The 60,948-nt window shown below is 33.5% G+C and overlaps 5 protein-coding genes across 5 annotated transcripts; 4 read left to right on the top strand and 1 right to left on the bottom strand.

Moving 5' to 3' along the window:
- The first annotated feature begins 15,614 nt into the window (after nt 1-15,614).
- Nucleotides 15,615-20,026, top strand: LOC106715049 (calcium/calmodulin-dependent protein kinase type II alpha chain). Its single transcript, XM_014508243.2, has 2 exons — nt 15,615-15,721; nt 17,672-20,026. The coding sequence occupies exon 2, from the start codon at nt 17,756-17,758 to the stop codon at nt 19,286-19,288; it is 1,533 nt and encodes a 510-aa protein (XP_014363729.1). The 5' UTR covers nt 15,615-15,721; nt 17,672-17,755; the 3' UTR covers nt 19,289-20,026.
- A 3,030-nt stretch (nt 20,027-23,056) lies between these two features.
- Nucleotides 23,057-24,074, bottom strand: LOC106714788. Its single transcript, XM_014507891.2, has one exon. It carries the CDS (start codon nt 23,987-23,989, stop codon nt 23,057-23,059), a length of 933 nt encoding a protein of 310 aa, XP_014363377.2. The 5' UTR covers nt 23,990-24,074.
- A 308-nt stretch (nt 24,075-24,382) lies between these two features.
- LOC106714824 lies at nt 24,383-27,954 on the top strand. The gene is made up of 8 exons (XM_014507939.2): nt 24,383-24,558; nt 24,630-24,794; nt 25,413-25,543; nt 25,643-25,728; nt 25,798-25,983; nt 26,089-26,331; nt 26,490-26,787; nt 27,048-27,954. Exons 1-8 carry the CDS (start codon nt 24,437-24,439, stop codon nt 27,875-27,877), a joined length of 2,061 nt encoding a protein of 686 aa, XP_014363425.2. The 5' UTR covers nt 24,383-24,436; the 3' UTR covers nt 27,878-27,954.
- Nucleotides 27,955-29,537: 1,583 nt separating this feature from the next.
- LOC106715047 (pancreatic lipase-related protein 2) lies at nt 29,538-44,424 on the top strand. Its single transcript, XM_014508241.2, has 11 exons — nt 29,538-29,871; nt 30,215-30,332; nt 39,423-39,570; nt 39,819-39,980; nt 40,300-40,395; nt 40,640-40,787; nt 41,307-41,530; nt 42,778-42,943; nt 43,179-43,317; nt 43,851-44,042; nt 44,205-44,424. The coding sequence occupies exons 1-11, from the start codon at nt 29,769-29,771 to the stop codon at nt 44,287-44,289; spliced, it is 1,581 nt and encodes a 526-aa protein (XP_014363727.2). The 5' UTR covers nt 29,538-29,768; the 3' UTR covers nt 44,290-44,424.
- Nucleotides 44,425-45,726: 1,302 nt separating this feature from the next.
- LOC106715048 (THUMP domain-containing protein 1 homolog) lies at nt 45,727-46,886 on the top strand. The gene has a single exon (XM_014508242.2). It carries the CDS (start codon nt 45,906-45,908, stop codon nt 46,749-46,751), a length of 846 nt encoding a protein of 281 aa, XP_014363728.1. The 5' UTR covers nt 45,727-45,905; the 3' UTR covers nt 46,752-46,886.
- Nucleotides 46,887-60,948: the final 14,062 nt, after the last annotated feature.

Below are 60,948 nucleotides of genomic sequence, written 5' to 3'. Positions count from 1 at the left end.
ATTAAAAATGTTTTGCTATGCCTGTCTATCTCAATAGGGTTAATAATTAACAACCATATGATGAGGATCATTGAAACATGTTTAAAAGTATCGATATAAAGCCTAAAATCGTCTAAGCTTCCAATTTCTAATCAATATAAATTCATCTTAGAAAGAATTTTATCTCTTATATATAAAATTATCGTGTCACAATGTTAGTACTATACTCCTCCGAAATCGCTTGGCCGATTTTTATGAAATTTTATATGCATATTCGGTAGGTCTGAGAATCGGTTACTCTCTATTTTTTATAGCCCTAAGGGTTATAAATTTGTAATAAGGGGTATAAACATAGTCTGGAAGAACACAACAACTACTGATTAAAAAAAAATTAACTCCACGCGGACGGAGTCAAAGGCGACAGCTAGTTTCATATAAAATTGCATTAGAATAAGTTCTTTACCTCATTCCACAGAGTGTTAATTGATAAAGGTGTAATAATAAATCGTTCTGAAGCCGGCCGGCTCACCGCGCTGTGGTGTACGGCGAGCGTATTAATCATGTCGCCTTATTGTTCCATATTATTTCCATTATAATGTACCTATTAATTTACTCATGTAATGTTATTTTTTGTAGTTAAAAAAGGCAAAGAATGACTACTCCTGCTTTGCTACAAATACTAAAGAAACATCCATTGCTTTTTAAATAGGAAGTTATCGCAAAACAACTTCATATAAAATACCACCAATGATACATCTACTTTTATTGTTATTTTGTTTTTTTTTTATCTTAGCTACAAGCTAGTGCTAACTTAATAGTAGCCATCTAAATTTTTGGATACAATCTTTATATCTAAAACTTATCTTGTGAATGCTGTGTACGCCTGTTATCCGTATGTTACCTACTCCGTTTTTATTGTCTGTGTCTTATTTGTATCTGTTCGTAACTAACTGTAACTAATATGAGGACATGGTTTACTTTTATAGTTGTTGATATAGGATCTAACATCTGCGACAGTCGGATTTGAAAACTACTGCACAAAGAATTGATGAAATGTCTGTACGTTTTTAGGTGTCGCTATGTAAATGTTTTCATTATCACTATAATTAACTATGGCTTATCGTTACTTCAAAAGTAATGGTAACCTATTCGTATAATAGAATTTTTCCATTAATTTGAACAAAAGAGGTACAAAATAAGTTTTGCATAAACAAAAGAAAATCTACTTATTTTGCTATTTCTAGTAGATGTCGCCCGCGGCTCCGTCCTCGCGGAATTAAAAAAAAAAACTTAATACGTAACCTATATGTTTTTCCAGACTATGTTCTACATCTGTGCCAAATTTCATCAAGATCCATTGAGACGTTCCGAAGATAACTTCAAACAAACATCCATCCATCCATCTAAACATTCGCATTTATAACATTAATATGATTTTGGCGAATTCGGGTGGCCGCTTGCTCGTTTGCCACCTTATACTATAAAAAAGTGAACGTCAGTTATCAAAATAATTAAAAGGATTAAGACAAAATAACTTATTTAATAAAACTTTTACTTAAACGTTATCTATATGTATAAAAGAAAGTCGTGTTAGTTACACTATTTATAACTCAAGAACGACCGAATCGATTTGACTGAAAATTGGTGGGCAGCTAGCTTAGAACCAGGAAAAGGACATAGGATAATTTTTACTCTGTTTTCTATTTTTTTTTATTCCGCGCGGACGGAGTCGCGGGTAAAAGCTAGTTAATTATAAATTAGCTAAGAAACAGTTCAAAGGCGGGAACCAGCGCCAACTTTTGTAAGAAGCCCGTGAACGTTTCTATTATGAAAACGTAACTATGAATATAACTGAAGACGTGAACTGAAAATTGAAAAGTTACTAAAGCCTTTACTGCAGTAACCCAGTGGAAATATAGTTTAATAATAACGAACATTTTTACTGTGGTAGGTTTTTTAAATATAGAATAGGAAAATTTATATTTGTAATATTTTTCTATTTCAATGAAAACAAGAGTTTGTTTAAGCAATCGTCACTCTACTTCCATGATTAAAAGGTAAAAAAATATAGTAATAACACGACATACATAGGTAAAAAAAACAGACATCCTTCGCCCACTTATCGTGGTTTTCTGATACCAAAATCTCTGTATAAAATATATTAATCATACCTCTCATTATCTTTGACAAAAAACAAACATAATAGTATGTTTTAAAGTGGATCTTGTAACCAAAAACAGTTTATTTTACAAATAGAAATGACAAAGTTAAGGTGAGAATGACATTTAAATTTTTGGGACTTACAACAAATCTTTGGGACCTTTTTACCAAACTTTCAAAAGTTCCCATTATGAAGCTTAAAACGCGAAGTCTCCGAACTAAAAGTTGAAAACTTGTAGTAACTTAAGCGCTTCTTTGTGATCTGCTTTGAGAAATACAACTCCATATTCCTTTGTGAACATTTGCGCAGAGATGAGGGTGACAACTTATTCCGTCATACTTGTATTTTTATTTAGCGTAACCGCACACATATTCATGAATCTTGGCTTTTAATATCACATAGCTTTGTTCGCGACATTTAAACGTCAATATGTGTGATATAAAATGGAAAAACTACAAAATATCTTTGCGTTGCGTTCCATAGTAAAATTATAAATATTGAAATTACATATAATCTGTGGTGCAGATTATATAGAACTACAGAAGTTGCGGGGAACAGACAGAAAAATATGATAGGATTAATGTAGCATTAAACTGCAGGCTGTCCTTATTATGACTTTATTGGTTTACTGGGTCAGACGATGTCCGTAACTAGTTAAGTGAACCGATAATCCAATTTTTGCAATTTGCACCTTGCTGCGATTGTTTTAAAGAGCATTTACACGTAATTGAAGCTAATAGGTTGCGTTAAGTGAATATCCAGTGAGAAAGTCGATAAGGGGTGGACCTTCGTACTTTATAGTGGTCATTTACATTATCCATACGAAGGTGTTTAACATAGATCATTTAAAATAATATTCACCTTACTTTATAATGATTTTATAAACAGTTTCAAATTAACGCTGCCATAAAGGTCATAATAACGTTTTATTAAAGTGTTTATAACATGGTGTTTTATTTTAATGAAAGAAGGTAACATTTTAGAGGATTCCGTGTGGCAGCAAAGCGTTTTGGTTTAGATCCAACATACTTACCTGACCTCATAATTATTAATATTAGAAAGACAACCACTAAAGTCTTAGGTTTTGTTAATAAGTTCAATACTATATGCATTGTTACATACACCATTATTTTTTTTTGAAAAAAAGAGTAGTAAACCAGTAGTATTTCATTAGAATTTTTATAAAAATCTCACACGAGAGCTTGATGAGGGACATCAAATCTTTATCGCCAACCCTCTTGTCAAGCGCCAAGTATTGACCCATTTAAAGCAGTAAACCAGCGGTATTATAACGTTTTTATTAAATCTTTTTGCTCTGAATAATGTAAGAACAATCCCAGAAAAATCAATGAAATCTGCGTAATATAAATAAATTAAATAGTTTTATATCAAGATCTGTAATTGATTTCGAGGAAAGGATTTATCATAGTCATTGTATCACGTTTTTAAAGTTTATATCGTTAATGATACCTTGTATTGCTAATAAATATGTGAGTTTTTTAATATAATTAATTATAGTTTTACAACTGACAAGACCTGCCTGTAGTATTGGCAGTAGCCATTGGCAGTGGCTGTAGCTTGGAGTTCCTTCAGGCATATTATTTTTTGTGTCTAAGTAGCTAGACAAAAAATATCTAAATTATTAACGTTAGATTGTATTTTCATTTTATCGTTTTCACAACGGATATTTAAATTTAAATCTAGTTATAGAGTTCCAAAGTTAAATTGTTTAAAAAGCAGCAGGTATCGAAGTTTCCACCTCGCAGCGGTTCATCGAGAAAATTGAAATCAAATTTACTTTCTACCCCCGAAGCCATTTAAACTTCTACTTAATCAACTTTGCTATTGACATGATAAAATTGATCTCCAAATAGTCGATCGGAAATTATTTATTGGGTGGAATCAATTTTTTTTTATAAATGTCAACGGAGCTAACGACTGATCTTGCTTGATCGTTGGCATGATTGATAATTTTTATCAAAGGATTCAAGACACTTTATCTGTATTTTAATGTGTAAAATTATTTTATACATATATTTTGTAGGATAATCTTCAAAATACTTAAAGAAAAACTCTTTGTAATCGACATTATAATTATTTGCTACGTAACTTTTTAATAAAATCAAGCTCAAAACTTCGTGAGTCATTAGAAATTCCAAAATTAATAAAATTGGAGTCTGTGTGTAATTTAAAAAATATTTATTTATGTTGCTAATAACGAAAAAATAGTTTTTTTTAATTTTTGTCTGATTGTCGACAAAACCGCGTTTGTGCCGGCGGGACCGATTTTGGCGGGACTTTTACTGGACTTTTACGAGTATGTGTGTTAAACTTAGTCTTTTTCTTTCTATTTATTCTGCACTTAGTCGTAGGTAACAGCTAGTTTTGCAATAATATTAATGAAATTTTATCTTTCAACAAGTACGTTACACGAGACGTACGAATATAAATTAAACACATTAGTGTCAGAAATAACACCAGCTACTAATTAATAATTAATCGGATCGCTGATACATTAGACATGTGTTACAATTCAACATCAGCCTTGACCTATGCCGAGTGGCGCGCCTTAACTACGTGGATAACCTTCTTGAATATTGCATCTCCTACATTATGTATACATAACACCTCTATCGATGCAACCAAGGTTAGATAACAATCAAATTATTCAGTGGGCGAAAGCAATTACTTTAACGAACTTACATATTTTCATAACACTTCATCACACACTGCAAGTCAAGGCTGATATGAAATGTACTTGATATTTCCACTACATTTTTGACTTATACAAAGTGTTATGAACATATCATTAAGTTAATATGATATTATTTCTTTGCTTTAAATGAAAAAAGTTCATTTTACCAAGACATTAAAAGAAATAAAAAATATATTAAATGTGTTCGCTACAAGTAAGTCTGACTATTGGAGAAAAATAAAATAACATTAAGTAATTTATAAGTTAATATTATTAAGGCAGGTGGCGAGTGTTTTTCTCTTATTTACTCGTTATATGTTATAAAGACAAACGTGATAGAAAAACCTTTTGAGTATTCATTTCCAAAGGCAGTGTTTGAAAGCTTTTATAAAATTTAGGTTACATTTTTCAGGCGCGAGGGTCGCCGTTGTTATTGGCAACGCGTTACGTACTGGCGCACTGGAATATAAAATGTGCGTCGATTACTTTTTATTGCTACATAGTATAACCTATTTTATTTTTTTCAAATATCAAATGTTCCTGTACTGCCAAATATATTATTTTGATGTATTTAGTAACACTCCAATAAATATGTAAAAACTCGAGTTCGTAACTAAGTTTTTGTTAGGCTTATTATTTCGCTAAAGTAAGCAATATTATTCGAGAGAATTTTGATATTTCTCGAGCTGAAGTTTCAGCGAATCGTGAAATATTGGGCGTCGCCCGCGGCCGCCCTCCGAGCTCGATAAAACTTATTTAATAATAAGAAATGCTCTGCCCTTAGCGAAGTACGCCTCCTGCTCCTGCCGCGTGATCTGACTTCTCATTAAGAATTAATAGAAAAATAATTAATATCGTCATATGAAGACCTTTATTACTTTTAAAACTATAGATTGTTGTAAAAAAATAATTTTATCAAGGATATAACTTAATAAAACGTATTAAGTGCAAAGACCAAGTTTTGATTATCTAAGCCTGCGCCTTTTGTTTAAAAAATTTATATATTTAAATATTTTATTAGTTATGTGACAATAGTATATACCAAATGTATCTGTATCATACAAAATTTTTGATCATAAATAATTGTATTTGGGATCGACGTCACATTTAAAGGGCAAAAAAGTTTTTAAAAGTAGGTTAAGTATGATAAAGACAAAAGTTATTCTTCTTTAACATTCTTTGTAATTTGTCTGAAGGATCCAAAAATAAAATATCGGAGCATAGCTCAGCTTCGCACATTGTTTGAATTTTAAAGCATCTATCGACATGCTTTGACAAGAGAACGAATGGAAAACAAAGTTGGGGACACGAGGACATGACTTCTAAATGGCGACTGGCATAAGAAAAATATGTTTTTTTGCGGATGTTTCGGCAGTGAAAACTTACGGGTGCGTCGTATAAACATGAACAAAATGTAGTATTATGATCTAATCACGCATACTTTTTATTTTCCTCCCATCTTTTATATGAATGTTTTTATATGGATGTTTTCACAGTCTAGATTTACAAAAAGAAAAATAATAAACTAATAAAATTTAAACAATCTCGTTTATTTGACATGACAGGAATAATCATTTCGCGTTGGCAATTTGCACGTGTTGGCTGTAAAATATTTTAGTTATGTTTTAGTGCTCATCAATATGCGGACCAGCGGGGCGAAGGCGACATTCTGTCTGCCAGGCGCTCATTTCAGCTTATATCTATTACTGTGAACCTTAAGTGCATACTTGAATGTATAAAAAGAATAATACTAGCGTAAACTAGATTTAGTTTATTTTATCGCATACAACTGAAGTTAGCAAAATGAACTAGCAGTAGCATTATGCATAGGTAATCATATCAAAGGAACATTTGGTGTTATCTTTCTAAGTAAAAAAGTTAATTGAACATTATATGGTAAGTCCAACAATTAAGTTTAATATTTTCATTATCACGTCTCCATAAAGGGTAAGCTTTGAGGGTAAAGTAGACACACAAGTACTTTGTGTGATAAAGCACGCACGAACGCCACGGCGAATTTCGTCATACCCTCCCTTTGTGTCGCGGCTTTGTGCGCCTCATAGAAATAAATTCAACAGCAATTTATGTTTTTCTCACTCAGATTATACGTACAAATCATTTTTTCCTCTCTGATCCTCTTAACATTTATCATACCTACTTCACACGCCTTCCTTGTCAATTTTAGAAAAAAAAAAATTCCTCCAAAATGTAAGATTTAATATTCTACTTTCATGTATATGTAGGTACAAAAATCAAAGGATATGACAACATTTAATATAGGGAATCCGCTTAGCTGTAACTTCAAGGATTTAAAACAGGATTACCCTAATTCTAACAATCGTTCACCAAATGTAAGTTGCCTAACTGTTGAGTCTGCTTTAGTAGGTTACATGTCTAAAATGAGATAGTAAGAACGTAGAACTACGTCAAAATCTATTATTGAGGTGTCCGATATCAGACATTATAAGTAAAAAAGTATTTTATAATAACGAAATAAGAGCGTTGAAATATTAAAATGGGAAAATAAGAAGAGTAAAAACAAAATGACATCAACATTGGTAATGTTTAAGAATACCAAAAAAATTATCAATCATCAGCGAACATGTTTTCCACGATTTTTCACAGGAACGTACCAATATCATGCTCCACACAACAATATTAATGTTTAGAATAAATAGGGCCGGATAAACGAGCTTATGTTTCGATAATGGCAACATTATTCTCGTAGACGGCTATCCCGTAGCTTCTAGTTATGATCCGCCCGATCGTAGCCGACATCAAAGAATCTAATCCCGCTGAGCCGGGATTAACATCAATTTCTTTTGACGTCCAGAGTTATTAGGAAGCTATTTGACAATGTCGTCCTTTGAGTAACAAATACATCTACCTGAAGATATACATCAAAGATGGGCTTGGATATTTAGCCAATTTTATATTATGTATCGAGCACCTCGCCGCGACATCGCACATGTTGCATTAATTCCAAATATTTTTCTATATCGTTATATATTTTTTAACTTTGACCTTTGATTTCGTCATAGGGATTTAATAATTATTCAATAGCCTTTAAGAATAATAAAAGATTTAACTGTAAATAATCTACAATCATCAAAAACTAGCAGATACAACGAGTAAGATGTTTTCGAATATGGATGTGTTCGAATAGACATGTTTGGATGTTAAAAAACACATAAAATAATAATAATAATAGTTGATATTAAGGGTATTATTTAACCAAAAGCAAGTTCCCTACAGTAAGTATTTATAACCTTGTTTACTGCAACACGAAATAGGCCGGTCACACATTAAAATTTACATACGACGACGCAAAACGCAAGGTAATAACTGGCGGAGCAATAAATTCACTTGTCAGATAGCGCAAATTTACCATACGATATGTATAACTTCTGGTTAATTTTATTTTAAGAAAATTAGAGTAATAAAATAATTTTATTTCATCACAACTAATGTGGTGATTGATAAAGAACTTTGTCCGGAACACCATGATATTAAGGTCATAGTGTAACAAACTCATTTGCCTTGCACAAAAAACCAGGATGAGATTGGGGAGTCCAGTAAATAAAGCGACAAGGGGACAAATTAAAGGGTATTTTTGGGAAAATTTTACACGTAATATTGAATGAATATATTGGGAATAACAATTATATGTACAAAATGCTACGATAACAATAATATAATTGTAAATAAAATGAATAAAATGTATTTTTAAGAGAAGTACCATTGGTATTTCTATTACTATACTTTTAAAAATACAAAATCTTGTAGGCAATATTGATCAAGCACCCATATCTACGTCAACCAACGAATTACTGACATATCGGAAGCTTACTAAAATGAAAATCACACACACATAGGCACTAAGAGCGATATTTCTGGTAAATTGATTTCATTCGACGAGATTCGCTTCCAGCATCGCAAATTGCGAAACGGCCGCAAATGCCGGCTGGCGACCGCACAGCTAGTAAATCAACCGCTCTTACACATTTCATACGACGCATTTCCATGTTTTACTTATATTTTATACTATGCTTACTTTTGCAAAATGAAAAACATGTTGTCAATATATATATACATATTAATAAAATTGGAGTGTCTGTTTGTAATATCGAAAAAAAATATTTTGCATAAATGATCTATATTGCGTAGCTGATAATTAAAATCCATTTTTTTCGTCTGCAAAACGGGTAGACCGATTTTGACGAGACTTTGACTGGAACGTAGCTGTTGCACACGAGCATATTGTATGCTATTGTTTTTTCTGTGCGTGCAAAATCGCGGGCCTCCGCTATACATTCTTGTTAATTTGCAATTTTCATAAATAATTTTTTGACATTTTAAGATTTAAAATATTAATCTTACTTCTTATATTCTTGAAAATTTCCTACCATTGATGCAGGATAGAAATTATGTATACAATAGACTACAAATAAAGTAACGTAAGTAACGAACATAGTCGTTTCACAATACGAAAAGTTGGTAAATACTAAATACAAATCTGCTAGCACACAAGGGGAAAGTAAAAATGTTTACTGTTCGCCCATGTTTTTCACGCTCGTTCGAGTATACTCTCAGAATTTGATCGTGTTATGGAAATGTCCGACGAATTTATTCAAAGATTTCTTATCGTATGGATATTTGAATATTGTTATTAATGAAGTCGTGGTTTCTTTATAAAAAGGCTTCCATGAATTACAAGATTTCAAGTTGTAAAAGTACAATGGGTGCTCATCCAAAAGATCTATGAGTCACTCATTTCGAGAGCTCCTCGGGTTGAGTCTTTGGTCGAGCCATTAGTTTAGACGGATCACCAGATCGAGAGGTGCCTGAACTCTAGGAGGGTTATTTATAGATACCGGTTCATATCACCGTAATGAATATAAACTAAAAGGTGTCACGAAAATGTTTATATTATAATAATCTATATATATAAAAGAAAGTTGTGTTAGTTACACCATTTATAACTCAAGAACGGCTGAATCGATTTGACTGAAAATTGGTGGGCATGTAGTTTAGAACCAGGAATAGGACATAGGATAATTTTTACCCCGTTTTCTTTTTCTTTTTTTTTTTATTCCGCGCGGACGGAGTCGCGGGTAAAAGCTAGTGTATAATGTTTCTGTTTCGTAATGTCATGTTCAAATTATGTCTATGTCTCGCTGTATATCGATTTGCAATCCACGCGGTTAAGTTGTTTATGAAAAAGGCTTTAAGGAGTAATATATAAATAAACGACAAGTTTAAGTTAATTATTTTGCATAATGTAGTTGAAGGATTGCCTTATTTATGCTTTAAATTTTATAGCATTTTTATTTTTAAAATGGTTCAAATTATAGTCTAGACACAACCATCTTTTTAAATTTGAGCAAGCTAAAATTTCTTGCAAAGATCAGTCTGAAGATTCGGGAATTAAGCTTATCTTAGCTTTCCTGAATCCTAAATACCTGTTCATATTAGTCTATCTATTCTATAACCTTATTCCTTAAGGTGAAAATGTCACTTTAAAGCGAGGAATTCAATTTACTTTGAACTGAAGACGGCGGATAATTTCATAGAGACTGAAATTTGATTTACCACGAACTAAGAAGTTGAGTTTTGGTCGACTATTTGCAACCTACGGTATATATCGCTTTAGTGCCTCCTCATTCCATCCATCATTTTAATTGATCTATCTTTCATTTATACAAAAAAAAAACTATATTTGTTTAATCAAAATTATACGAAAGAACTAAAATTTAATACATATCAATCGATTTACAAATCTAGAATCAACTGTTGCATAGAATGCAATCAGGATTGCGTGTAACTCTAGACGATGGTGTCCAGTGTCAACCAAGCTCCGTTCTCATAGTTATACGCACTGACACTGGTACAAATAGGCTAAAGTAACCAATCATGTGTAAAGTAAATTATATGTAAGAATTAATAAATTATCTCCGTCAGTAAATTTTTGGACTAAATCGCTGTTTGAAAGTAACTAAGACCTGACATTTAGTATTTTTATAGTAAAGTTTTCCCCTTCTTTCCATGTTTTAGATAAGCTTTAACAAGTAATTATATTATTAATTAGGTTTTAACTACCATCTACTAAAGGTGAAATATTTTAGAAACTTACAAATCTTATAAACCTAAATCTAAAAATATATCTAAACGATACATTTTTATTTCACCAGTGGAAAATGACTATAAGATGTCATTAACATGTAACAATGTAAACACAATAAATTTTACGTGTTATGATCTACAACGGTTTGTAGAGACGATAACGTATAGGCGCTCGGCAATATGGCATCACAGGACCGTTGGCCTAATATAAATGCTAATTCTAGATAACACAGTGACAGTGTTCGCTATCTAACAAATTTCCAGATTACACCCTGCTCCTTCATTTGCATGTTTTGGTAGAATTGTTCAACTACTTTTGAATATTAATTCTGTTACATTAGAATTAATCGAATTAATATCTTGTAACTGCCTTATGTATGTAGGAAAATTTAAATTGGTTTATTTTGAATAATAATATCGTACCTACAGGATTACATAAAATTTAATTGTTGCTCGCGAGTTAATAGATAAGGATTTTTTTTTAGTTAGCTAAGAAATAACTAACTTCATTTATACTAATTGTCACTTTTACTTACTTACATTTATAGATATTATAATATAAGTATAACATCTATAAATGTATAAGTTATCGTGAGAATTGAACGTTGAAGTAACTTTGGACGCGCATGCGCACGGTGTAGTGCAAATAAAACATTTACCCTTACATTATGTTACTAATCTAAAAATTCAATCCAGTATTAATCTTAGACATACTTTCTTAAGAAATAATTTGTTTTAAATAATTCTCAATAGGAATAATTTGTAGCACAATACCATCAAAAACCATAAGAGACATTGTCATAAAATTATTCAATAAATAAAATAGTTAAAACCTTAAATAAGTATTGTCTTCTACAATATAAATTTAAATATTAATGGAAGTAGAGCTGCGCTGAGCTTAAATCGAATGAGATGACGTCAATGGCAGACTAACCCCTTGTCCTCTTTGCCTACGGTCACGTGGCCTTTACGCGCTTTGAACTTATATCAACCTACAGATATCGTACTATATAGATTTCGTTATACAACTTCCGTTTCCCGAGAGCAATCTCGGGTTAAAGCATCGAGTTAATGGAGTAATTACAATCTATTGATATAATTCCTTTGAACTTATAACGACATTTTGATTAGTTTTTAACTATAAAATTAATAAAACAAGATGTAAATTTACAGCATCAAGATATTAAGATTCTCTTTATAGTATTTTAAAAAGGTTAGTAGATAAAGTCATAAATATTCTGTCGCGTTTAATATCTATATGATTTGAACAAAAGGCGAAATCGGTGAATGAATGAATGATTTTTAGTCCTTTAAACGTTAGATTAATATAAAACGCTCGAACTATGAATAAATTCATTCATTTTTGTATATTGCGCGGCAAAATTCAATACGATCAATCAATATAACTGACTTATCATCGGCCCGTTTTTAGTTTTTTAACATCATGATGGATTGGATACGTAATATTATATTAAAAAGCATCTTTCGACTTTTAGCATTATTAAGTTATTTCAGAGCTTTTAGATTTAGTGTACATATCCGAAGCTTTTTTCTATAAATAGTACAACACATTTGTTTTGCTAAAAATAAACTATACACAAATAGACGAATCAATCATGCACATAAAACAAATAACTTTGATCAATGATTTGAGATAAGAAAACAGGGGTAGATATTTTGTTTTTTCACGAGCGTATGATTCAGGTTAATATTTATTGGCTTTATACAAGAATATAAAATAGGGAATAAATAATACAATTAATTAATTAATAATTACATACACAGTTCATTTTATAAAGTATTCATAATGCATATGTCAGTTTAGGATTAGATAAAAAAAAACTGTCAACTTACCTGAATTCGATGCCAAAAAAGCATGGCGTCGCATCTCCCGCCAATTGGAAGCGATCACTGGAATCACAGAAGGCATAGGCTCGGAGAGGCGGCCACGATCGATATAACCGCACACGACACAGGCTCGCGGACGCTGAACGCAGCACGGCGCGTACCTACGTTCCAACACTACATATTATTCTCAAGTTATTATTTTACAAGCAAGTCCGCTCATGAGAAAAGCAACCTGAGACGACCGCAACGCTCGAAACCTTAATACTTCCCTTCGCTTCATATATTAGGTGACAACCGATCGAATACCTTCGCGCGATTTATTAGCACAATTTCCAACTGGTGTGCTCGATTTTACTGTTGCAAAGTGCACATACGTTAAGAAACGTAAGGAAACGAGATTGAAAACTTTTTCGAGCTCACGAAACTTTGTAACGCGTCAACCGAGGACCAATATAAAAATAATGTGAACAATGTGGGGATAGGAACAGGAGTCGCGTAATAATAAGAGACCTCGCGTGGGGATGGGCACGGAGGGTGCATTGTGCACCGGCGAATTTCGGAAGGGCCCGTACCGAAAGCCCTTGTCGATTCCCCTAAACTTGCGCAAGATGTGAACCAGTTTTGATTTCTTTGAAATACCGTTGAATTTAGCATTCACAAAAGGGGAACGGCAAACAACGATGGTAATGTACCGTTTCAAAATGGTGATCATATAAACAGCGAAAACAACACAGATGATTAATTTACGCCTAACCTAAAACTGTCTAGTTTTATGTATATTTTTCAAAAAATTGGCACTTGTTCACTTTATTTGTGTTTTTATATCGGTATTCTTCAATTCTCTACTGAAATCGATTATCTAGAGGTCGTTGAACCCAAACACAAGGGACACTTCTTTATTCGTGCGTACATAACGTAGGTATACTTTGAAATTTGACGAGATCATGGTAGGTAGTTGTAATAAATTAAATATAAAATAATTATTCGTTTCAAGCATGTATAGTATAAAGTTTTACGTAGACTAGGTTTTTTTAAACTCTTATCTGACTTGCTGATTCAACACTTAGCTAATGCTGATTCACGGTGAGCGCATACGATTTCGCAGGATTTACTTTTGTCACTTTATACTCCACGTCAAGATGTATAAACTAATAGGAAAAATTCTCGAAATATTTTTCTAATATGTCATTCTCTCGTGGAACTAGTCGTATATAAGTCGGTCGGTACCCAAACAATACACAAATGGATTGAATTAACAAAAATTATTAAAAATACCCTGTTTTGATTGACACATGTGTACAGCGCTTCCGAGATCAATTAATTTTTCATCTTTATAATTTTTACTTGCTGTTCCCCGCGAGTCCGTCCGCGCGTAATTAACAAAGATCATAATAAGTGACCTTTGTGTTCTTCCAGACTATGATCTACATCTATACCAAATTTCATCGAGATTCGTTGAAGCGTTCTGGAGATACCTTAAAACAAACATCCATCTATTAATCCAAATATTCGTTTTTATAACATTAGTAAGATTGACTGAAAGACTGTCTTTCTCGAGTTATCTAAGTACTCCCAAAAAACGAGAACGCCATTCTCTTCACCTTAGTAGTTATTAACGATTTTTCAAACACTCAAAAGATCTTAGATCTTAGCCCATGAGAACAAGTTCCCTTAGTTCAGATCTATTAATTGTATGTCGAATAACATTCATTTCCTAACCCAAATGTTTAAAAACATAGTACTCGCCTTTAGAACAATATCAGTGAGATTATTCAAATGAGTACGTAGCTGGAACATTACTTTATCTCGCTCCTTCTTACTGGTATTTCAAATGATGTTGTCTCTTTCGATTACATCAGTAGTACTAATTGAAGTTATATTGACTATGAAATTAATTAATTTATACTTCCATGAACAATCATAATTGTTTTCTATCTCAGTTATTTGAAATAGAGTAATTTTAGCCAAAACTACCTTTTTTTCCTGAGTAGCCAAAATGTATTACTTAGTTAAAAGATTCTTACCGAATAAAAAGATCCTCTTGTGTGATCTTATCTGGATATATTTTATGTGAGAAACTGCTGTCGTAAATGTAAACGTTTTTATTTAATATAAATATGTGATAGCGTAAAATATAAATAAATTTCTTAATTTTTTACCATTAGCTAATGATTTTTTTTTTGTGTTTTGCTACTCCTCTGCAAGTTGTATGTTTATTACTTATCATTTTACCATTCTGTCATACACAGTTACAATTAATTGCTCTTCATTGATTTATACACAGGCTGAATAATATTTAAAAAAAAAAACTCTATAAAATATATTAAGGAAATAACGTGAGTCCTCTGGTGAAGGACTAAAAATGAATAAAAGTTTTACTTAGATGACAAAAATGTGACTGTAATAGCTAAATTAGTAAGCAGAGTGAATATATTAAAAATTCAGTTCAGTTTTCATGAGCTTTCATAAGCATATCAATTTACCTAAAGAGTTTAGTTCCCTATTGATATCAACAGATGGCTCCGTGTGCGCACTGCTATGTCAAATTCTCTTTGGTTGGCCGTTGCGCTACTGTATCGATTTTACGTACACACCTCAGTATTTACATAAGCAAAAAATACATAAATGAATATAATACTGAAAATTATCTTTATATGCATAAATACAATGAATTAAATGGTTTACGTTATGGAAAAATCATAAAGTAGTTCATTAGTTTTTATTTACTGAGAAAAATGGTTAGGAACGGCGTAGAAGCAAAATAAAACCGAGTCGCGCAGCGCTGGCAACTCACAGTTATCTATGAATTTGACCCCGAAGCTCGTGTCCGGAGCAGAAGGAGAGTGTGGTGTAGGGCTAGGCCCTTAGTTTTTGATCTTCGTCTGTTAATGTAGTGTAAAATGGGCACATAAGAGGTAATTTCTTTTTATTTAACATAAGTGTTATCAAATAATTGTATTTTTGTGTCCGTCGCAGTGAATGCTTGAATTAAAAATATCGTGAACTGACTACGAACGACTTCATCTAAGAATATCGTCAAATGTCGCGCACTGATTATCTTAAACTAACACAATTTAATAGCTGTGTTATTTTTAAATTATTAATGTGACATCTAGGATTATGAAAACGGAATTATATTTTTTGGAATGGTAATAATAACGTGAATGGAAGGATATAGTCGAGGTTTAGTAAAATGTGAGACAATGGTGTATCGATTATTTTGCGCTAACGAAATGTCATCCCGGTGCCGTAGTGTTAATATTAGAAGTCTATGTTGGTGATCGCGATTGCTATTGTCTAGGCATCTACGTGTTATAAATTGAGCTTGCTTACATCGAAATTAGGATCTGTGACCGAATTACATGAAATTAATATTTTCTGTCTCTTGAGGTATGGTAGCTCTCAATAAAAATTATAATACAAATGTCGATAAAGTTAAACTATAATTTAATTTTAAACCTCTTTTTTCCTTGATAACGTTAATACATTTTGAAGTATTTTTTGATAATTTATGCACAGTAACTTTTCGGGATATGTTAACTGTGCTTTTATTTGAAGAGGAGAATAAGTAAAAAAAACTACCAATAACACTCTTGGTAAATAATTAAATTAAGAGTTATACGGTTCATTCAGCATTTATTTTCCAGTAACCACACAGTAAACCTATCTGAAATTTTAACATTAAACCATTGTCATACTAAAAAACTAATTCTTTTTACATTTATGATTACACCTACATCTTTTTAGTATTTAGCAAATAAGTTAGGAAGTCTTTTAAATTAAACTAAGGTAAGACAGAGATTGACATTTTTTTAATAAAGGAAATTCAATTTATAATTTACAAAGCGTATTTTAGCACAATATGGGGTAATATATTAGTTAGAATTAGTCAACAGCCTTCAAGATGAAGTGAAGATCGAATAAATATATTGAAAAAAAAATTAGGCACTGTCTAAACATTTAATTAATAAATAATTGCTTAATTTTAAATTAATATTTTGGACTACGTTAATTAATAAGTTTATTAGTATGTTGGGTTATAATTTAATGATTGTGGCTAAATTAAAATATTTTTGGCTCTTAATGGAATTACTTTCTCGGCAAAATTTATACATATACGTACCAAATACGAAATATGAAATTATAACAATTTAAATAAAATTATACATACATTTTTCTTGCATTATCAAGAAAATGTATTCCACATTTATATCGCAACTCAGGTCATATCTGTTTCGCATATTCCCACCATAAAATAAATAGAAATAAAAGAACACTTAGTGATAATCTCTTCGTTGTCACTCACATCGCCGGTCAATTTTTTTATTAAGTGTTTGAAATGATGCCGTAAAATACTTACTCGTATATTAAGCACTCAAATCTATTTTACACGTACTTAAATCGTAAAAGCGAAACTTGAATTATCACATGACTGTATCTCCAAATGCTAGAATTATCATGAATCTTTCTAATTATGTTATCAACTTGTTAAAAATGCGATTATGGGATTTTCTGATGATTTTACTACCTTACTAGTTTTTGCACGCGACTTCGTCAACGCGGAATTTAAAAAATTGTCTGTGTGCTTTTCCAGATAGTGTTCTACATGTGTACTAAATTTTACCAAGATCCATGAAGCTGTTCTGAGGATGTCTTGTAACAGACACCCACCCATCCAAATTTTTGCATTTATAATATTTGTAACATTGTTTCGAGGAGACAAAACGAAAGTATAAGTTTTTTTTTGTCATTGTACATTGTCACATATGTACAAAAAGAGCTATTCTTTTTGTACATACACACTTCTTTATAAGTAGTAGTAAAATCATTTTCAAATGTTCATAAATGTTATATTCTTGTTTCAGAGTGTTACAAAAATACTTTCGAGCTCAAAGTAAAAGCGCCGTAACTTAAAATTGTTGAAAAGTGAAATATTTGCATAGAGAAAAATGGCTAATCCGAATCGCGAAAGTGTTAGCACCCGTTTCTCGGACAATTACGACCTTAAAGAGGAACTAGGAAAAGGAGCCTTTTCAATAGTGAGACGTGCCGTTCAAAAATCGACTGGCTATGAATTTGCAGCGAAGATTATCAATACTAAAAAACTTTCAGCTAGAGATTTTCAAAAACTGGAACGAGAGGCTAGAATTTGTCGAAAATTGCAGCATCCTAATATTGTAAGACTTCATGACTCCATCCAAGAGGAGCATTTTCACTATCTCGTTTTTGATTTAGTAACTGGTGGAGAATTATTTGAAGATATCGTAGCGCGAGAGTTTTATTCTGAAGCTGATGCTTCTCATTGCATTCAGCAGATTTTGGAGTCAGTGCATCACTGCCACCACAACGGAGTGGTCCACAGGGATTTGAAGCCCGAAAATTTATTGCTTGCAAGCAAAGCTAAAGGTGCAGCTGTAAAACTTGCTGATTTCGGTTTAGCAATTGAAGTACAAGGTGATCAACAAGCATGGTTTGGTTTTGCCGGAACTCCTGGTTATTTATCACCAGAAGTGCTAAAGAAAGAACCTTACGGCAAACCTGTAGATATCTGGGCTTGTGGTGTTATTCTGTATATTTTGCTTGTTGGCTATCCCCCATTTTGGGATGAGGATCAACACCGATTATATGGGCAGATTAAAGCGGGAGCTTATGATTATCCCTCCCCCGAATGGGACACCGTAACACCTGAGGCGAAAAGCCTTATTAATCAAATGTTAACTGTAAACCCAAGTAAGAGAATCACAGCTTCTGAAGCTCTTAAGCATCCGTGGATCTGCCACCGCGAGCGCGTTGCTTCAGTTATGCACAGGCAAGAAACCGTGGACTGCTTGAAGAAGTTCAATGCTCGCCGCAAATTGAAAGGAGCGATTTTAACCACCATGCTTGCGACACGCAACTTCTCTGGAAAATCAATGGTAAACAAGAAGGGAGATGGATCTCAAGTCAAAGAATCGACTGACAGTAGTACTACTTTGGAAGATGAGGATTTGGACAAAGATAAGAAGGGAGTAGACAGAGCGTGTACAGTCATTTCAAAGGACCACGAGGAAGAAGCGCTTACAAAAGCTGATTCATTTGGAAAAGCCCGTGGTGACAGTAACGCTTCTCTTCGCCGTGCCGAAGTGATAAAGGTTACCGAGGTCCTTATAGATGCCGTAAACAACGGTGACTACGATACGTATTCTAAACTTTGTGATCCTAATGTGACTGCATTTGACCCTGATGCACTGGGCAATTTGGTGGAGGGTGTAGAATTCCATAAATTCTTTATCGACAATACTCCAACACACGTTAAGACCAACACTACAATCCTAAACCCTAGGGTGCACCTGCTCGGTGATGACGTAGCGGTGATTGCGTACGTGTGTTTAACTCAAAGTGTCGACGCAGAAGGACGTCGTGAAACTCACCAATCGCAGGAAACTCGCATATGGCACAAACGCCACAACAAGTGGATAGCTGTGCACTTCCATCGCTCCTAACTAGTCTCGACCCATGTCAAGTTGCCACAAATTAAAAGTTCTACAAAGCAACCGCTGTGTAATAGTGTGGCTATCAAAACGATTATCACCTTTCATGGTGATGAATGAGTGCTCACATCACTCCTATGGCAACAGTACAAGATTATATTTGAAACTTAATATCCAATTTCGCTATGAAAATTACACGAATTTTATTAGAATTCTTTTGTAATCTCAAGGAATTAAGTTAATATTTAGATAAATATTTATGTCAATGTAAACAATTCAAAAGCTATTTCTAATAAAGTAATAGTTATCGAACTATAAAGGCAGTAATGTGGCTAAAATGTGATACCGTTGAATTGTTCAGTGCTTGATGCTAGTTGATAACTCGTAGAATGTAAAATAAATCTGATCTCCGCCACAATCGAATATTATCATCGAAAATCTCATAATAATTGACATCAAAGAAATCTCAGGAAATAAACAGATCTGATAAAAGTGAATCTATGTCATAGGTGAATATGTGAAATGCAGAAATTTTAAACATTTCGAGTTTTTAGCACATTTCTCAATAAGTCTCTCTACATTTTTAACTATGAATGTTTTGTCGTGCTTAAAAAGGTGTTCTATTTGTTATTGAATACCTAGATAATAAGACTTAAGAATTATTGCTGCAGTTATTGGCACTACATGTTGCAATGCTAAGACAAATTTAGTAGTGTACTAAAATATTATAAACCTATAGAATATATTGTATTAGTTCTCATTAACTATCTAGTTTTAGCTAGTGCGAATTTGTTATAATGTTTTAAGTGAATTATATCAATTTTGTCAATTTTTAGATTTAAATCCTGTTATGTCTGCTTAAATAAAAAACAGGTCCTGTATATGATAGTAATAAACACCTCATATCTTTTTAATATCATTGATTTTGCAATAATATTTTAAAAATACTTAAGAATAAATTTTGTGTGGCAGTTTGTACTTATATATTTTATTGTGAAGACTTATATAGCTGTGTGTCCTAAATATTACATGATTTTAATGTATAATGCATTACTTTTGCTGATTTGCTTAAAGAAAAGCTATAAGCCTTAGTCCTTACTGGTAACTCATTGTTTATTAGAAATATATTTAGGTATAAAAGAAGTTTATCGTTTTTTTACATGTTTTATAAATACTTTAGCGTAGTTAGCAAAACTTAATTTTAATATTCCTCAAATGTTGTAAATTTTACAGTAAATTGTGAACCAATGATACACAAAAGTGATCATAGTGAGGTAAAATAAGCAGTGTAATCCAGAGTACATAGTTGTGCCATTAACTTTGAAATTAGTGCCAATAACTGTAAAAAAACTAAAATTTATTCTAGTCTTTATTGTTACGCATACATATATTTAGTATTAATCAATGTTTTAAAATTAATTTTATGAATACATGCATACTGTATGTACATAGATATATTAATTTTGCACACTATTTGTTTGAGTGTTTTCAACTTTGGTTTCGCTTTTCAGAGAATTTATATTTATTTTACTAATTTTATATTATAACAAGTCATAATCATACTTTCTATGTATTTTCTAGTATTATTAAGATCTGTTATGAACACCAGAAATGATGTAATTGCTCCAAGTCCATTATTGGTAAAATAATGTTTTAATTAAAGCCAGCTTAGTATTATTGTATTAGTACTCTGTAAGGTATTAAAAATATTATCAAACTACCAACTTATTTATCACAACTTTATAGTACATATTTGTGTTAACTAATGATGGTCATTATCTGACAATTTTATGATTAATAATTAAGGTTAAATGTGTTTACAGAGTTTTAAGTATTAATATTATGATTTTTGTTGTTCTAGGTTGTTAACAAACAGTATTTTATGTTATTTCAGATTAATATATATGAAGATATTTTATCAACTACCCTACATGTTCTTTAATATTTGTGTCAGATAAATTTGTAGAAATATAAACTCTTCAATTCAGATGAAATATTGTATTAGATGCACAAATATTATAAGTTTCTTTTTAATATTTATCAATGATTTTATATGTTCTTAAATATGTTATGTATTTCGTCTTCCCGTGTTGATGTTTCAAATGTACACAATGATTTAAGGGAATAATTATGAACCAATTTCGAATATCTAAATTTTACAATTTTGAAATTTTAGAATGCAGCTCTCCTCATATATTATAGCACATTTTCCTGTTTGCATGCACTTTACCTCGCTGGCTTTTACATTTAGGGGAGCTTTTTTTAAAGTAACATTTAAATGTTTGTCTATTGGCTGAATTTTATTAATAAATACAATAATTGTTCCATAACAAAATAAGTTTTTATTAAAAATATGCTGAATCCGATATCCTCCAAAACTTTAAGATTAAAATAACACATATTTGAACCGAGTTGCCACTGAAACTTGGATAGAATACAATTCATTATAGTTAAAGATATTATTATATGATAGAGGAAAAAGTCAGTTATACTTCAATTTCTAGTAATTTTCCTTTAAGAAAATCCAAAACAGAATTAATGTTTATAGGGTCAAGAGTTAACCAAAAAGAACATCCGACAAACTGTACTCTTTAAATTAGATAGAACCGGTTACTTAATGACATAAGGCGCTATTTATAGCAGCAGTCTAGAAAGAAATCTGATTGGAAACCAGAAAAATGTGTATTTATATAAGTTCCTTTAATAAACAATTGAGACACTTTTAAATATATCAATATATATAAAATGCACTATATTAAACTGTGCTTCAAATGGTTCAGTATATTTAGAAAAATACTTATATAGTTAGGGTGCAGTGCAATATGGTATTTCAGATATTTAATTAATTATTAAGATCTTTTTCTATTATTTATGTCACTATAGTAATATTTTCAATTTAAATATAATTAAAACTATCTCAGCTAGGATTTGTCTTGTGTGAATTATGAAGCATAATACACATTATGTGTTGTGTGAAAAAATATTTTAATTCAACTAAAACATTGGATGTACTTAAAATAAGTAAGAGGCATTACTGAATGAAAATGTATAACTAATTTTCAATTCTCTTAAGTAAATATATTATCTAGAATATGTCATACTTTACTGCACCTCATTAAATATAAATTTTCTCTATTATAATGAAAGCTATTTATAGCAAAAATTTTAAATGTGAAGGTGTAGCTGTATTAAAGATTTGTCAATATATTTGTCTGCAATATAATTTCTCAAACCTCTGCATTGCCGATTATCATGTAACTCTAAAATAAAGTTCTTTTGATCTTATTCTTATTATTGTTGTTTATTTATCTCTCGCATATAGATTAATAAGAAACATCTATCATCTATTCCAAGCAATTAGAGACTCAAAAGTAAATTTTCTGAGTTTGTCTGAGTTGTGGTATAATCTATAAATTATCCTAAATTTTCTATTAAAAAGTATTGTGATTATATACTTGTCAACCACCATCTATACTATCATCAAAATGCTTATATTAAATAAAATTAACTTCCTGCTTCTTTAATTTTTTTAGGGTTGGCAGTATAATTATATTTTTGACTAAGGTAAGCCGATTAAAAAAAACTACACAATCATGTAAAAATAATTCTATTTAAATTACTCTTCACTACATTCAATAAAAAGCTAAAAATATATATAGTTAATTACATTAAATTACATATTTTATCACAATATTAAACAAATATAAAATTTATATTTAAAATCAATTCTACTTACTAAATTAAGCATCAACTCTACTATATTAAAAACACATACCTCTGTCAAAATAAATTCAATGATTTAATCTTTGTATGTACACCTTTACATCCATCTTGTGAGACATTAAAATTTTTTATAACCATATTAATATCTACATTTTTAACCAGCCTTTGTTCCAATTCATCTTTGATACATTGCTTTAAAATATCTTCATTTAATGGCAAATATTTAATAAAATATTTTGTAGCACTAACACTATTAAAAACTTGTTGTAAATTTATCAAAAAGGAATCATTGCAGCCAACTAAGTCATTTGATGTATCACAGTTGTATACCAATATTAATGTAACACTGCTTTTTAAACTCTCAGTTTTCTCAATAATATCATTAACAATAGATGTTATGTGTTTGTCTCCAGGATTCAAATCATCTACAATAATAATCCATTTCTCACAAAAAACTAAGCCTATCTTTATCTCGGTTGTAAATTTGTCTACAAAACTTGGCATAGTGTAATGGTATACATTTGAAAAATTTAATAACTTATCAAGTACAATTGATATTGATAACGTTTTTCCTACACCAGTCCCTCCATATAAAATTAATATCTTGCTGCTAGTATTAGCCTCTAATGCCCGAATAAAAGTTTGAATAGCATTCGTCTGACCATGAACTTTGGAAGACAAGGCATCCTTTAACAATTTCGTGTTAATCTCACGACAACATTCGAAGTTGGTCACATTATAGTATAAAATTGACGTGATAACACTTACAATAATAAAAACTAGTAAATACATATTACATTTGAATAATGTCTTTTTTTCTTTATGAGCAGGCATATCTATATGGAATTTTTTTATTCCTTGAGAATCTTTGGTCGTACTAGCAGTTTCAGTCTTTTCTTCTTCTTTAATTTCATTATAAGATATATCCATAGCGGCGTAGGAATTTGCACTTGAATCAATATCCATAGGTTCGTAGTCTAAATTATTCATTATGTACAAATATAAGTTACGGAACAAATCAAATTCACTGTATTACTTTCAGAAGTTTAAAAGTTAATTTTGCAACGACTCTTGTCTTATTTTGATATATTTTGACAAATACTCAATGGTGCCAACTCATAAAAATCATACTTCAAGTCTGTACAAAGATTCACGAATCATGAGAGAACAGAACAGACATTCAGCATTTCGGAATCAAAACTTTGTCTTCTGTTTTAATATGGAAAAAGAGATTTTCATTTTGTTTTTGTGTTAAAATTAATCTGAAATATAACTTTCTTAATTTTGGGTTGAATTTTGAAGCAACAGTGCTGACCCTAAATATCTAGCATCTTTTCAAATAACTACCAAAACCAATTTGTAAGCTGTGGTAAATTGTAAAAATTGTGATAAATTGATTATTGGTTTGTGGATGGTTCGAACAACGTTATTTTCGAAATGAATATGAAGAATGATGGCTCGAATCAGGATTGTAAATTTACTCCACCAACTAAACCTAAAAAAGTGAGAAATCCGTTTGATAAAGCCTTAATAGAGAGGTTACACAAACCGATTTGTAGGTGAGTATAGATACATTTTGTAATTCTTGTCATCAGTAATAGTATTCATTGTTTAAATTAATGTTTTTCAGTCCTGGTATGTGTAAGATTTACAAAAAGAAAAATAATGGGTGCTTTAAATGGGACATAGACCAAGCATCTACTTTAGTACCCGCAGACATAGTTGCATGTAGTAGTCAATTTGAACCATCACCAGATCCTATGTTAGAAAAGATTGCTGAAGAAGCATCAGACAGGTACGTTATGAAAGTTCCATATTTTCAGGATAATAAGAACATTTCGTCTTTAGAAATTGAACAAGTCATGTCATTGTCGAGTTGTCACATAGAAATGCCATGGCAACTTTATTGCTTGCCATTATCACCATTATCTTATCACCCACAGGTAGAATAAAGTTTAAAGAGGGGTAGATGAGTTGGTTGGGTTCATGATAACCTCAGGATTTGGACAACTAAATGTTAAAAATATTGATCACTAAATACATAATTTAAAATCACCCTTGTGCCAACTCTGTTGTGAATAATAGTATAGGTATCTAATAGTGAATGACTATAGCCCGAAATGTTGATGATACAGCCATATTACATAAATATTCAGTATTATTATACAGTCAAACCTGGATAAACAGGAGTGAAAGCAACTGCAATATTTTTATTGCTTATTGAGGTTTCTCTAAACTGAGTTTCTCGCTTGAACAATGACTTGCTTCTAGAGGGTTCCAACTTATCCAGATTCAACTGTATATCATTTTCTGCTAACTAGTCACACATCCTGCTTATCGACAATTTTCTTCTGAATGTCATTCTTCAATTTCGTCACTAGTGTTACTTGAGTAAATTTAAAATTTGTTTTAGATTTTTCTCACAAGAATTGGTGGTCCCTAGTCCATTAGAGACATCAAAAAAAGTCAAGCCACTGTTGAAGAAAACACCTAATACTAGTGTTCTAGGAAATAGTTTAAGCACATATGTGACTAAAAAAGATGGTAAGTTTCATCAAAATTTTAGTATATTATATTCAAGTTTAATAGTTTTTTTTTTTCATTTAAATAATGATTATTTTAATTATCATGTAATTACTTTAGTTTCAGTACAAACAGTTCTGAGTCTTCCGAAAAATCTACCTCATGAAGTTGAAGAAATTTTGCAAAATTTTTGTACATATACACAGGTGATAATATCTTAACCTATTTAAATCTTGTTTTGTTCTGTATAATGTATACTATGATTATTATTTCAGGACCAAAATGTATCTGGTGATTATGTCATCACTGCAAATGATTCATTTCGAAGACAGTTATTCTTTGAAGAGCATAGTGATACAGAACACTATGATTCAGAGGTGACTGATGATGAAGTACATCACGATACTCGTCCACCATCCAGCTATGAAACACATTCACCGATTGTTATCAGTCCTGATTTGGTAATATTTTTAATACATATTATGAATGATATCCTGCCTTATATAATTCAAAAATCATCTATAATACCATATGAGCCTCTAGTGATTAAAACAACCATGTTTTAGAGCCAAGATTTAGTAACAAAAGGCTTAAAACGAACATTTGGCACACCACTAAATAAAGGTAATGTAAGGAACAATAAAGCATGTCTTCGAAACAAGGCATTAGATGTAGTCGACTTTGGTGAGCCATGCTTCAGTCCGATAGAATTCAGAACACCAAAACGTATGGATCAGGAATCTGCTACATCATCTTCTCTTGCTTCGGCCTCTATTTCACCAGTAAATAAACCATCTAGTGATGAAGAGGTAAGACGGTTTTATTTTTTATTTAATTTGTTGTAATTCTTGCGTGAAAACTTGCACTTACAGAGTATTGACATTTAAAGATAGAAGATAAATTTTGTTAACAAAAATGTCATTTTTAAATGTTATTTTTATCACTTAACTTCATTATTAACTTACAGAAAAATGCATTTACATCACCTGAATCTGACACAATGGCAACTTGCCTTGACTGCATTATACCAGAACCGGAAAGACAAAAGCAATATCCGTGTTTCTGTAAAATATCTACAAATAAATTAAGTTTGAAACGCAGCGCTTCCCTTAAAGACTCACCGACTAAAGCGAGAAGAGGTTCCAATTTATCAATGGAGAAACGTAGTCTCAGTATGTCGAGTTTGAATCGTAGTCGTTCTGTACAGAAGCTCGATTTTAGTATGGACATGAGCATTGATGGATCGATTCATAATTGTTCACAAGGTATGGCAATTTTTTTTCATATATCGTATTTTTTTTACATTAAATTTTTATGTTAATTTATTTTTAATTTTTTTTAATGCAAATTAAACTATAAAATCTTATTTGAAATGAGAAATTCTATGGAAATTCAAAGATTTGTTAAATTTAAGATTTATTAAAATTCTACAAAACTAACTAAATTAAATGTATACTTTTTGCTTGTGTGATCTACCAAAAAAAAAACGGTTGTGTGATGATAAAAACGACAAAATAATTTTCAGAAGAATCGGAGAGTGGACAAAATCAAAGTGCTCAAGAAGCTTGGTCTATAGTTGAAGATTCGAGTATAAAAAATCTAGTAAAATTAGAACTATTTAAAGAACAATCTTGTGATATACAATCTTCCACTAAATTAGATAGTGCAAAATTACATATACTAGAAGAAACACCTATAAAAGGCAAAAGTAAACACAGCGTTCTATCACATGAAATTAGTAAAATTCGTAGCTGTGTTACAACAAGCCCTTCGCACATGTCTCTAGATAATAGTCTAGATAGTTCAGAAAATTCACTTAGTCTTGAAGATAATAAAATAGACTTTAACAACGTTGATCTCAAGTTTTTGACTGATCTATCTCAATTGAACTATAATAATAAAAACGTTACAACTGTTGGTGAAAGTTCTTGTAGTTTTAAAAGAATTGATAGTGGTTTTAATGAAAACACATTCTATGCGAATGCATCTAGTTATTATGAAAGTGCCATAAAACCATCAGAATTAACTGTCACTGAAACATCGAAGAATATAAACCATTCAGCTTTGAAAGAAATATCCAACGTAACATGGATGAGAGTTGACAGCGGCTTTAAAGATGAAACATCAACGGATAGTACACAATTTTATACTTCGAATGAAAATTCCAATTTGAAATTTACTGGTTTTCGTTTTACTGAAGCTAAGTTGGAAGATAAAGAAAATGTTGACAGTTTTGTGAACGCTATGAACAAAAATGTTCTCTCAATGTCTGATATATTTACAGAAGATATGAAATTGAATTGCAACTCTTCGTCTACTCCATCAAAGAATAAATCTAGGAGAGTTAATTCTTAGTAGTTTGACTTTCTTTTTTGTTTAATTTTTAAGTAATTAATGTAGTAAAAGCAATTAATACTCAGGCCTTTACAAACAACATTTGTTTAATATTATAACATGTCACAATAAAGTTCTCCTAAATTAATGAAATTGACTAAAGTCATTCGTAAGTAATTCATTTTTGTCATTACTCAATTATTATTATTATTATTTTTTTTTTTTTGGTAAAAACTCTTTATCATTATTCCATTTTCATTTCATTTATAAATTTAATATAAATTCAGATCCCGTAATTTGATACAAATTAATCCTTTGATCTACTGAAATATATTTCCATAGACTTATAAAAGAAATAGATGTAACTTTTGTTTAATTTGCATACTTTATATGTAAAGGCCTATTCTAGTATTTAATTTCATTAAATTAATTAAGAACATTCTTAATTAATTTATTTAATTTTATGGCTATAAACTATAATGCATGAATTTTGTATTCTTTTTATAATTTTAATATCTAGACAAATGGCCATTTTATAGACATTAATTATAATTAGTTAAATATTTTTGACTAGTTCTTTATTGTGAACTATTTTATAAACTCCTGTTTATGAATTATGATTTTTTTTTTATCTTTGAGGCGAATAAAATTTCATAAAGTTTAAGACTGAGCTATGTTAAACTGCATTTAATAGAATAATGAAAAAACTTCGCCAATTTGATTTTTTTATATGATTTTTGACAATTATAATTAAAATAAATTAAGTATTCTGTTTAAAAATGGGTCGTTTTTGTATTTACGGGCACTAATTTCTTTAAGCATAATTTTACTCAATGTATTTTTACGTTCGTAATAAAATTGAAATAACATTAAGAAGTTTTTTTTTTTAATATATCTGAATAAAATGCTCTATCTTTATTAATTTGTCATGATTCAACTCAATGTGAGATTAGTGGGTTGCAATTTCGTTAAACAGCTTTAAGAAGCTAATTACAGTTGAACCTAACACGAGAGTCATTGTCCGGTCCCGGTGGAGACCTCCATAAGCGAGTACTTTTCGACTTTCGACTATAAATAATGTCTATCGCGCATCAATAAGGTCTTTAAAAATGTTTTGTCACTAACGTCAATTAAATATTTGTTTACGTAAAATGGCGTAAATATTTATAGACGCGTATTACAATTGAGCGTAACTATCTTACTTTATTTATTGTTTTGTTAATTAGCGAAATGTGCTGTTGAGTGCAAATATATCTCGGGCACTTGTGTACGCATCGACTAGACTGTTCGTACGTCAATCGTTTTTAATATATATCCAAATGATAACGTCCTAACCTCTCTTATCTACGCATCCCGGAACGTCTGCAAAGGCAATGCGGATCTATTGAATAATCTATATATCTATAGAAATATAATTATCCTTTTGTCCGTATGTAAATACTTTATTAATAATACAATTTGATCCTTGTTATAGAGATTTTGAGGATACACAAATTTGATTATTATGCGTGAACATTTTTTTTAATAACAGAAAAAAAACAGAAAGGGCGGAATTAATCTGTGGTGTACGAATTTTTTCATGGTATTTAAAAAAAGCAATACTATACAGCATGATAAATTTTATTATATACACATGTATATATATTTGAACGTATGTATAATTGTTCATATATAAAACTACAAGCACCAACGTTTATCACACTGTTATTCGATCTGTTAGCAACCAGCTGTACAGTTTGTGTCGTAGTACGTTGATCGTATTTCATTAGTTCATTTCATAGAATTCTTCGATAATATTGTGACGTTTTCATTGTTAGAATTGTGGATTCAGCCAGTCTCAAAGTTCCTTTACCACTGGCATCAAGGTAGTCGTTTAAAAAAATAAAAGAGAAAAAAAAGTGATTTAGTGACCATGTATAATAAAACAAGTGCGACTTTAATGCTGCAAACAATTATGGTGTTAATGGATAAACAGAATTCAACGGACGTGACACGTTTCCCTACAAACTTTTTCGGTTAGTTTTTTTGCTACCTACATTTTTGTTATTATTTCCTTACTAAAAATTGTTACAAGCCGACGTTACTTGGTAAAGAATGCAGCGGTTACTGTAGGATGTGATCAATAATAAAGTATATATTTAATTTGTATAGATCTATGATGGCGGTAAGTAAAGATTTATTTTTAAAAAAGCGATCTTCCGTAATCGTAAACTTTGATTTAATTTGTATGCTTTCACGACTGAATTATTCAGTATAATATTTCAGTAGGTACCCATATTCTATTACTTTTTCTTTTTAAAACCAGCCAGCATTTTACTGTGAATATTTAATTTTATTAACAATTATTTCTTTCTTAAGAGGATGCTGAGCTGGAGAGGTGCTACGGTATCTACGGGTGCTTCTCCAAAGCTTATCCATGGACAGAGAACCGTCCTGATAACTACTTCCCTGCTCCACCGGACTCATTGGGTGTTAGGTAAGTTTAAAGAGAACTAGTTATTTTTTGTTTGATTATTTATATATCTGAATCAGAATAGGGATGTTAACATTGAGTTAAAAATCGATTTTTCGAAAATCGATTTTTACAGTTGATGATAAAAATCGATTTGTCGATTAATCGATTTTTAAATAAAAAATAATCGATTTTAGTCGATTTTTTAAAACAATTTAAAATACAGGGAAAATATAAAAATACAATATTGTTAGATATTTGATGCAAAAGTATTTTAAAAGAATTAAACTAACAGCGAAATAATGAATTTAACTCTACTTCATAATAATCCTCGCTGTAGTATAACCTCAAACCGAACGTAAATAAACAAAAATGTCAGACGTTCCGCAATGACCGATGGAAAGAGACTGCCTCGAGCAGCAGCGCATACTTCCTTATAAAACAACCTTTTGTGTGACTACCCTCAACAGTCCTAACACGGCCTCTCCTGACTGGAGGACGTCCTCGTCCTCCTGTACTTCTTTGCAACTTTGCGAACCATAGGCACGACGTTTGCATAGTTCGTTTACAACAACATAGTGAACCATAGGCACGACGTTTGCATAGTTCGTTTACAACAACATAGTGAACCATAGGCACGACGTTTGCATAGTTCGTTTACAACAACATAGTGAACCATAGGCACGACGTTTGCATAGTTCGTTTACTACAACATAGTGAACCATAGGCACGACGTTTGCATAGTTCATCTACACAAATGACTTCAGCACATGACATAGGCACGACGTTCGCATATCATGTGTCATCTACATGTGCATAACATAGGCACGACGTTCGCTTATTACACACATGTCAGATACATAACTACTCGTATAACATAGGCACGACTTTCGCTTATTATACGCAAGTAGTATCACACAATCGTTCGTATAACATAGGCACGACGTTTGCGTGTCATACGAACATAAGATGTCTCACCGTTAAAAAAAAGCAGAGCATGTCTCGGGAGTCCACTCCCCTCGCCATGGCACCATGTAGGGCAAGCGTCCCGCAGTCCGTTGCCGATAGGAGCGTCCTGCAGTCCGTCCTCTAGATGATATTAATGGCAACCCGCAGTTTGTCAGTCCTGAAAATACTCTAGAAGCATCATCTCCTGATACAGAACGTCTCATATTCCGTTCACAATCTCACTTCTGCAGTTGGGTATCCCGCAGTCTACGCAACGCAGAGCATCTCGACAATACATGGACAAAACAAACTGAACTAATAAAGGGCATCAATGACTATTACGACATAATGACATACGTCTGACTCAGGTAATGGCTTAACACGCTCAGCGCCACCGACTACCTTACAAGTTCACTTTAAAATGAAAATATCATGCTGGCATGTAACGTGTTAAATCTTGTCACGACTCGGCTTTACCTGACCCTCACTAATAAACTGATCGAGGTATTCAATTTCAGTCTTTAGTAAAGAACACATCTTTAAATTAAATGAAAAGTCTGATGTTGACTTATTTGGCATCAAAACTTGAAATATAAAAATATTGGTTCAATCTTACCGCAGTACAAATTGAATAGATCGCGTCGACAATCCTGTCAGAGTGAAATACACAGACAGCGCGTGAGCCTCACTACTCACATATTCTCATGCAGAATAAACAGCTTGGTCCACGCTACCCATATTTCGCGAACACTGGTACGACTTTGATATCGACTCAACTTGCTACGACTACAACAATTATCACGGTAACGATCTGACATTTTTCTCTTTGCATTTATTTTCACGAAAATGCAAACACAAATACAGAGTGAGCAAAGTGGATAGAATCACGCGGATCCTATCCCACTTCTGATGTTAGATATTTGATGCAAAAGTATTTTAAAAGAATTAAACTAACAGCGAAATAATGAATTTAACTCTACTTCATAATAATCCTCGCTGTAGTATAACCTCAAACCGAACGTAAATAAACAAAAATGTCAGACGTTCCGCAATGACCGATGGAAAGAGACTGCCTCGAGCAGCAGCGCATACTTCCTTATAAAACAACCTTTTGTGTGACTACCCTCAACAGTCCTAACAATATATTATTTCCTTGGCATTTATTGCAATAAAACATTTTATAAAATAAAATAAAAATTAAGTAAATGTAGTAAAACAAAACAACAAACTTATGATTTTAATAACGAAAATATGAAACAAATAATTTCTTAAACATTCATTTAAACACTAAAAAAAATATTAATAATCACAAATAAGATAAACTAGCTGTGCTAATGACTTCTTCCGCGTGAAATACTTTTTTCGGGTAGCATTTTAATTATTTAGGCTAATTATTTTACTTAACATTATAAAAATTACATCAAAACATATTAAACATACAAAACATTCTCATAAACCTTATATTTTTCCATACAAACTTTCATGTCCTATTCCCTATTGTTATTTTGCTCCCTAGAGGGTAACTTTTACAAATTTAAAATGTCATATTTATTTATATCACATTAACAGACTAAAAATAAGTTTCAAGCTTCTAACTATAAAATTGATCATACTTCCATATCCCTCTCTTCCAATCACTTGAAAATCCTTTTTTTATTATTTCATTGAAAATTCTATTCTATTTCTATTTAATAAGTAGCCCATGTCCTTTCTTCAGGCTCTAGATCTAGACTATCTTTGTACCAAATTTAATTTAAATCGGTTCAGTAGTTTTAGCATAAAAGCGAGACAGACAGAGTTGTTTTCTTATTTAATTTAATATTAGAAGGCATAAGTATTAGAATATAAAAATATATTAAACTGACTCGTTCATTTACAACAATTTGCAATGAACTTGTTTATCGTATTATATGTCGCAGGGCGTGAAATATCTCATCGATAGCGCTTTTAGAAAAATCGAATAAATTATATAATCGATTTTTAAAAAATCGATTTTTGTAAAAAAAATAATCGTTCCATAAAAATCGTAAAAAAACTTATAATAATCGATTTTTTCATAATCGATTATTATTTTAACATCCCTAAATCAGAAATAAGCACCGTTGACCGTAACCCGGAAATCCTAGCAGATATTACAGAACTACATGCGGTATGATATGGTACGGAACATCTCTCATGCTTGTTGATAAATACATTCATCTACTCTTATGTTCATACTCATCTCGCCTTTCTTTAGTTTGTAAATATGTGCTCGATATATTCATGAGTTTCTATTTCGAAAAATTTGTAGAAAAACGTATTGCTCTCTACAGGAAACTGACATATCAATATTATTTTGCTTGGATATTCAGGCAAAGGAAAGTCGCCGCTTGTTTATCCAAAATTACAATTGAATTATTTTTCTTCTTCCATTACACTATAATAGGCTGAAAGAGAAATAAACGGATTACCCTATCAATATAAATCTAGTGATTTTACCAATGGGAAGAAAAACTGAAAGCTCGAGTAGGTGGCGCCAGTGCCAAGAGTATGCTGTCATCTGTGAAAATTTTTATTTCGTCATTCTCGCGATTTTTTTATAAATAATTATCATTTATTCTCTATTGACTGTGCCGAAATTAAAAAAAGAGCTCCGAATTCGAAATGAATCCACAGACATACCATACAAATAACAACTTTACATTATAAAATAAATGTATACAATGTATACAAATGTATGCATAAAAATTATGTATCAATCACGTAATGAAGCATGAAAATGGACTTGTCGAATTACAAGGGGCGACAAATTAGCGCAGGTCCACTGTATTCATAACCGTAATTTCTATTCTATTTATAAACCGCTTCATCTTAAGATTACTTACCCTATTCTCTAGTTTCGGTTATAAATTTTATAGCTCTTGGTGCAATTTAAATAGGTCCGTAACTTATACCCCGCTTGCGAAGTCAATATCGCTCACGAGAGCCATCAAACTTCTCAACTCGAATACTCTCACAGTGTTACTATGCGGGTTAGCGGCTAACCGGAGAGAGATAATATAAAGTTTATGGCTTCTCGAATATAAACGTCTAATAAACTTGTGGTGAATTATGCGTAAACATAATCTCGTTACTGAAATTTGTTTACGTTCTCATTTTCATTTAGTAAAAAAAAAACATGCATAGACCAAAGATGAAAGAAACATTGTTAAAAAAAATTCAGTCGAATTGATAACCTCCTTCTTTTTGAAGTCGGCTAAAAAGCGCCAATACCTTAATGATTAAAGGTTACACCCATAGGTGGGCACAGTTAATCAAAAAGTTAACTTCGTTAATCGTTAATTCGTTAAATAAAAATTTAACTTCGTTAATCGTTAAAGCGTTTAATTTACGAAAATTTAACGCAAGTTAAAGTTAACAGTTAAAGTTAATTTTTGTTTATATTACGAGTATAAGGCGCAAGCGGGAAATGGCCATACGAATAATCTCCGAATCGTATGGACCGATTTTGTCGAGACTTTCATTAAAACTTAGGCTATATTTTTACTGCGCTTACAAAATCTCGGGCGATCGCTAATCCTATCTATAGTTTAGTTATATAGTATACTAAAATATAATTTAGAGAATAGGAGCGATGTACTAATGCCTGTACCATAATAATGACATAGCATGCACTAGTTACACACACTTATATACTACACTGACAATGATGGACAATTGACTATTTCAGTCAATTTTTTTATCGACAATCCGACGTCACGGAATTAGAGAGCTAACTAAATTTAGACAACACAAATTTTCTATTAAACAGTAAGACATGTGAAAATATTCAAAAGAAAACAATCAAAACTTTTATGCAGTATTTACATTTATCTGTTACTATTTGCACCCGGATATTCATTTGCTCATACTCCAACAACTGAACATTTAATTTTATGTATAATTTGGTAATATTTTTTTATTTTATTTTAGCTAAGGACCCACGAACAGACTTATCATTTTTACGTACTTTTTATTTATTAATATAGATTTATTAATAAAACTTCTAACATCAGAGGAAACTTATTATAACATTGATAAATAAACTATATAACCAATCCAGTGATACATCTCAACACATCAAACTATACAACTGAGATGCCTTCGATAACTTCTATCATCTAATGATCTATCGTCCTATCTATTGTTGTATGTTAAATCAAGTTAAATTACTCTCAGTGTATAGAGCATAAGTTACACGACATAACGAAAACAACCGATCGCGGGTGATGTCTTCTCTCTTTCTTATCACCTATAAAATCGTTATAGTTAATTAGTAAGAATATGGTTTTTAATTATTTTCAACGACATTCGATTAATTTTAAAATAAACTTTCTATATACGTAAAAAATCGATGTCTTTTTGTAAAGGTAGTGTAGGGACATTTCATATATTAAATTTAGTATAACACAGTTTAACATTATTTCACTAACATAATTATTTTGTCTTTTTCCTCATTCTTTCTCGTTTTGTCGTATACTTTTTTTTTTGTAAACAAACAAATTATCTTCGCTATTGTCTTTGCGCAGCGCACGTGCATCCCCGACCATTAGAAGGGTTGGGGCCATAAATCCATCGAGTTCGTTATCGTATTCTCTTTGCGGCTGTCCATTTGATCCTTTGTTCATATTTTTGTTGTTGTTAAAATTATTTTTCGTTGACTATGAAGAAGCCCCAAAAAAACAAACGACGGTAATAAACACCTAAATCCCTTTTGTTTTTGAGGAACGTTTATTGCGTGCACATTTCGTCTTTCGAATTTTTAAATTTATTTTTCATTGTTTGTTTCTTATCTACGCAATGAAAAAAAAAATCCTATTTGTACGCTTTTTCAAATGAACCATAAACTATTTTTTTTTATATTTTTTGTTGTCTTTAAACTCCAACATTAAAATAAACATTTTTGTCTGCAACAAAGTTTAGTTGCATTTTAGGTACGACGTTGAAGAGTAATGCACACTCGATTATTTTGATTGCAATTCAACGTAGAGTTTATCTCTTTTAATAGATTTTGCGTCTCACGTATAACAATTATTGTATTAAGAGTAAAGTGTTTTCGAACCTTATGTTGATTTTATAACAAAGTCTTGTTCTAAAAAAAGTCATGTTAAATAAATGAAAACCAGTTTTAATGTGAATAAAATGTAATAGACTTTTCGATATATTTGTGTAAATGTGAAATAATTATTAAACTTTGAAGGTGTCTAGCGCCTAAACTTCGCAATATTTGATAGAGGTAAGTTTGTTTAAATCGTCACTATTTTCTAACAAGGATTCTGTGGTACTCTTTTGATCACGTCTATCCCGGCCGCTCGGTGTATTGTTTATCATGCATCACACTCGCTCGTTCTCGTTCCAGCGTTAGCAACTTGAAGTGGACTGACTATCGTACCCAGGGGCGTAAAATTATCGTACATGGATCGAAATTATCGTATTTTTTAGGATAATGTCTATTATAGATAAATTAATCATATAAATTGTAATATTGATATGCATGCAAGTACTTTATAGTTTATCTTTTTTAAACCACCGCTGTCAAATCAACAGAACACTGAAACCCAAATGTTTTGCACGTGGTACAGACCTGAACTGATTCCCTTTCCACTTTAAGTTCAATAAACGCGCCAAACTTAAAATTCACTTAGACAAAATTTCACTGTTCTCATGCAAGTTGGGTATGAAACACGTCAAAATTTTGTATTTATAAAGAAGAAATGGATATGAATGGGTGGTGAAATAAAAAATCAAAGAATTTTTTTTATATATCAATATACACTTATATTCATAAAAACAGAAAATATAATTTTTATATTTTAATATAGTCTTTAAAAAATAATTTAGTATTCATAAAATTTTGCTGCTCTAGAAAATTACTTCTTTCTTCACTTAATTTGAATAATTCCGTTTGTCAGAGCGAATACGGACATATAATCATAATAATATAACGAAATAACTGCCAACTTTTCTACACAAAATATACGATACATATGAAGTGTGAACATAATCGAAATATCGAAATATCGAACTTATATTCTCTTGTTCGCATTGGTAGATGCTATACTAACCAATAAGAAAGCGTGTACAGCAGGCGCTGGATAAAGTTACAGTATTGGCAGTGGTGAAACTTAGTAGAGCGGATCGTAAGGACCAATAGGAATAAAGAACTTGTATTTCCCGGTATTTTCTCAAGATTTTATTGGACAAAATAAAATCATGCTACTGCGGTTTAGACTATCAACGCATGAATGAAATAATATAAATTCTCAAATTTTGCATCATGATAGAAATTATCGTACAATCTGCGTACGATAATAATATGCTATCGTACATCGTATGTAGGCACAAAATTATCGTATGTGTACGATAATTATCGTACGGTTCCGAACGCTGTCTCGTTCTCTCTCGTTCTCGTTCACCATTCGACTCGCCGACGGTCGCCGAACATAGCCGAGCTTACGAATGTAGCCTGATGCATAATTTAAATAAAATGACAACACGTCAATAAGTGTCTATTGTAACAATTAACGGACTACATTAACGGAAGTAGAATTTAACGGAAGTTAACAAGAGCGTTAACACTTTTTGAATTTAACTTAAAAGTTAATCCGTTAAGGAAAATGTTAACTTCGTTAATTAACGATTAACGGATTAACGAGTTAATGCCCACCTTTGGTTACACCATTTTATTTTAAACCATATCCTTAGTTGAAACTGTTACCTTTCATAGTGTAAATATTAATGAATTAGTATTAGTTACAATATTCGTTTTCATTGTTTATTTGCATTGAATAGAGTCGAAAACTACTAAACCGATTTGTAGAATTCTTACATTGTTTGGAAGCGACATACGTTACTGCTGGTGTAAGAATAAAATACAGAACCGTAAGAAACTAACATAGATAAGAGACATTTGCTTCGAATGCAATATATTGATTTTATTAAATAGCACAAATCATCAAAAGTGGGTGTGGTTTGACAAACAAATACATCATTGTTTGCCAATATTCGATATGATAAGCTGCGTATCGTAATGTTTTCTTACTACGATTTAACGAGGCTCAAAGTTTAATTAGCAAGATCCGCTTCTTGTTTATATCGTATAATTTATATGTCACAGTTATAAGAGTTATCAGGGTAAATTCCAACTGTTTTATTTTTATTTACAATTGTAACGACTGACTACTAATATTTTTTGTATAAACTTTGCTTCATTTGAAGGCAAGTTTTTGTGATAGTAGAAAAATATTAAAAAAACCGCTAAATATCACATATATAAAGGGGATGTTTAAGTGTTGTCCAAACGCATAAAACTTCAATGACGTCACACGTATATGTACGATGTTCAAAAAGTTTAGTTACGTTAATTTTTTCAGATAATTAAATACAATAAATAATTAATTATTTAAAAGTAAACCATCTAGTTACACGTATGTCGTTTCTGGAACACAAATAAAATTACTTTGGAACTATCATTTAACGATAGATCATATAGTAAATGTCACATAATTAAAGTCTACGAGATAAAGGCGGGGGCTCGTCCGTGACATCGGTCCATTGTTGGCCAAGACAAAACATATTTACGATAGGCTGCATGGTGACGTATTTATCATTATTTAGATAAACAAGTTATTTTTGTTGCAATATATTCCTTTAATGAACACGCGCCGCTAAGGGTCTGTTGACCTTTGGACAGTGGGCCGGCCCGATGCGTGGGTAGACCGATAATATGACATTTCGTAAGTTTAGTATCACTTAATAAAATTAGGAACACAATACAGAAAAAAAATATGTTATAAAAATATATTTTTATCTCGATTGTTCGACAATGATAGCGGCACGAAGTTGGAAAACTTCCCTAGTAATTAAATATATAGGTAGTGGACTAGCTGTCGCGAGCGACTTCATCCGCGCGGAATAAAAAAAACTTGATAGCCTCTGTGCAAAATTTCATCGAAATCCATTGAGCGTAGCACAGCAAACATCAATCCATCCATCCATCTAATATTAGAAGTTTAGTAAAATATACATAATAATTACAAGAAGAAAATATACATTAAAAATTAAGATAAACATAGTCCTTGGATATATTCCGAATATTCTTCCCGATAGTTAACTATTTTTTTTTGTTCAACCTATTTTTCTTTTTAGGTATGCAGTATTCACTAGACGGAATAGAAAGATCCCATTACTATTACAAGCGGATGATAGCGAGAAAATTCAAAATGCCAACATCGATCCTAGAGGGCCATTTTACTTGATCACTCATGGATTCATTGATGGCGGACATAAAATATGGGTACGTTTATTTACGATTACACAAAAATACACGTATTAATTTTGATGACATTTTATGACGTCATAAAATCTGTTTACGCAGTCAGCAGAAGCAAAATAACTAGACTTAGGTGGTGAAATCTGTCATATAAATAATAGTTGTGGAATAAGTGTAAATTTATCATACTGAAACTACACTAAGGAAAGCGAGTCTGATTGCGCACTTCTATGAATAACCTACAGCAATAATTCAGAGTAATATTTCCACAGGTACAAAATATGGCAAATGCCCTCTTGAACGTAGAGGGCAATGAAGCGGCCACAGTTATGATCGTAGACTGGCGGAAAGGTTCCCAGCCTCCGTACGGGCAGGCCGTTGCTAATATACGACTGGTTGGAGCTATGACCGCGCATCTTTTGCATACTTTATATGTAAGTTAGTACTTATTGTTACATCATCTTCCCTTTCCTTATTCCACCTAGTGACCAGATCGATTGATCTTCCGTCATCTCGTTCGTTACTCCCTTCTTGATCATAACACCTTTCACGCAATCCATCTATCTTTGACCTAGCAGACCTGGGACCAACCGTGCTTGTGTATCCCTCCGTATTCATTGTTAAAGTTCTTCATGTCACATGCGGTTCTTTCCTCGTAACATGCCACTAAAATCTAATAGTACCCCACTGTTGTAAGAATAATTATATATTATTCTATCTTTGTCTAATATTAACTATTTTGTTGATTTTTAGAAAGTGCTAGGTTTGACCAATTTAGACAATTTTCACTTCATCGGTCATTCCTTGGGCGCTCATCTTGCCGGATACTGCGGTCACACTTTACAAAGGGTTAGTATAATTAACTTTTATCATTTAAAAATGAAAAGTTTATTATTTATAATTAAATAAAACTTAATTGCTAACATATGTATTCTTCAAGACTATGTTAAACATCCATGTCACACATTTCGTCGTGATACGTTGGAACTGTTCTCGAGATACCTTCTGACAAACATCCATACATGTAAACTTTCGCATTTATAAATTAGTAAGATTTATCACTAAAGACTTATTAATATTGTTAATGTTGCAGCAATTCAACTTGAAGCTGGGCAGGATAACGGGCTTAGACCCAGCAGCGCCGTATTTCAGTAACACGGTGACACTGGTGCGCCTCGACCGCTCTGATGCCAAGTACGTCGACATCATACACAGCAACGCCATGCCATTGTATTTCTCAGGTACAGTTAAACAAATTAATTCGCTTCCTATTTAGGATTGTATATAGTTTAGCGAGTTTTATATAAAGTTCATGCAATTTTCCTAATTCTTCAAATTGAATATCATAAACGGGTCAAGACTCGACGAACCAAAGTTAGAAACTTTCATTATGTTTAAAATCTTTAAAAATGAGGAAAATGATGTAGGACGGTTTTTGGGATTTTCGGTGTTGGCCAAAAATAGTCTAGACCTTATCTGGATTCGGCGAAACGCTGTTGTTTGTAAATGTCATTGATAAGCGACTTCTCGTCAAAAAAAAAAAAAACTCAAACATTTGTCGGGCTGTAATTCAAAATTTTGCTCTCGAAGCTTGTTAAAACTGATTCTAATTTTAACATGTGAGGTTCAAGGTCAAGAAAGCAAATGTAGTCCCGAGATGTTTCATCATCCTTAAAAACGTTGCTACATTTTTTTAACTGATCATTTAGTTACCGTCTCAGCAAACATAGTAAGATGTTACGTATAATTTGCTTACGCAGGTTTCGGTATATCAGAAGCGATAGGTGACGTGGACTTCTACCCGAATGGTGGGTCGACACAGCCGGGCTGCAAGAGTGAGGGTGCGCAGAGCCCCGCCGGCGCAGACATGTACACACAGCTCGGACACCTCGTCAGCTGCAACCACAAGAGGAGCTGCGATCTCTTCACTGAGAGCATTACCTCCTCATGTCCTTTCATGGCCGTCCAGTGTCAGTCATATGAGGTATGCTAACCTTTGTAATTTACCTCAGTTCTGTCTAGAAACTTCTAGAACCTATTTAGAGAATTGATATATTTGACATAGTGATTCGGAAAATAGCTTTTGATCGATTGTTTGCTTATTTTAGTATATAGTTGGCCTATAAATAGACAAAAAATAGTTTTGACTCATAATGTTGAAAGATTAGATATATTTCAGATGATTTCTAGTATTTAAACATATCGACGCTGGAAAGCGTAAACGCTGTAACCCCGAAAGTATGAACTTTACAGGAGAGCCAAAAAATGATAACTCGTGAGCTGATACGCCTACAAGCATGCGGTATTTAGCAATGTTGTGTAGTTTGTGCTAACCTATAATAAAATCATTATCGTTTGATAATGGTTGAAATTATTAACATGTGAAAAACATATTCGCGATTTCAAGGGTTACAGCGTTTATGCTTTCCAACGTCGATATACACAAAAGATCATATTTTTTGCTTGAATAATTGGTTTGTGTTGGCGCTGTTTCTGCTGCGCCCTAACAGATGGCGCTGTAGCGAGACATCGATTGATTTAATCGCGATATTTAGGGACATGTCTCGCTACATATATACCTCCCGTGGGTCGCAGATGTTTTAGGTGTTTGATAATTGTTCTGCATTGCGTCGTTGTTATTGGTGTCGTTTGGGTTTTATAGTTTTCGTTCGTTTCGTTGCTGCGTTGGTCGAGCCGTCTGAATTTCAGACAAAGTTGCGTAGGATAGTAGATTTAGTAGACATACAATTTGAATAATTCGATAGTAAATCCCAGACTAGAATATAAAAAGTTTTAATACAAGTGAAATCTCTAAAAACAATGCTATGAAAAATTAAATCAACATAACCAAGGTTAGCGAGAGCGTCGGTGGCTCAGGGGTTAAGCACTTGACTTGCAATCTGCAGGTCCTGGGTTCGAATCCAGCCATGTACCAATGTGTTTTTCGATTTTCGATTTACATATGTACATTTATCCGACGTTCTTACGGTGAAGGAAAACATCGTGATGCAACCTGCACATATCTGAGAAGAAATTCAATGATATGTGTGAAGTCAACCAACCCGCACTTGGCCAGCGTGGTTGACTATGGCCTAGTCACCCCTAAAATTGGGGTAGGCTCCGAGCCCCGCGGTGGGGACGTATAGTGAGCTGATGATGAACCAAGGTTAACCATAGGTTTTATTTTACTAGAATATCAATAATTACAAGTACTACGATATAATTTTGCAGACGTTCCTTGCCGGTAACTGCACCACATGTGACAGTAAGCATTACTGCATCCCCATGGGATACTATTCCTATACATTCTACAAGAGACTGCTGGCCCAAGGTCTGGTCGACTCCAACTCTCACATCACACTCTACTCTATGACAGGTGGCTCCAGCCCATTTTGTAGTAAGTTTCTGTATATTTTAATTTAAAAAGTAATACAAAAATAACCTACAAAGAAAAAAATTCCTTCGTTGAAAAAATCTCAAAAAATGTGGGTAGTCTCAAAAATCCACTTTTGTATCGAATTTTTCTTCTAACTTTTTCATATTAAAGTATCTCTTTGCATAAAATGTAATTATCTTAATAAGCTTTTTAAATTAAAACGTATAGTAATCAATATGTTTGTTGTATTTATCAGAGGTGCACTACAAAATAACATTGAAGGTGTCAAACTCAACTGAGAGCAGAGTGCACGGACCAGATGTGGGCAGGATCTCTGTTGTACTTGTCGACAAGAATAACAGCAAAAGCGATCACAAATTCATTGATGATGAACAGTAAGTAAGATGTTTTAAAAACGAGCAAACGATCACCTGGATTCACCGAAACAGCGAAGCGACCACTGTCCACAGACATCTGCAATTGCAGGCGCATAGAAAGATAATATTTCCCCTTCTTCTATGTCTCCTTCTCCATCAAATCAACTTCCCGTTCCCATCCTTACCTTATAAGAGAAGGGGGGAGATGCGAAACTAAACTCATCATATTTCTGTGTGGTCGTGGTATTGCAACGGGCGAGTCGAAAATTGCAAACGTGCAATCGCTACCTGATTTAGCTAAAATAGCAAAGTGACCACTGCTCATAGGTAATACCCCTGACGCTTCAGGGACGAATACGAATCGATTGACACTGCACTAAATCGGTATCGATTTAGATTGGTTTAGCTCGCAAGGAGTCACATTAGAGTGGCCATATACTTGAGAAAAATTCCTACCATTTTTTGTAGACAAATTTCCTTATCAGAATTTTAGTAAGACCTTATCTCTTTGTCACTCATAAAAATAACTAAAAGTTTTTTTTTAATTCTAGGAAATACTACAAACCTGGTGATGTAGAAACTAAGATGGTGCCATTCAAGGATACAGGTTACCCGCCGATGTCGGTCATTGTCGAATGGAAATACGAAACAAATTTGTTCAACCCTATGACATGGAGGTTGTTGAAGTCACCCAGTATTTATATTGAATATATGAAAATATCTTCTATTGAATATAATACTGAGTAAGTAAAAATTACCAATCTATTAATAGACTCTACCTTTATACTTTACCTATTTATTGATGTTAGGGTTGTCTCATTTTAAACAGTATTTATATTCTGAAATTCGATGTTAGTTCACTTGATTAAAAAGCACATAATGATCTTTTTTTTTTGAAATTTCAGCATCACCGTGTGCCCAAAGATGAAAAAGCCTGTCGTTGCAAACTTACAAACTGTAATGAAGACAAAATACTGCGGGTTTTCGTAGTAATTATAGAAAATTCGTTAGTAGTTCGCTTCTTTGAATGGGAAGAAAAACTGAAAACCAGCGCCAAGAGTCGGCTGTCATCTGTCAAAGATTATATACGTCATTTTAAAGATTTAAAAACCTAAAATATAAATTTATTTCTTACTAGCTTTTACCCGCGACTCCGTCCGCGCGGCATAAAAAATAGAAAACGGGGTAAAAACTATCCTATGTCCGTTTCCTGGTTCTAATCTACCTGCCCACCAATTTTCAGTCAAATCAATTCAGCCGTTCTTGAATTATAAATAGTGTAACTAACACGACTTTCTTTTATATATATAGACCAGCTTTTGCCCGCGACTCCGTCCGCACGGAATAAAAAATAGAAAACGGGGTAAAAACTATCCTATGTCCGTTTCCTGGTTCTAATCTACCTGCCCACCAATTTTCAGTCAAATCAATTCAGCCGTTCTTGAATTATAAATAGTGTAACTAACACGACTTTCTTTTATATATATAGACCAGCTTTTGCCCGCGACTCCGTCCGCACGGAATAAAAAAAATAGAAAACGGGGTAAAAATTATCCTATGTCCGTTTCCTGGTTCTAAGCTACCTGCTCACCAATTTTCAGTCAAATCGATTCATTATTTGTTTTTGATTATTTGACGGAAGTTATGACTATAGTCAACAGAGTAATTTGTATATAAAGTGTTTTTTTGTATTTCAGTGTATATTTGTGCTACCGTCACGCTTGATCATCCCATCTGTAATGTGTCATAGTCATAGGCAGTTTTTTTCCCCATCAACTGATATTGTGCTATCGTGGAAATGTGCGTTAATTGTCGTAAAAGTATTCAAATAGTATTTATTTATTAAATTTTAGCGAACGGAAATTGTAATTTAAAATGTTTAATATGTTTTAGTGTTAATAGTAGATTTTAATTAAAATAGCTTTAAGTTAAAAGTTTCGTTATTTTGTTTCTATTCAAATAAAGTTATATCGATGCGTGTTTTTGTCTTTATTATTCTTACTAAGGTTATACCCTAACCCTATGCTCCATTTTGACCACGTTGACAACTTTCATGGTTAGAACCTAGTTCGTAGGACTAGTAAAAAAAATTATTGAAGCATTAAACTCTTGAAGGTGGTTTAAAATTTTAGTTTCTTCCTATGGAAAAAATCCAATGCGTCTAAGTTGCGTAAAATGCGATTTATTACACTTATTTTTAAAAGTAGATTTGAGTTATTTTGTATGATTATAGCTCAGGGACAGAAAATTCATTGAATTTTCAAGCTACGAGTGTATCTTAGAGAAGGAAAGGGTCTTTTATAAAAAAGTAACAAATTATAGGTGGTTAATTATATATGTCTAAAACATAAAATGACAAATAACAAGCAAAGCACATTTAGAATCTGTGAGAATGTTTATATAACACAATACAGTGAGATGCTCGTTATCTGTGTATTTATATAAATGTCACGTTTGAGTTTGACAATATTACGTTACGGCATGGGTGTACCTAGTTTAAATGATCATGTTATTATGTGATTTCATAATTCAATTCACGTAATAACTTCAGTTATATCACGGACCGTTGCTATAAAGGAGTGACTAAGTGTGTCAGTGCAATAAAAATGGGTGATAACAGGAAAAAGAAGAAGTTTTACTTTAGAAAGAGGAGAAACAAATACTTCTTGGAACCCGGCTTTAGAGGTTTTTTCTGCACATGTAACTTCAGAGAGAAAGACTGCGTAAAAGAAATGTATAACTTGCTGAATGAGTACGCCGGTAAGATATACCCCGACCTGGAAAGTGATCAAGTGCCACCATCTGCTGCCAACGAGGAAAACTCCTTGAGCGAATCTGAAGAAGAAACTGACATTGGGGACTTGTTGAAGCGTGAAGTGGACTCAATGAAGAAAAGTTCTCAGAAATCTCTTAAGCACAAGAGATTTCAAGTTGTTGAAACAGGGGCTTCAAATTGTATTTTTATTAAGACTAATTTACCTAGCCCAGAAGTGCTAACCACAGCGATTATACAAGATTTGTCAACAACAAAGGTGCAGAAAACACGTCATGTACTACGCCTGCTACCCATAATGGCTACATGCAAAGCTAATTTACCTGACATAATGGAGGCGGCTGGAAAACTGTTTGATAAATACTTCTTGAAAAATTCATCAACATTTGCAGTCATCTTCAACAAGCGGTTTAACAGCAGTGTGTGCCGGGATTTGATCATCAAGGAGCTGGCAGATTTAATAGTGCTTAAAAATGGCAACAATAAAGCAGATTTGAAGAATCCAAGCCTATGTATCATAGTGGAAATTATAAAAGGCATCTGCCTTTTGAGTGTTGTAGACAATTACTTTTTGTATAAGAAATATAATTTACACGAGTTGGGTAAAGATGAATCAAATAATGATTCGGAGGCAACACAAGCAAAGAAGTTTAAGAGTGATGATGAAAATGTCAAATAAACTTTTTAATAACTTTTTTCTATATCTATATACTCTTCTTGTAGATGTATGTTAATGTAATCTATTGCCCCAAAACCAATTATAGCACCAAATTTTCTCTTTAACTTTGTGGTCCACTTTAAAATATACATGTGAGAACAAAATTCATACAAAGTTTTATTCAATTATTCATTCTATTAAGCAAGATCTTTAAATGTACCACACCTTAAAATCCTTTATATTAACCAAACAAAGAAACATACCTTTTACAAGTTACATAATGTTGAGTCTTATATAATAGGAGGCTTTCAAAATATCAATATCCCTCCCAAGCAACCTCTGGAAGAAAAGGTTTCGATGGGCCACGATAGATGGCGCTTATCCTATAGTTTATATTTATTTAGGGATTAAACATTTAATTTTTAATCTGATTTACAGTATTGTAAGGTTTTTCCGCTAATGGGTTTGTATCCCCACGTTAAAAAAAAAGTGGGTTTGTATATTTGTATGTGATTAAATTCTATCGAGATAGCTTTCACCTTAAAAAAGACCTGAACGATTTGAATTTTGAGGTGTTAGTAGGCCTTCAAACTAGACATAAATTTTCGCAACTAACTTGCGCATACCTTTTCGTAATTCTAACTTTCGTAAGTCTTTTAAATTACACTTTTAGAAACAAAGAACAGAAGATTAAAAAAAGCTTTTCTACGAATAAATAATATACCTATCAGATTTAATAAAGTTACACGAACTGTATGCCTTCGATTTCAGTTTGAGTGACTGGTGAACGGTGAGAGGGGTCGGGGTCTGAATGCGGGCTTGGGGGTGGCTTTGTTGATTAGCTGCCTTTGTTTTAATACCCTAGACAGGTCCTCTGTTAGCTCCCTTAACATAAATTGTTATGCTTTGTAATTCGACATAAAGTTTCCCTACATACAGCAATACAATGTACGTAGTTGTTTTTCACCTGAGTACACTACAAATAAATTGTTATGAAAATCTTTAAACGGTGAAAAAAAATGTACTTCTAGATTATATTAAGTGCAAAGGAAAAATACGGTTCGAGGAAATTACTTTGCGCATAAATAACTACAACAGGAAACAAATAGGACATACAGTAAAGTTTCACTTAGCGTAAGCTCCCGCGCGTTAAAATAAAACTCGTTGGAATTTGTTTAATGTGGCACAAACTTTTTTATACCCTTTACTGAAGCATGGACTGTTAGAGAGATATTTGAAAAGTATATTTCTAGCTTAATGTTATAATTTTACTTGCTTTTATATAATTGGATGGTGTATTAAAGTAGTAAAACTTTAAACAATAATTCTTTGTATGGAATTTGGTGCCCGTTTTCATGGCATACATCCCTTATCATTCTATCATCACGGGTTCTTTATCTACCCTGACACATTTGATATGATGGCCCTCGTCAAGATATATTTTGCCTAACTAAATTATCTAACTATATCATATTTATATTTCACTAAGAATGGTGTAATTTCACTATTAAAAAAAAAAAAACTTGAGAGGTGTCAAGGGACACCCGGATGGAACGAAGTTCCTTTCAATTAATTAGTGAAGGAACCAATGTTTATTCTATGCATAAAAAACTTAAGTCTTCACAAGAAGTACATTTTATTTCTATGAATTTTCGTTATATATTGTCACGTCGTTGCCATGGTGATATAGCAAAAAGTGTCGTGACAACTTTTCGTAAGAATTTTTTCCGTCTAGCCCCCTTTCACAACGCGCGATAAGGAACTTCGTTCCAAAAACTATTTACGGTGCAAATAGTCCCTAAGTCCCAACTCTTACTACGAAGTATTTACATACTCTTTGGCGTAATATTAAAAAAAAAAAATACTTTTCCATCACGTTTATCATTTAGAATTAGAAATATTATGCCAGTATTGAATGTGTATGCTGTCATAGCGGTTACCGAAAAGTTATTACGTTTGTGTACGTGGTCGGATAGATTCCATATGGAGCCATTTTAAATGACAGGAGGCACCTACTATTTATTCAGGGCTGTCAATTATTACGAATTGTATGTGATTTTTCTATATAATGGTTCTATTTTGTTTAATCATAACTTTGATATTATTGGTTATAAATTGCGTTTATTTCTAAGTTTAATGCGACAATTTTCACTTTTTTTTGTATGATTGCGATTTTTATTTGGCAAACTTAATTAAGATTCAAAGGTGCTAAAACTAAAAGGTGCGAAGTTATATTGATTGCGGTTTATGATCTGATAGTATTAATATTTTGTCCATTTCATTTAACAAAAATATCTTCAAGTAACAACTGACTGGTGCAATGCGGTAAACGGAGAGCTTGACGACGTGTTAAAAACTTTAAACTTTTAATTTATGTTCAACGTTGTACTAAACTACTTTAAAATAAAAAAATACTCTTACGATTTAACGCAATTAGGGTGTTACTAGAAAAGTTATCTACTTATTGCCAACGTTTTATTACATATTTTGTGTTTTTTAAGTTACAGTAAAGATGCTGACAACCTTATCGTAAATACAGTAAACTTTTAAATGTCTACTTTTCAATTTAAAATCATTTCCTTTATACAAAAAAATAAACTTGGAAGACAATCAGTAAACCAATCAATATCATTTTATAATCTTAACGACTTTAGTTCATTTTTATTCATACTTATAATTATTTATCACAGCCAGCCCTGCAAGGCAACATATATCGCAAACGAAGGGGCTTCCTTGGCATGCTACTCTGATATAATCCCTGCGGGAACCATCCACCACCACTAAAAATATTTAACTCCTCGTGCATTTAATAACATATTATTATAAACTGCTAATCTGCCCAGATTAGAAGATCCACGCTTGTCAATATTACATTTTAATATCGTACCTGTCACATAATAAATTAATTAATGACGGCTTAACTCACGTATGATTGTCCGGTGACGGCACCGACTAGTTTCGAACCCGTCGGGGATCCATCTTCAGGGCGAGTGTTTATTTTGAGGTAATAAACAGCCGGTTATTATTAATTTATTATTATGTCTCAAGAAGTTTAAAAAATTTAATTACCTTTCACATACTCTTCCAAAAAATATACTGGAAGTGTTTTAAAGTTTTGTTTTATTAGATTACTTCTGTTTAGGAAAGCTATCAATTTCAAGTTTAAAAAAACACTTTTCAGCTAGCGGTTCTCAGGAGAATTTTGTGCATTAGAGCTGTGAAGTAGTTTCGGCTATTTGCATTTCAAAAGCAATTTAAAACAACCATTCGAAGTAAATTTCTTTTTTATTGATTTGAATGTTATTATTAAAGCGAATTATTAAAAGTCCTAGATGAAAGATGTCTATCACAACGCGATTTTACATTTTATCACAAAATCAATAATTCAACACATCATTACCAACGGCTAGAGTTTAAACTGATTTGTAATTCTAACATCACGAATACAAAATGACAAAAAGGCAGAAATGACTCGGTAATCAGTACTTATCTAACAAGCAGGCAACCGGCAGCGTGGTTGGTTCTGAGTTCATAAGTTAAGTAAACTGAAGTTGAAGTTATGTTGACCTTCCGAAGACAGAATAAAAACTGAACTTGCGGTGTCAGTGCAACGGCTTATATAGGGTAGATTCACGGGATGTGACGACATCGTTGACGTTTAAGATTGATCAGCGACGACTTCCGTTTTGCTGGCGAGTAGGCGGATGTAGATGGCGTTGTAGCTCCGCTCTGCTACGTGCAGGCTCAACAGGCGGACGTAGATGGCGTAACAGCTCGGCCATCCTGAAATTGAGTGACCACACGAAACATATTAGTACACAGTTAACTTTCTAGAAGATCTATAAGGTCTTCTGTATCAAGCAAAACTATCATTATCAGCCTCAGTATCTGACCCTATAGCACCAACATAAGGTCTCAGCGAGCACTTTTTATCATATACCGATCATGTCCGAGAACCTTAAACACCTTATAGGGTCCAGCATAAGAAGGATCTAACTTTTTATTGATACCTGCTTGAGCACAACTCTTTGGATTCCTCCACAACACCAAATCCCCTTGTTTTTATACGACTGACTGCGTTTCCTCAATTTATCAAACCGTGATTTCATCTTATTTTGTTTTTTTGCAATATTTCTGGAAGCTGTTAGTTTGGACTCATCTAAATTTAAATTATTTCCACTAATTTCTAAATCTGACAACACCCTACTTTTATGTTATAACATAAGATTAAAGGGGGCGTGGCGTGTGGTATTATGCAAAGAATTGTTAATACCAAAAACAACGTCTGGCAGCTTCAAGTACCACGTGTTCTCCTCACTCGCTACATGCAACTCGTTCAAAATTGTGCGATTCAACCTCTCCGATTCGTCTCGCGTTGCTACAGAGTACTACTAAAGAATGCAATACCTCTGTCAGATATTATGATGGAAGGGTACCCAAATAAACTAAAAACTTCTCTTAGATTCAGAATGGTTTCAGAAGAACTTAAGGTTCGAACACAGCGAGCAATAACAAATTTAGAGAAAACGTCAGTGATGACTAATATCTTTTTGAGATTATCACACCGTTTTAAACCAATGTGGCCCATTCCATCATGATATATTTGTAACAGATTCCACCGATCCTTATCTTACACTACCAGTCGGTCACCTTTTAGCGTCATACGGTACAGTCATTCGTTCATAATTTTGTAATTATTAATTAAATCGGGATTTGGGTCATTGTTACGCAGCCGTGCAAAAATATTCTTTAATCGATCGTCTTGTAGCTGTACAGTCAAAAACCAGTCATCAGTAGATAAAGTAAGAACGTCAGTCTCAACCGGGTTTGAAAGTGAACGGTCGACATCTCTACTAAAATCTACAGCTTTAACATCGACAGAAGAACTACTTTCATATCTCGGTACGGAGACAACACAAATATTCGAACAGCACGGTACGAAGCCAACAGAACTATTAAAACAGCACGGTACGAAGCCAACACAAATATTCGAACAGCACGGTACGAAGCCAACACAAATATTCGAACAGCACGGTACGGAGCCAACATAAATATTCGAACAGCACGGTACGGAGCCAGCCACATATTTACATACATCAAAATTACACTAAAACAAAAAGAATTTGACTTACAATTTCGTTTTCTTCTCTGCCCAATACCTCCACACAGCTCTGTCCGCGAACAAGCACCTGCCCCGCCTCGAATTCCACGTCCTTCACGCCCAAGTTGTAAACCTTTACCACGCCACCAGGACCCTTCAGTATCGTAGCGGGTAAAATATATTCACATCCTGCAAGATTAAAATACCTTGGTCGAGTACCTAATAGTTCCCCCCGACGAGCCTCTGTTTTCACTAGGACCGCCTGATTCGGTAATAGTTTGTACCTATATATCCTCTTTACGAACGATATCAATCCTGCACTCAATGTCTTCTACATGATATTAATAGCAACCCGCAGTTTGTCAGTCCAGAAGATACCCTAGACGCATCTCCTGGCAGCATGTCTCACAGACAACATCTCGACAATACATGGAGCAAAGCAAACTGAACTCATAAAGGGCACCAATGACTATTATGACATAATGACATGCGTCTGACTTAGGTAATGACTAAAATCTTGTCACGACTCGGCCTTACCTGACCCTCACTAATAAATTGATCGAGGCATTCAATTTCAGTTTTTAGTAAAGAACACATCTTTAAATTAATTGAAAACTTTTATGTCGACTTATTTGGCATCAAAACTTGAAATATAAAGATATTGGTCCGATCTTACCGCAGTACAAATTGAAGAGATCGCGTCCACAATCCTGTCTGCTGTGAAATACACAGACGGCGCGTGTACCTCACTACCCACATATTCCCATGTAGAATCTATGGCTTGGTCCACGCTACCCATGCTTCGCGAACACTGCTACGATTCTGATCTCGATTCAACTTGTTGTGACTACAACGATCATCACGGTAACGATCAGAAATTTTTCACTTTGCAATTATTTTCACGAAAATATAAACAACTACAGAGTGAGCAAACTGGATAGAATCACGCGGATCCTATCCCACTTCTGAAATTATTAAAGCGAATTATTAAAAGTCCTAGATGAAAGATGTCTATCACAACGCGATTTTACATTTTATCACAAAATCAATAATTCAACACATCATTACCAACGGCTAGAGTTTAAACTGATTTGTAATTCTAACATCACGAATACAAAATGACAAAAAGGCAGAAATGACTCGGTAATCAGTACTTATCTAACAAGCAGGCAACCGGCAGCGTGGTTGGTTCTGAGTTCATAAGTTAAGTAAACTGAAGTTGAAGTTATGTTGACCTTCCGAAGACAGAATAAAAACTGAACTTGCGGTGTCAGTGCAACGGCTTATATAGGGTAGATTCACGGGATGTGACGACATCGTTGACGTTTAAGATTGATCAGCGACGACTTCCGTTTTGCTGGCGAGTAGGCGGATGTAGATGGCGTTGTAGCTCCGCTCTGCTACGTGCAGGCTCAACAGGCGGACGTAGATGGCGTAACATTATAAAAAAATAGGGATTTGTGTTTATATACCAATTTAGTTTATAGTGTTATATTACCAACTTCCATCGATCGACATTGTGAGTCAGTTTTTACTTTGAAAGAAAAATATTGATTTTGCTTTTCAAGTAGAAATAAAAATAAATTAATTAATGTAAAAAGACATATTCGCACACTGTTATACATGTGCAAATAATACTATTTTGCTGACAGTCACTTCATTAAAAAACAACTATTCTGGTATAAATAGAAACAGCACAAACGTGAATGTTGATGAAAAATGTGAAAATGCAAATTGCAGCGGTGGATTTGCATGCGTTAGTCAATTGGCCGTGTTCCCTGAATTTTTGTGACTTTGTCAATTCTCAAATATTCGGAAAAAAATTCCATTGTGAACTAGCGTCCAAAAGCCGTAAATAAATTTTAAAAAATGAATGTGGCATACCATGGCTTTACTTTTGACTTTTGAATTAGTGGATGCGTTTTTTACATCAGACCTTTTCTATTTAAATTATAATTTCATAAATCTCATGAATGTAATGTTAGTGTGCAAGTGTCCGTTTCAGTAATAGATAAGGGATTTAAACGCCTTGATCAATCTAAAGATGAAACTGTCGCTATAAATAAGAGGTTTTTTTATGGAAACTCGACCTCTAGCCTGCATCGAAACGATGCATAAAATCGTTCAGTTTTTTATGGATAGAATTCACTAATTTTATTTCAAATTGTCAAAGCCGTATCTTACTGCTCAGAAAGTGAAATGTCAATGTTAAAAGCATTTTCTCATTCCTACGACATCAATTCTAAAGTTAAAACTTATGTACTCTTGTGACTTGAAAAATGTATTGCTTGAAAGGCCATATATTGGCCAAGTTAGTTGCGATATTTGGCAAAATGCGCCCAAATATTTATTAAGTTATTATATTAAGCCATGAAAGCTCTTAAATAGGTACCTAGTCATTTGTTTGTTGCCTTTACTATGCTCTCTATATACTATACTGTTAGATATTTGATGCAAAAGTATTTTAAAAGAAATAAATTAACAGCGAAGTAGTGAATTTAACTCTACTTCTTAATAATCCTCGCAATAGGATAAACTCAAACCGAACGTAAATAAACAAAAATGTCAGACGTTCCGCAATGACGGATGGAAAGAGACTGCCTCGAGCAGCAGCGCACGCTTCCTTATAAATCCTTTTTTTTGTGTGGCTACCCTCAACAGTCCTAACATTTGTGTGGCTACCCTCAACAGTCCTAACACGGCTTCTCCTGACATGAGACCGTCCTCGGGCTCGTTCTTCCAGCATCTTCAACACTGGAATTCGTCTGTAACAATGGCAGGCAGTCTTTCGATACCAGCTCGTTGGCAGGCGCTATGCGGGCGCGCTGCTCGTCGTCAGGCGCGGCTGTGGCGCGCTGCTTGTAGACAGGCGCGGCTGTGGCGCTGATTGTAGACAGGCACCGCTCAGGCGCGCTGATTGCAGACAGGCACCGCTCAGGTGCGCTGATTGTAGACAGGCACCGCTCAGGTGCGCTGATTGTAGACAGGCACCGCTCAGGCGCGCGTTTCAGAGACCACACTGCCACAGGCCTTATAGATTAAACTTGCCTCAGTGTATTGGGTTACAGTGATCCAGTAGCATCTACATCGGATCATCAAACAGCACAGATCCAGTAACAACTACATCGGATCATCAAACAGCACAGATCCAGTAACAACTACATCGGATCATCAAACAGCACAGATCCAGTAACAACTACATCGGATCATCAAACGGCATAGATCCAGTAACAACTACATCGGATCATCAAACAGCACAGATCCAGTAACAACTACATCGGATCATCAAACAGCACAGATCCAGTAACAACTACATCGGATCATCAAACAGCACAGATCCAGTAACAACTACATCGGATCATCAAACAGCACAGATCCAGTAACAACTACATCGGCGCCGCGCCACATCATCCGGCATATAGTGCGGAATGCCCCTTATGGCAGAAATGGGATAGGATTGCTAGATCTAGAGTAAATTATTGTTAACGAATAGGGCATGGACAATACCTACTCAAGAATTAAAATTATTCAGGCAAACTTGGGACGCGGATACGCAGCCACTAAAGACACAATTTGTACAGCAATTCAGAGAAAATACTCAATCCTACTGCTCCAGGAACCTTATGTTGGGAACAAAGGTCAAATGTCGGACATTGCGGGTGTTTTCCAGAATACCAATGGTCAGGGCGTTGTGAAATCTGCCGTAGTCATACTAGACAAAACTATATCAGTTACGCTCAATCCCGACCTAATAACCAACAATATCGTAGCACTGAAAATCCATATAGGCAATATTGACATCGGAGTCATATGTGTCTATTTAGAAGGTGACAGATTAATCGAAGAGGATATCGATGTTATATCCCAAAGCTTAATTGGGCTTGGCACCAAGAACATACTGTTAGCTGGAGACTTTAATGCTAAAAGCCTATGGTGGGGAAGTATCAACGAAGATCATAGGGGCAGAACCATGTCTGATTTTCTAGCTGAAAAGGGGTTAACGGTGCTTAACTGTGGTTCTGAGCCAACGTTTCATACGGTAAGAGGCGGACGAATCTTCGCTAGCTGCATCGATGTCACAGCTGTATCTGAAAATTTGCTGTATGCAGCCAACGAATGGATGGTTGACCCTGATTTTTCACACCTTTCGGATCATAGGCCAATTACCTTTGCGCTGTCACTTACTAAACAATTTTCTGTCAGACCCAAACCTACCACGCGTATTTATAATACCAGCAAAGCCGACTGGGGCAGATTTAACAACACACTAGAGAACTTACTGAAGCAAGAAAACATAGACAGTTATCATATTGAGGAGACATCTACCGAGCAGGCTTTGGATGACATCTGTGAAAAGATAACGAGTTGCATTAAGACATCGTGTGAAACAGCGATACCAAGAATCAAGGAAGACCGCATGGCAAAGCCTGTTTATTGGTGGACGCCGAAATTGGGACGACTCAAGCAGGAAACTAAAAGATTACGTAAAAAAATCAGTAAAGCTAGTGATCAAAGAAGGCCTTTCATAATAGAAGAATATCTAAAAGCTAAAGAGATCTATAAGAAAGAAGTCCAGATGGCAATAACGGAGAGCTGGAGAAAATTTTGTGCTAGGCAGGATGGGGAGACAGTATGGCAAGGAATTTATCGCGTGTTGAAAGTGTGTAAATCCAGAAAAGAAGATGAATTGTTAAAGGATCCTGTTACTGGAGTAAGACTCGGTCCAGAAGAATCTGCGGCACTGCTGGGCGAAACCTTTTTCCCTACGGATCTGGTCACTACAGATGCTATCGAACATGGTCACACTCGGGCAATGGCGCAAACCTTAACTTCCAAACACGACACTGTGATCGGATCTCCAACTATAAAGTACACCACAGAGGAGATAATATCAATATTATCTGATATGAACCCAAAAAAGGCGCCCGGCTATGATGGATTTACGGCAGATATATGTAAAAATGCTTTTCTATCTAACGTAGAAACCTTTACTGCACTGTATAATGCCTGTCTCAGGATCGAGCACTTTCCCACTATCTGGAGAAGAGCTATAATTAAAGTCATTCCGAAACCTGGCAAAGAAGACTATAGTGTTCCCAAGTCATATAGACCTATCGGTTTGCTTCCCATCTTAGGAAAAGTTCTCGAGAAACTTTTTTCCCAACGGATAACTTGGACCCTGGGTTCTACCGGTACTCTAAGTACAAGACAATATGGGTTTACACAACAAAGGAGCACCGAAGACGCCTTGTACGACCTAGTATCCAAAATTAAAGACGGTATCCAAGAGCGTAAGATGATGGTTGTGGCCGCTATGGATATTGAAGGTGCATTTGACAACGCTTGGTGGCCGGCGGTGATAACTGAACTTGCAGCTAAAAAGATAGATAATGCTACAATACGCTTAGTAGGAAGTTACTTGTCAGATCGCACGGTAGAGGTAAGGTATGCAGGGGCCCGTGATTTTAGATCCACAAGTAAAGGATGTATCCAGGGGTCGACTTGTGGGCCTCTCTTTTGGAATATCCAGCTTGACCCTTTATTGCAGGCGGCTGACAAACTCGAGGCACACATCCAGGCTTTTGCCGATGATATTGTTATTGTCGCCACTGCATCTACAACACATCAAATTGAAAAAATTGTAACCGACGTCTTTAACGAAATATCCAAGTGGGGTAACTCTTTTAAAATGCGCTTTGCCGCCCACAAAACTCAGGTTATGCTCGTAACCAGGAAAAAATCGAGATTTCTGGCACCTCGAATAATCTTTCAAGGCACACAACTAGAGTTCTCTGATTCCATTAAAATACTAGGTCTAACTATTGATAAAAAATTAAATTTTGGCAAACATATTGCGTCACGGCAAGAAAAGGCAATAAAACTATTTAAATCAATCTCTAGAGCGGCTAGCGCACATTGGGGACTCAATAGCAATGTTTTAAGAATTACGTACCGTGCTGTGATCGAACCAATCGTTCTCTATGCTGCTAATGTCTGGGCTACGGCGTCTCTTAGCAAAGCCAATTGTAAGCGACTGGATAGTATTGCAAGGAACTTCGCCATACGGATCTGTAAGGGGCATCGCACTCTCTCAACTATCGCGTCCCTTATCCTGGCCGGGATCCTTCCCCTTGATCTTCGAGCAAAAGAGCGACTTATCCTCTACGAGGTCAAAAGAGGAAAAGAACTTCCCGAATTGCCCGGACGAACCGCTGATAGCGATATAGATCCGCGCCGACTTCCACATCCAGGCTTGCGACGGCACAGAATTTTCGACATAATATCCACAGCAGAAGATCTAGCTAGGCTACCAAAAACGAGATGGCAAGTATTCACTGATGGAAGCAGACTGGATGGGAGAGTCGGAGCGGCTGCTTCATTCTGGAAGGAAGGGACTGAGAAGCGTTACGCAACAATAAAACTATCCAACTTTTGTAGTGTATTTCAAGCAGAATTAGCAGCTATAAAACAAGCCCTGCAATTAATATTGCATAAACACAAAAATTATGAAGAGGTCACCTTATTGAGCGACTCTAGATCTGCCCTACAAACCATATGTGACCCTACTTCCTTGCATCCCCTTGCTGCAGAAGTGCGCGAACATCTAGCTACATTAGAAAGTAAGGGTATCAAAATTGATTTCGCCTGGATCAAAGCCCATCAGGGCCTTTGTGGCAATGAGCGAGCAGATGAACTGGCTAAAAAAGCCGCATTAACATCAAAAAAATCACCTGCGTATGATAAATTCCCTATATCCTACGCAAAACGTTTAATTAGAGAAGCCACTGTGAGGGAATGGCAGAAGCGCTATGCAGACTACAACCCCAACAGCCCTATAAAAATGTTCTTTAATAGCGTACAGGCGGCGCATCGAGTATTTAAAAATTATGAGCACTGTAACATCGGCACCCAGCTTTTTACTGGCCATGGTGGCATTAGATCGTACTTACATAAATATAGATTAGCAGTCAACCCTTCATGTTTATGTGACAATATTACTCATGAAACGATAGAACACATACTAATTGATTGTCCTAGATATGGAAGACAACGTCACGATTATGAAAAAAAGATGGCTCAGCCTATAACAAAAAATAACATAGCTACAATAATGGAAAAAGAAAAACTGAGGGCTATATTCCTAGACTATGGATTAAAAATAATGCGGAAGGCTGCTAAGGCTAATGGATCAACAGTTGCTTGAGGAAAAATTCTAGTATTTTTAATAATTCTAGAAAATTAATTCGACACAAGTATATTACTAAGAATATATTCACATACAAAATTATGCTATAATGATTTAATTATTGAAATTGAATTAATGAATAAGATTGATTATATAATTATTGCATGAAATTATCTATATACTTAGGACAACCCCTGCACTGAGTCTTTTGTGTAAAGACCATCATGTGACGGGTGAATGTATTGATTATAATATGTTATTGGAACGAAATTCCTTTTGTTATTATAGTATGTCAAATCAAGTAATTCCTTATAATATGATACTAATAATTATAAAAATGCATATGGAAGAGAGAAAAAAAAAAAAAATCGTATTCACATATATATATATATATATATATATACACACATTTATTGAACCTACACAATACTGGTCCTTTGTTATAAAGGCTTACCATGTGCTGTTGGCCACTCACGTAACTATATTCGATTAGCGTTTGATTGGCACCACTCATTATAAAATTTTGAATTGAGAAAAAAAAAAAAAACAAACTAAAAAAAAAAAAAAAATTAAAAAACAAAAAAAAAAAAAAAAAACTATGATTAACTCTATTTAACGATAAATCATGATAGATAACAAGGATGCTGCAAGAGCAATAGCAGCAGGAGCAACAGTAAAAAAAAAAAAAAAAAAAAAAAAAAAAAAAAAAAAAAAAAAACAACTACATCGGATCATCAAACAGCACAGATCCAGTAACAACTACATCGGATCATCAAACAGCACAGATCCAGTAACAACTACATCTGATCATCAAACAGCACAGATCCAGTAACAACTACATCGGATCATCAAACAGCACAGATCCAGTAACAACTACATCGGATCATCAAACAGCACAGATCCAGTAACAACTACATCGGATCATTAAACAGCATAGATCCAGTAACAACTACATCGGATCATCAAACAGCACAGATCCAGTAACAACTACATCGGATCATCAAACAGCACAGATCCAGTAACAACTACATCGGATCATCAAACAGCACAGATCCAGTAACAACTACATCGGATCATCAAACAGCACAGATCCAGTAACAACTACATCGGATCATTAAACAGCATAGATCCAGTAACAACTACATCGGATCATATGATTACGTGTCTCGGGACACCATTCTTCTCACCATGGCACAATGTAGGACAAGCGTCCCATAGTCCGTGCTTTACATGATATTAATGGCAACCCGCAGTTTGTCAGTCCTGAAAATACCCTAGAAGCATCATCTCCTGATATAAAAACGTCTCATACTCATAAAGGGCATCAATGACTATTACGACATAATGACATCCATCTGACTCAGGCAAAGGCTTTTAATCTTATCACGACTCGGCCTTACCTGACCCTCATTAATGAACTGATCGAGGCATTCAATCTCAGTCTTAAGTAAAGAACACATTTTTACATTAATTAAAAAGTCAGATGTTGTCTTATTTGGCATCAAAATCCGAAATACAAAAATACTGGTTCGATCTTACCGCAGTACAAATTGAATAGATCGTGTCCACAATCCCGTCTGCCGTGAAATACACAGACAGCGCGTTCGCCTCACCACCCACATATTCCCATGCAGAATACATTGCTTGGTCCACGCTACCCTTGCTTCGCGAACACTGGTACGATTCTGATTTCGACTCAACTAATTGCGACTACAACGATTATCACGGTAACGATCTGACATTTTTCTCTTTGCATTTATTTTCACGAAAATGCAAACACAAACACAGAGTGAGCAAAGTGGATAGAATCACGCGGATCCTATCCCACTTCTGATGTTAGACATTTGATGCAAAAGTATTTTAAAAGAAATAAATTAACAGCGAAGTAGTGAATTTAACTCTACTTCTTAATAATCCTCGCAATAGGATAA

The sequence above is a fragment of the Papilio machaon genome, chromosome 6 (assembly GCF_912999745.1).
Source record: "Papilio machaon chromosome 6, ilPapMach1.1, whole genome shotgun sequence".
Lineage (NCBI taxonomy): Eukaryota > Metazoa > Arthropoda > Insecta > Lepidoptera > Papilionidae > Papilio > Papilio machaon.
This window is presented reverse-complemented; position numbering and strand designations above follow the sequence as displayed.

Coding starts and splice junctions, on each gene's coding strand:
- LOC106715049 (XM_014508243.2), top strand. CDS start 17,756: ATGGCTAATCCGAATCGCGAAAGTGTTAGCACCCGTTTCTCGGACAAT.
- LOC106714788 (XM_014507891.2), bottom strand. CDS start 23,989: ATGAATAATTTAGACTACGAACCTATGGATATTGATTCAAGTGCAAAT.
- LOC106714824 (XM_014507939.2), top strand. CDS start 24,437: ATGAATATGAAGAATGATGGCTCGAATCAGGATTGTAAATTTACTCCA. Junction 24,559..24,629: donor TTACACAAACCGATTTGTAG/GTGAGTATAGAT, acceptor AATGTTTTTCAG/TCCTGGTATGTGTAAGATTT. Junction 25,984..26,088: donor TTGTTATCAGTCCTGATTTG/GTAATATTTTTA, acceptor ACCATGTTTTAG/AGCCAAGATTTAGTAACAAA.
- LOC106715047 (XM_014508241.2), top strand. CDS start 29,769: ATGTATAATAAAACAAGTGCGACTTTAATGCTGCAAACAATTATGGTG. Junction 39,981..40,299: donor ATCTTTTGCATACTTTATAT/GTAAGTTAGTAC, acceptor GTTGATTTTTAG/AAAGTGCTAGGTTTGACCAA. Junction 40,396..40,639: donor GCGGTCACACTTTACAAAGG/GTTAGTATAATT, acceptor TTAATGTTGCAG/CAATTCAACTTGAAGCTGGG.
- LOC106715048 (XM_014508242.2), top strand. CDS start 45,906: ATGGGTGATAACAGGAAAAAGAAGAAGTTTTACTTTAGAAAGAGGAGA.